Source organism: Triticum urartu, chromosome 3A, assembly GCF_056163025.1.
Source record: "Triticum urartu cultivar PI428250 chromosome 3A, HENAU_Tu73, whole genome shotgun sequence".
In the NCBI taxonomy this organism is placed as follows: Eukaryota; Viridiplantae; Streptophyta; class Magnoliopsida; order Poales; family Poaceae; genus Triticum; species Triticum urartu.
The window spans coordinates 537,188,355-537,260,443 of record NC_141875.1 but is presented as its reverse complement, the minus strand read 5'-3'; the positions used below and the strand labels follow the sequence as shown (position 1 = coordinate 537,260,443).

The 72,089-nt window shown below is 44.9% G+C and overlaps 1 protein-coding gene across 20 annotated transcripts; it reads left to right on the top strand.

Moving 5' to 3' along the window:
* Window positions 1-41,781: 41,781 nt before the first annotated feature.
* Window positions 41,782-70,579, top strand: LOC125544920 (uncharacterized). 20 transcript variants are annotated; one of them, XM_087547631.1, is made up of 14 exons: window positions 41,787-42,482; window positions 42,661-42,737; window positions 42,879-42,990; window positions 43,593-43,800; window positions 43,885-44,030; window positions 44,098-44,161; window positions 50,689-54,682; window positions 54,778-54,885; window positions 63,593-63,785; window positions 64,034-64,178; window positions 64,953-65,036; window positions 65,170-65,309; window positions 66,052-66,356; window positions 67,308-70,579. In XM_087547631.1, exon 14 carries the CDS (start codon window positions 68,950-68,952, stop codon window positions 69,988-69,990), a length of 1,041 nt encoding a protein of 346 aa, XP_087403757.1. In that variant the 5' UTR covers window positions 41,787-42,482; window positions 42,661-42,737; window positions 42,879-42,990; window positions 43,593-43,800; window positions 43,885-44,030; window positions 44,098-44,161; window positions 50,689-54,682; window positions 54,778-54,885; window positions 63,593-63,785; window positions 64,034-64,178; window positions 64,953-65,036; window positions 65,170-65,309; window positions 66,052-66,356; window positions 67,308-68,949; the 3' UTR covers window positions 69,991-70,579. The 20 variants fall into 20 exon arrangements, 15 of the variants coding, with proteins under 15 accessions (XP_087403771.1, XP_087403770.1, XP_087403769.1 ...); XM_087547644.1 differs by lacking the exons at window positions 43,885-44,030; window positions 50,689-54,682 and having other exon boundaries at window positions 41,783-42,482; window positions 43,593-43,651; window positions 43,723-43,800; XM_087547633.1 differs by lacking the exon at window positions 50,689-54,682 and having other exon boundaries at window positions 41,788-42,482.
* The last annotated feature ends 1,510 nt before the right edge of the window (window positions 70,580-72,089 follow it).

Sequence of the window (72,089 nt, the reverse complement as noted above, 5' to 3'; positions counted from 1 at the left end):
AATCCTGCTGGCTTCTGATGCTCTGCCTTTACTCTCTGACATACATCACAAACTTCTACATACTCCGCAATATCCTTCTTCATTCCGGTCCACCAGAAAGTATCCTTCAAATCCAAATACATCTTGGTATTTCCTGGGTGAATCGAATATGGTGAATCATGGGCCTCCTGCAGAATCAACTTCCTGATCTCCGAATCATTAGGCACATAAACACGGTCTTTAAACCATAAGGTATCGTGCTCATCTTCACGAAATCCCTTAGCTTTTCCTTTGCTCATTTTCTCTTTTATAGAGGCAATCTCCTTGTCAGTCTTCTGGGCTTCTCTGATCTTATCCATCAAAGTAGACTGAATCTCCAATGCTACTACATAGCCTCTCGGGACTATCTCCAAACATAGGTCACGAAGATTTTCGGCTAACTCCCTTGGTAAATCTCCCGTCATTAGGGTGTTGACATGGCTCTTACGGCTTAACGCGTCAGCTACTACATTAGCCTTTCCGGGGTGATAATGCAATTTCATATCATAATCCTTGATGAGCTCCAACCATCTCCTTTGTCTAAGGTTCAACTCCTTCTGGGTGAAAATATACTTCAAACTCTTGTGATCCGTGTACACCTCACAATGGTTTCCAATCAGAAAATGTCTCCAAGTCTTCAATGCATGCACTATGGCTGCTAATTCCAAATCATGCGTAGCATAATTCAACTCATGGGGCTTAAGCTGTCGTGAGGCATATGAAACAACTCTTCGTTCCTGCATAAGCACTGCTCCAAGTCCTCGACGTGAAGCGTCACAATACACCTCATAATCCTTGGTCTGATCCGGTAAAATCAACACTGGTGAGGTAACCAAACGTTTCTTCAACTCCTGGTAACTAGCCTCACATTCCTCGGTCCATTTGAACTTGGTATCCTTCTTCAACAACTCCGTCATAGGCTTTGCAATCTTTGAGAAATTCTCAATAAACCTCCGGTAGTATCCTGTGAGTCCAAGAAAACTCCGGATCTCTCCAACTGTTGTTGGGGCTTCCCAATTGGTCACGGTATCAACTTTAGTGGGATCTACTGCTATACCTTCTCCCGATATAACGTGTCCGAGAAATCCAACATCCTTCAACCAAAACTCACATTTGCTAAACTTGGCATATAATTGATGTTCTCTGAGCTTTCCAAGAACCAAACGCAAATGCTCCTTATGCTCCTCTTCATTTTTCGAGTAATACAGGATATCATCAATAAACACTACGACGAACTTATCCAAGAACTCCATAAACACTTTGTTCATCATGTTCATAAAATATGCAGGTGCGTTAGTCAGACCAAATGACATAACGGTATACTCGTACAGCCCATACCTGGTGGTAAAAACTGTCTTAGGTATATCCTGTTCTCGAATCTTCAACTGGTGGTATCCTGATCGCAGATCGATCTTGGAAAATACCTTAGCTCCTTGCAATCGATCAAACAGATCATTGTTCATTGGTAGTGGGTACTTATTCTTGATGGTTACTTCATTCAAACCTCGATAATCAACAACCATCCTTAACGATCCATCCTTCTTTTCCACTAGAAGTACTGACGATCCCCAAGGCGAAGAACTTGGGCGAATATATCCTTTATCCAGTAACTCCTTAATCTGCTTCTTAATCTCCACCAAATCCTTTGCGGGCATCCTATATGGTCTCTTAGATATTGGCCCTGTGCCTGGCAAAAGCTTAATCAAAAACTCAATATCTCTATCCGGTGGCATGCCTGGCAACTCTTCTGGAAATACTTTGGGGAAATCCTTCACTACTGGTACCTCCTCCTGCACAACTCCTGTTAAACAATTTACTTGAGTCCACTTCGGCACATGCCGGGATACATACTTGATCCTTCTCCCTTCTGGGGTGGTAAGCAAGATCGACTTACTGGCGCAATCGATGTTTCATCCATACATCGACAACCAATCCATACCCAGATTTACATCCAAACCTTGTGATTCCAATATTATCAAATCTGAGGGGAACACATGCCTACCTATACTTAATGGCACTTGAAAACATCCTTGGCTAGCCATATACTCCGCTCCTGGTGAGCTTACTAACATAGGTGTTCTAAGAACTTTGGTGAGCAGGTTATACTTATCCACAAATCCCCTTGATATGTATGAATGCGATGCACCGGTATCAAAAAGAACGAGTGCAGTAAATGACTTAACCAAAAACTTACCGATTACTGCATCCGACTGCTCTTCAACCTCCTCCACGTTAATGTGGTTCACCTGTCCCCTGTTGAAAGGGTTCGGCTTCTTCCCAGAGCTTCCATTGCCATTACCATTCTGTGATTCAGGACATTCATTGGCATAATGTCCGGTCTTCTGGCACTTAAAACAAGTGACTTGGCTCAGGTCTCTCTTGGCTGGGGTCGATGGGTTGGTGCGGTTCTGGCCGTTGCTTCCTCCATTCCCATTACCATTCTTGGTGCCATTGTGATTGTGTGAGCTACCTCCTCCATGGGTATGCTGAAAATGTCCTCCCGGTCTAGGGGTAAAACGTGGCTTCTGCTGAGCTCCTGAAGTGTGCTTCCCTTGTCCATACTTCCTCTTGCGATTCTCAATCTGCTACTGCTTCCCTTCAACCATGAGAGCATGATCTACCAACTCCTGGTAGTTGTTGAAGGTGGCCACCATCAACTGCATTCTCAACTCATCATTCAGTCCTTCCAGAAACTTCTCCTGCTTAGCTGCATCCATAGCAACATCATCTGGGGCATAACGTGCTAATTTACTAAAGTCCTCCACATACTGGCCAACTGTCCGTCCTCCTTGGCGCAAGTTGCGAAACTCTCGCTTCTTTATGGCCATAGCTCCTGCTGAAACATGGGCAGTTCGAAAAGCCTGCTGAAACTGGTCCCATGTGATAGTGTCGATAGGGAAAGTGGCCGTGAAATTCTCCCACCATGATGCTGCGGGTCCTTCAAGCTGATGTGCGGCAAACTTCACCTTTTCTGCATCCGTGCATCCTGATGTGGTCAACTCTCTAGCTGTCTTGTGGAGCCAATCATCTGCTACTATCGGCTCAGTGCTACTGGAAAACACCGGCGGATTCATCCTAAGAAAATGGGCTAAGTGATCAACAGGTGGTGGTGGTGGTGGTGGGTTGTTGTTGTTCCCCTGATTCTGATTCTGGACTAGCAACTGCATCAATGTGTTCTGCTGCTGGATCAACTGGGTGAGCTCCGGTGGGAAAGTAAATCCGGGGTCACGTCTCGGAGGCATCTGAGGGTCTAGAAAAGATGAGATTTAAGAATAGAGGGGGTCTAAAGAGAAAACACTACCTATATGCACATGAGGCGAAAGCAAACAATTCACTTCATTCAATCAATCAAACAAGGGCATACAATCGATCTAACTATCGCAAAAGTGTTCGGACTACTATATTTACATGGTGGACTACTACTACTGATGAGGTGGTCTACTAGAAATATTCTTCGGTTGCAGACTCCATTATATCTGCTCCAGCTTCATCAACATAGTCATCATCGCTATCGTCCGGGTCGGTGTCGTCGATGATGATGTAGTCTTCCGGGTGAATCTCCTTGGGTTCTTCGTCTTCTTCTACTGGTCGAGGGCCTCCCATAAATATTCCGATCTTCTTGATCAGATCGTCATTCTTCTCCACTAATACTTCGATTTCCTCTTCATAATCTTCACGTGTAGCCTTGAGTTCTTCCTCCAGTTACTTGATTCTCGTCCTCGCCTTCTTCAGATCTATCATGTCGGCGCACATCTGGTTCTCCTGACGTCGAATGTGCTGGTTTAACTCCTGGATAAAAGCTGCAACTGATCTATCCTTTCTGGTGTTGATCATCTCCCAGTGCTCATCTCGGCGCCCACAAATCTGGTAGATAGTATCCTTGAGATCATTGCGGTAAACTTCTCCAATGCGTCCCATGGTGATGTGAGCTGCCATACTCTTTCCTAGACTCCAAGTTGGTGCATCAAAAGAAAACTCTATGGGCTCAGTGACTGGCATGAACGTCCTTCCTGGAACTTGAACTTGAATCATCCAGCGCTCTTCTTCAAGTAAAGTGGCGTTGTAGGTTCCGGTGAAGCTTGGTACTCCTATGTTCAGGTATCTAGTGACTTCCTTCAAGTGACGTCCAAAGGGTGTATCTTCATCCGGTTGCATGAACTTGTTCGTTGCATCCGCCATCCTAAAAGAGTAGAAAAGATGAGAAGTCAGAAAGAGAAGAGAGTGAGTAGTGATCTAGGTCTTTAGCTTAGTGGTCGTGTCCTACAGTCAGTGTGTGCTCTGATACCATCTTGTAGCGACCAGACCTCAAACGGTCCAATCTCTGTGCTCAGGTGTCATCCCTGGATCAGTAATGCTGACACCACATAGTACTTGAAGGATTTATAACAGAGTAGCAATCACACACTTATTACATCGAGTGTCTCAAAAGAGAACTTATTACAATAAATATGGCTTAAGGCCATCTAATAACGATAACAGCGGAAGGCTTGGAAGATAAGTGAGTGCATCAACTCCAATGGCATCACTCAGTATAGAACCACGACCTAAAACACCTTAATCATCGTCTGAAAAGTCTGCAACATTAACGTTGCAGCCCGAAATGGGTCAGCACATGGAATATGCTGGCAAAATAACACATAGAGAGTAATGGAATGAAATGGGCTAATCTATATGCATATTTGGCTGGTGGAAAGCTCTATGGTTACAGTTTTGCGTAAAGCCAATTTTCCCTACTGCAAAGGGATAAATTTTATTTAACTATCATGGTAGTTGTTAAACATTGAGAATGGTTGACAGCATTCTCAATCCCAATTAAGCATCATCATTAACAAAACCCAACAAATTTAATTTTAGAGTAACATGTTGAGATTCACATGATAATCCAGGTACTAGATACTCAAGATTTCCATAACCGGGGACACGGCTAATCATGATTAGTTTATACACTTTGCAGAGGTTTGCGCACTTTTCCCCACAAGACTCGATCGCCTCCGTTTGGTTTCTCACACTACATGGTGTTTGAGAAGACGGATGACCGAGACATAGTCTTTCAGAAGCGCTAACACCTTACGATCGGGTAGACCGTTACACCTACTTTTCCCTACATCTGCTAGTCTACCACTGTAAGAGTTCGCACAACTTAATCAACTATGCTAGAGCCCATAATAGCTTGTGGCTGCACACGGAAGTTTCTAGCATGAATAATCTCATGATCCCTTTGAGCCTGGGTGGCTGTCCAAAAGAAAATAGGCAATCGCTGGAATACTCAGGTGCCTCAATCCACCCAGATGTGTACTTAAGTTGTCACCTTAAATAAACCATTAATTAACAATCTCACATCTGTCATGGATACACTCACCCAATCCACGTCTACTAGCATAGCATGGCATAATAGGCAAACGTAGAAGTAACTCCCAAAGGTTTGATAATAACAGGTAATAGGTACTACCTGAACTACTTCCCAAACACACAATTTAATTAGATCCTAATCATGCAATGTGTGAGGTTTGATCTAATGCAATAAAACTGGGTAGAGGGAAAAACATGATCAAAGTGTTACTTGCCTTGCTGATGATCCGGGAAACCTAGCGATTCGAAGTAGCAAGTGGCGCACTCCGGGTACTCTATCGCAAACAAACAAGCATACAATAAGTACTCAACTAATGCACAGGTAAAACTCAAATAAGAGATCTAACCAGAAATTTCAACTTAAGAACTCCAGTTGGCAAAAAGAATCAAATCGAACGAAGCAACGAAAGACAAACGGCAAAAGAAACAGGCTTCGTTTACTATTCTAGATCTAAGGCAAATTTTACAGTGGCAAAAAACTTGTTTGAGTTGGTTAAAGGGAAAGAGGGTTTCGATACGAAACTCCAGGCGCTTGAATCGCCTGATTCCGATAAACGAGCAAAAAGTTAGACTAAAACAAAAATCGGATCAGAAATCGCGATCAGAAAAACCGCGGATTTAATCCGAGAAAAAGAAAAATGATGAACGTTCGTTAAAACGAACGAATGGACGAACGCTCGCTAAATAAATAAACCGGAAAAACCGATCTATTTAAAAAAACCGAAAATAAAAAAACAAACAAAACCGATGGGAAACCGATCGGTTTTCTAAAAAAACGGCGGCGCGAGGTCTACCTCCGGCGACTCCGGCGAACGGCGACGGCGGCGGCGCGGGCGGTGCGGCAGCGCGGGTGGCGCGGCACGGGGCGGCGCGGCGCGGCGGCGGCGGCGGCCTAGGGTTAGGGTTGGGGCGGGGTGCGGCTTGGGCTTTGCCTGGGGCGCTATAAAAAGGCCCGGCCAGGCGGAGTCCTGGCCGGTTACAGCCCAAGGTCGGTTCGGACTTTTTCTTTAAATAGTTACGCTCGGAAAAAAACAAAAGGAATACTAAACGGACTCCAAAAATCCCGAAATAAATTTTCCCCGGCTTCTAAAATCAAGCCGCACAGGATGAACATTTATTTGGGGCATAAATGCAAATTTGAAAAACGCGCATTTTTCCTAAATTCAAATAAAATAGCAAATAAAACCAAATAAAATCTTATTTGATTTTTTTATTAAATCCCCAATATTTCTTTATTTTGGGAAAGTCATTTTATTCCCTCTCTCATAATTTTTATAATAGAAATAATTGAAGATAAAATAAATAAAATCAAATGATCCTTTTTTCAAAATTTGAGACAACTCAAATATGAAAATAACGAAATCCCCAACTCTCTCCGAGGGTCCTTGAGTTGCGTGAAATTTCTAGGATCAACCAAAATGCAATAAATATGATATGCAATGATGATCTAGTATATAACATTCCAAATTGAAAATTTGGGATGTTACACTGATGCATAGGAAGAGCAGTTGAATATACAAACATTGTCAACAAATGCAACGAGAAATACAAAAAAAGGACGACATGATATAATTCACATATATGACGCTTGGCTAAACTGCATGGCATTGCATAATTCACATATATAATGCCTTGCAACAAGATAGCATTGCATAATTCACATATATGATGTCTTGCAACAAGATGGCATTGCATAATTCACATATATGGTAATTAGACACTAAAGAGGTGACATTCACACAAAGCATGTCTAATTCAGCAAATGGCATAGAATGCAAGATACCATATGCACGATATGAGCAACATAACCCTGCCAAGTTAGAGCATGCACCTCAGGGGGAAATAGGACTGGTCATCTGTCTCTGAATCCTCCTCTGAGGAGCTATCCGTAACCAGCAAGACATGCACTTCGTCAGACAACATTGTCTGCTCTAGAGACCTTGTTTCCACTCCAAATTTTTCCATGACCGTGCCGAATGGCTGATGCACAGGAAGAGTAATTGAATGTTCTAAAATTGTTGAGAAATTTAACACGTAATAAAAAATGATGGCATAATATAATTCACATATAATATGACTGGCTAACCAGGTTGTCATTGCAAAATTCACATATATGATGCATGGCTAAACAAGATGGCATTGCATGATTCACATATACGGTAAAGAAACTAAACAGATGACATTCACATAAAGCATGTCTAAACTAAGTAGATGACATATTTGATGTATAAAGTAAGCAATGCAAGGCAGCATATGCATGATATTACCAACATTAGCATGCCAAGTTAGAGCGAAGACCTCAGGGGGTAAATAGGAGTGGTCTTCTCCTTCTGAATCCCCCTCAGAACAGTTATCTTCCTCTTGATTACAATCTGAAATGGGTGGAGGGGGGCTGCCTTTGCACCCACCATGGAGCGATGTCTGCATGAAATTTTATTGCCATGCAAGGCTCGTCTCTTTTGCTCTACATGTTCAGTTCCATTGTGTACAATAACTGACATGCATAGGAATAAAACATATATAGTGAGATTATGTAAGGAGTGCATGCACAAATCCAGAGTGCTGGTAGCAAACTGTGGATAGACCCAAAACCAATGATAGCAGACAGATAATAGCTTTAGTTAAAAAGATATAGATAATGGCTCCTTTAATGTTTGTTTGCACCCAACATGAAACTCATAGTAGACACCCGAGATTAACCAGATAGTAGACAGATAGTAGTGATTGCTGCCCCAATATGTACCCCACAACCATTTAAAAACTCAAGTTTCAGCATTAGTTTGGACCTAACCCAGAGTCTAATAGGTGAACATGACGATAAAGTAGCATGTCATCATATTAAGTGATGCATAGCGTAAGCAGACACGGAAGAGTGCGACCTCTCTTGCAGACCCGTGTAGTCCTCAAGGTCATCTGCTCTATTGATGATGGTAATGCAGTTGTCGTGGCTGCCGGCGGCGGGGAAGAAGATCTGAGGCGGCGAAAGGTGGTATGGAGAGCGGATTCCTGCTGTGGTGAACCCTTCCAATGTTGGAGCAGCTAAGCTGGGGTGGAACACAGTGTAGCAGGAGCAGGACAAACCACACAAGGTTTTCTTTGGCACATATCTGTAACAGAAGTAATTGTGTAAGGGCTTGTTTGAATTTGAGGATTCTAACAATGGAGGGATAGGAAATATACAGGAATAGGATAGGAATGCACATGCAAAACAGAGAATTTAAAAACACATGATTTCTGCCAATCTGGGTGTTTGGTTCACAATAATTGGAAGATCATAAGATGCAAAGAAGCATGATGAGATTAAGTCAAACCATAAGAAAATGTACGGTTATGATGCTGTTTGATACTATCTCTTAGTCTTGTGCTTCATGAATAGGAATTTGAAAAGGAGGACAAGTGGAAATTAAAATTCCTATGGTTTTTCTTTCAAGGAGACACTAAAGGAACAGATCCTACAGTTTTCCTTTGCTCCATTCCTTTGAACCAAATGCATGAATAGTAGTACCATAGGAAACTTTCCAATTCCTATGTTTTTCCTTCACTTTTCCTTTCAAGCACTGGCGATTCTAGTAGGCAGGCTTGAGCAAGGAAAATCCTACACTCAAAAAATGTTTTGTGCTACTTCTACTACTTTGGACCCAGGCCACTGCCATACTAGATCAACTCACAGGCCCATCGACAAATGCACAGCTCAAACGCACAGAGATAAATAATGATGGCATTCAAGAGAGTCCATCACAAATAGCTAAGTTGTCTGGTACCTTAATGCTTGTCATAGAGTAGGATAAAATAATCGTATTTCACGTTACTACGTGTGCTCAGTGGACAATAAATATAACATGTAGAGTAAAAAAGAGATGCAACAAGTGTACAACCTCTTTGGCGAAGCCATGTCGATCTCGGCGTGATTGGGTTGGTCAGTGAGGATGCTCCGGCTGACTTGGTTGTCGGAGGAGGGTAAGAAGATCTTAGGCGTCTGTAGATGGAGCCCGGGGTACTGCTCCGCTGTGATGGAGGGTTTCGTCGAGCAGCTTCGGTGAGTTGTACGACGCCGATGTTGAAGCTGGACAAGAGAGACAATGTTAACCTGAGTGGAATTCTAATAGCATCTCCAATAGGTGACGTAAAATACATAACAGCATAGTTCTAGATGTAAAATACATTAGCCGCTCATCTCTGAACTTAACTGTCGAAACTGAATTTAACTGTCGAAACTGAACTTAACTGTCGAAACTGAATTTTGCTATCGAAACTGAACGCACTAGTGCAGAAAAGTAGTAGCAGCAGCGTGTGCGAGAGGCGGGGTAGCTGGTCGTGTAGCAGTTCATCTTCAACCTCCACCCCCCTGAGCCGCCAGCCATCACCGGCCAAGCCGCCGCCCCCACAGCCCGCGGCCGGTGGTGCGCTGCCCCGCCCGCCCCAAAACCACTCTGCACCGTCTGTCTGCCACCGCCCCGGCCATCCCTTTAGGCCCCCCCGTGCCGAGCTTTTTCTTCGGCGATTCCGACGCCACCGCTGGCGACCAACGCCCCCACCCTGAACCCTAAGATAGATAGTGGGGTACCTCTCTGGCGAGCCCCCCTCCCTGCTGCGGCTGGTTCTTCCTTAACTCCGGTGATCCCCCCCTAGAAATCGACTGACCCAAAAGTCGATTCAGTCGCCTGAAGTGTAGCCAAATCAGAGTAGCATCTCAAGCAAGAGCAAGAGCGAGAGCAGTAGCGTGAGCAAGAGCAAAAGCAAGAGCAGACCAGGCAGGGGACTGAGAGAAAGAGTAGAGTAGCAGCGCGGGCGAGAGCTAAAGCAGCAGTAGCTCCTACTGATGTGGACGTCGCCGCGGAGGGAGCGACACCGTGGAGGAAGTGGCCGACGGTGCCGCCGTGGATGGAGCAGCACCATGTCGGCTCGGGACCAAGCGCCGGCAGCACCGTGAGATCGAATGAATAAGGAAATGCGGCGATTAGTGTACAAACTCTTTGGTGGCGCCGATTAGGCATCAGCTTCATCCAAGGAAACAGTGATGATGATGCTCTTCCGGTGGTGCAGGTGAAGACGGTGGTGTGGGAATGGAGGTGGCATGAAAGACAAGGGGAACGTCAGGGCAGCTCCTTGGAGGTGGAGGATGGGGTGGCTGAACCGGCGGGACGATGAGATCGACGATGGATCCTCATCCGGTACAATGGATGAGGGACGTCGAGCTGTTGCTGTGGACGACGTCGTCGGGGAAGAGGCTCCGGCTGGGCAGCGGTGAGGTGGCGGACGGAGGAGGGTGGGGTTTTGCGGCTGGAGTGGAGAGGTTATGGCGGCCGGGATTTCAAATGGGGAAAAGGAGGCGGTGGGAGGGGAACCATGGCTTAGGGACGCGCTTGTCCGAAATATGGGGTAAGTTACGTAAGTACCCCCACCGATTTGAGCTAGGCAGTTCTTTCGGTTCAGGTGTATCACGGGCATTTCGCGTGTCATGATTTCATAGGAGGTGGGAGTTTTCACGCTCGTTGTAATTTTGGGATAGCAAGGTGCGGGTTGAGATGGAGGGAGTTTTCGGAGCACAACGAGACAAAGATATATCTTAAATATTTCGGGGTAACAAGGCGCGGGTTGAAGAGGCGGGAGTTTCGCAGCACAATAGACAGAGATGCTAGCTTGAAATTTCGGCATAACAAGGCGGGGCTTGAAATTTCGGGAGAACAAGCTTAACGTGTACCCAAAAAAACAATTCGCACCTTATCACTAGGAGAGCCATGTCCTGTTTTACTATATTACTAGAAATGCATTCAAATACAACAACAAAAACTAAAAGAATCAGGACAACAAACATAACATGTAGAGTACCAAAACAATTTGCACTTCCCTCAATAATAAAAAAACAATGTGTGTTGTCTAGCATATGGACTAATTAAATTTGAGTACATTTTCCCTGTTTGAATGGGATTGTACTCGGGTTAGTTATACAACCATCTAAATATTATCTTCACAACACATGACATGAATATAGGAGAAGTAAATTCCTATATAAATACGAACTACATGTACATACGATCTTATCCATTTTATCTTGAATTCAAATCATAGTACATGTATGCTCTAGCTAGATGTTCGGAATGTAAACCATGTATGATACTACGTACAATGTGTTTAACACGCACAACACACACACAAACACCATTTAGACTGGTAAGGTACACGTGCATTGCACGCATGAGATTTGGCAACCAAATTATGAATAAATACCACATTATAGCATGTAAGCTTTGAGTCATATATGCATGATGTAGATGTTAATTTAATTCTTATAGTTCATTTCATTCAAAATCATCTAGTTTTTATAAGAAAGCTAATCTATTTTAAAATTCATGGAATTGTGCGTTGTAAAGCATAAAGTAAAAACAAATAATGGCAAATCATGTAGAAAAACATTTGGGCAATTCTGATATGGAAGATTCTAGAACAAAGAAGAAGTGATCGTGTTTTCAGGTTTGTGCATTATGCTTAAGTTCAACCATGGAGTCTTCTAGATTTTACATGTGGCAAAATCTGGTGGAATCTAGATGATATCCAACGGCCAGTAGTGCTCAAATTTGCCATCTCTGCACCATCGAATTGGCTTCATCCAACGACCATCTTTCAAAGTTAAAGTTATCCGCACACTATATATAAAATATAAAATATAGGGGTACAGATATAGATATGTGATGCGAAAGCCAACCATCATCTCCAGTTAGAATAGTGTGTCCATGCACGGATGCAATGTGGCCAAACGATGTCTACCATCGGTATCTCAAATTCAAATCAGTCTGACCTTGTTCAATGTGTATACAGTACAACATGCTCATTTCCAAACCACACCACACATATCTCAGTTATATTCATGCATGCATGGGTTTCAAACATCATGATCTCTTATTCAAATATTTGAATTCAACTTTACATTGATTATGACCTCACCTAGTCTTTTACACCCACACAGCCGTCTTCTCTTTATAATTGTACTACTAATTTTCTCTCGTGCATGCATGCACACACACTACTAGTCGGCATTATCCATCGCACACATGCAATATTTTTCTTCAGGTCGGTCTCCCATGCATGCACACACACACACCTCCCCCTCTCCATCATAACGGGCATTCTTTATCTCTCACGTCCATGCGCAACGATCGATGTTCCTCTAAATGATTTAAGTTGATGAATTTTTCCTCCTCGTAAATGATTAGCAGTGCTTGGCCCCCTAGCTCATTTATTTCTCATGACTCCGCCACTGCGCACAACAGCGCATGTTCTCGCCCCCTATCTTTAAATATCGATCTCGCACATGTGCACTCCTTCATAGTCTCCCTCCACTTGGACCCTCGCACCATCTTCTAGCCCCCCACCGGATTTTGCCACATGTACAATCTAGCAGACTCCATGGTTGAACTTAAGCATAATGCACAAACCTCAAAACACAAGTGCTTCTCCTTTGTTCTAGAATTTTCTGTATCATAACGGCCCAAACTTTTTTCCTAGTTGAATTGCCATTATTTGTTTTTTACTTTATGCTTTTGTAGAGACCCGACCCGAATGGGTCAAGTCTCTGTGCTTAAGTGTCATCCCTGGATCGGTATGCTGACACACACAGTACTCGAGGATTTATAACAGAGGTAAATCACATGTAAAAGTAACGTAAATACTATTACCTCAAATCCAAACTAGCGGAAGTAACAAGGTTGTGGATTCCCATCAACACCAACGGCAAAGTTGAGTGTAGAAATCGTAACCCTAATGTATCACTTACTCATCGTAAGATAATCCTGCAACATGAGACGTTGCAGCCACAGAGGGTCAGTACATTGAATGTACTGGCAAATTCACACCATAGAGAATGATGAATAAAGGCTATCACTACATGCATATTTGGCTGGTGGAAAAGCTCTATGGTTATAAGGTTTTTGCGAAAAGCCAATTTTTCCCTACTGCAAAGGAATACATTTTAATTAACTATCATGGTGGTTGTTGAACATTGAGAATGGTTGACAGCATTCTCAATCCCAATTAAGCATCATCATTAAAACCCAACAATATTCATTTAAGGTAACGTGATGAGATCACAGGATAATCCAAGAACTAGATACTCAAGATGTCCATAACCGGGGACACGGCTAATCATGATTAGTTTGTTACACTCTGCAGAGGTTTGCGCACTTTTCCCCACAAGACTCGATCGCCTCCGTTGGATTTCTCGCACTACATGGTGTTTGAGAAACGGATGACCGAGACACAGTCTTTCAGAAGCAAGCAATAGTAACCACACATAAGCAATCACTCCAAAGATCAGAAAGAACGAAGAAGACGATTTGGAAACATCAAAACCAAGCAAATAACTCTTGCAACATAAAACAATTTCTAACAGTACCAAAATTATGTGAATTTGGCCTTATTAGAATGTTTAGGTCAAGAGCTTCGATTTGCAAAAAGAATCAACTAAAACGGAGCTACGAAACTCAAGTTATGATCAAACGAAGTTTGAATTCAAATCTGATCTAATTCAAATTTTAAACTTTTCAAAAACATGTTTGAGTTGGATTAAAGGATAGAGGGGATCATAACGAAGACGTGGGTGTTGGTTTCGTTGGATTTGGACTAACGAGTAAAAAGTTATGAGGGTTTGAAGTACAGGGACTAATCTGTGAAGAAATTTATCACGAATAGGTCCCTGGCCGAAAATAACAGAAAAAGAAAAAGCTAAAAAGTGAACGTTCGCTAACTAGTTCTTAAACAGAGAACGTTCTCTAAATAGATCTAATAAAAAAACTAAACCGTTTTTTTAAACGAAAACCGAACCCTAAAATAAACCGGCTAAACCGGGGGAAAACCGGATCGGGTTTTGGGCGGGTTTTACCGGTTCACCTAATAAAACCGGCGGCGGCGACGAACGGACTCCAGCGAGGCGGCGCGGCTTCGGCGAGGTGCGGCGACGGTGGCTGCGCGGGGCGACGCGGGGCGGCACTAGGCGATGGTGCGGCGGTGAGCAGCGAGGCGGGGCGGCGGACTAGGCGGCAGGGTGGCTTGCTTGCGGCGGTGGCGGCGACTGGAGCAGGCGGCGGCGGCGGCAATATGCGGGCGAGACGAGGCGGCGCGAGCGGCGAGAAGGAGAGGAACGGGGCCCGGGGCCTTGTTATTTAAGGGGAAGGGGAGGAGGTGGCGTGGAGGAGGGGCAACGGCGGCGGTGTCCTGGCGGCGTACGGCGCCGGCGATGGCGTGCGGGACTCGGTCTCCCGCTGGAGATCGGGGACGACCCGGGGTGGGCCGGCGTGGCGCTGGGCCGGCTGGGCTTCGGCCCAGTCGGTCCGAAGAGTTTTTTTTTAATAAACATTTTTCACATAATTAAAAAAACGAAATAACTAAAAATATTATATAGGCATATAATATATCAAAATTTTCAGAAAAAGATTTCCAACATCATGGACATTTTTCTAGCATTAAATAAAATACACACAAAATCTGATAATTCAAAGAGTGCTACTGGTCTATTAAATTTCAATAAAAAATCATTTTAAAAAAACCAAAATTAATTCAAATTGATTTCTCTCCAATTTTCTGTTGTAGGGAATCATGTTACCCTAATTTCCATATATTTTATGTTGGAGAAAAATAATTTGAATAAAACTCAAATAACTCCAAATTGAAAATAAATTCAAAAGAACTTTGAATTTAATTCTTTGAAACTCCCAACTCGTATTTCATATAATTTTAAGAAGTCATTTTATCTTCTCTCACGAAAATCATTGAGTTGCATAAAGTTTCTGAGTTGGAAAAATATTTCCAAATGAAATTCAAATATTTTCAAAAACCCTTTTCATTTATATAAATGGAAGAAGTCATGTCATCTTCTCTCCAGGGTTTTGTGATGAAAAGTATTTGAATTCACGGAGAGCATAAAATGCAAAAATGAAAGTTTGGGAAATTCCTTTTATTCCCTCTCATTTAACTTTCAAAAAGTTTCGAATTTCACTCACTTTCAGTCAATCAATCAAACAATCCATCAAGTCTATCTATTTATTATAACATTCCAAAATTTAGAATTTTGGGATGTTACAAACCTACCACCCTTAAAATGAATCTCGTCCTCGAGATTCGGAGAGGCTAGAAAGAAATAGGTTGGGATTGGGGTCTCCTCAAAATCCATCAATCGTCTGAGGGGGGTCTCGGGTGCTACCACTCTTAGAAACATGGTTACAGTTCCATCAAAACTCATATACTCCATCCTTATTCTTGACAGTGTCGGTCTTCTCAGATCCTCGAGAAAATTACTTCTCTGAGCTCTTCCGGTAGTGGCATAACCTTTTCCTCAATTCTTCTGTCTTTCATCTAGGTAAGGTTATTCCGAGACTGGGTCTTCTTAGCGGACGGGTCTGGCGCCAATACTAATCAACTATCGACATCTCATGGTGGTCAACAATTTATGGTTTCTCCTGCAGGAAATGGGTCTGGGTTGATCCTCACCGTATAACCTACGGTTGGCAAAAAGCTGTCATGTACAAGGGAAAAATTCTTATACCATTCTAAGGTTTAACAAGGTTTAATATCGTCGTCTCTCTACTATAGGCAAGTCACTCAGATTTACCATCCCATATAGCAAGGCGAATAATAAGAGTAAGTCGGTATGGTGATCAATCCATCCCGCACCCAAATCATTACCCTGTATATGCTTTAGTTAATCTCGCATTCTAACACTCGGTCATCCTCACAAGCATTGCAGAATTTCTCTTGTCAATGAACTAAGTTCGGAAAATTCCATGGATTCTGCAAGCCAAACAAACATCTATCGTTCCTTCACAACTCTCAGGTTTTGCGTTACTCCTATAAGATTGTCTGTCGACAAAGGTATATCCTCTTCCAGGGTTCTTCCTTCAGCAAGAATGTGCTTGCTTCTTGGCAGGTCCTGGGGCCTGTGGGTTATGGCCCATCTCATCACTTGTAGTCCTTGAACTTATCATCGGGCAACTGATCATTATTTTAACTTCCAACTTCATAGTATTCTTAAATCCATCCAATTGTATTGTCTTCCTTCCTTTTATTGGCACCAAACTAGGACATGATTACTCAGAATCATCCTGGGATTTCCATTGATCCATATTTCTGACATCATACCTCCTTTATATCCTATAGTAATTTATCTCTTCATCCTCGTGGGATATCCCTCATACCGAGATAAAAACTTATACTTATGAAGTCCATATTCCACTTCATGGAACATCATTATCCTTTCCGCGGTCAAGCGTCCTTACAGGGGAATATTGGCCATCTCTGCATGGCACTTCTTCAACTGGGAAACGTGAAACACATCTTGAACTCCTGACAGTCCTTCGGGTAACTCAAACTTGTAGGCCACTTCTCTCATACACTCCAAAACTCGGTATGGTCCTACAAATCTCGGGGCTAACTGTCCCTTAACTCCAAATTGTTTAACTCCTCGCAGAGGGGTCACACGAAGACATGCTCTGTCTCCAATTTCATAGACTACCTCCTTGCGTTTTTAAGTCTGCATAACTCTTCTACCTGGACTGAGCTACTTTCAGTCTATCTCGAATCAACTTAACATTCTCTTCCGACTCCTTGATCACATTTGGTCCAAACAACTAACGGTCTCCAACTTCATTCCACATACTCTTGGGGTATCACACATATCGAGACAAAACTCGTATTCATTTTGTCCGAAATCCACTCAGTGGAGTATCCTTATCTTTTCCAGGGGTCAACGGTTCTTACAGGGTACTACCACCCTTAAAATGCACAAATCTTCCATAGACCATATTTCTCATATCCTCAGAATGGCCAAAATTCTTCTTCATAGAGTAACAACTCATAAAACCCAAATCTTTACCAACGATGCTAACTTTATTGATTCTCCAATGATTACAATCTTTTGCTTTTCCATTACATGTCTCAACTCAACACCTCAATATAAAATAAAATGTTCTCACTTCTACTACTCCATTTCTTTTGTTGCAAACTCAACTATCTAGCACAAGTCTCCTTCTCCTTGGGGCATTCTCTGGCAAAGTGCCCTGCTCCATTACAACTAAAACATATTACTTCTGACAAGTATCGAGGTTTCCTTTTTGGGCAATTGTTGAGGTAGTGTCCTGACTCCTTGCACCTGTAACAGGTGATATGACTCAGATTCTTCCTGGAATCCAATCGGTTTCTCTTCCTGGACTTTTCCATTCCAATCAGGGCTTCTATTTCCTGTGGGTTATATTCTACTTCCTCTGTCGGGAATTCTACTAGATCCCCATTCAAACAATTTTGGGAGATGTGTCCTTCTTCTCCATATGAATAACAAGACTTAGTGCAGGGTTTACTCGGGTCTTCTTTAGGCGTGTCCTCCATCTCTTCCTTCATCACAACTTCTTCTAAAATTTCCATGAGGGCTCCTTTCATTACTTCTTTCTTCTGCTGGATGGTTCGTTGTACCACGGGGTAAATGTGACACTGAGCAGGATAGTGGGTAGTCCCTTCACACAAGAAACAAGTAATCTACCTAATTGGGCATTCTTTAAATGGGTGACTTCCCTCACAATTAGGGCATTCATCCTTGTGTTCTTTATGGGTGTGTCTGATTTCTCCACAAATCTTGCATGCACAATGTTTCTTCATATCCTTTCCATAAGGCTTCAACTTCTGGGACACAAGCCGAGGCTTTGACATAGTCAACTTAAATTCTCTCCAAGTGGTTACTCCTTGCCATCCATTCATGGTTTGGTATATCCTCCACCAAGTAGCAGCACCTCTTTCAAAGCACTAAAGAGCATGCTGGGTCATATCATTTCCAACTATAGGGTTATTCTACATGTGATCTTCCATGTTCTAAATCCATCGGTCTATCTCCAACTGACTCATCGGTCCATAAAATACAAGCTCATCTCCAATCATCCTCTATTGGGGCCATGTGGGTTTGGGGTAAAATAAGAGAGAGGGAGAGGGATACACACAATACAAACAAAAGTTTTGAAAAGACAGATTTTATTTGTGGTCGTCGGGAAAAACATCAAACAAATGACAGCTCACAAACGTCTCATCTAACGTAAGTATATAACAGGGGTTTGGTCTTCTAAAGGTCAATAAATCTTCAACGTCTCCAAATTCTTCAAGCCTTGTTCATGCCTCCAATGGCTTCTTCCGATCATGCTTGTCCTTCTCAAGTTCTTTTGCCAGATCAACTCTTATGACGCGAAGTCTCTCGTGACGTCCTTTAATATTCTGGAGTTCCGTTCCAAACTTCTGGTTTCAACATCCTTCGCATGAACCATGGTCCTACTGTCCTTCAGTTCCTGACAAATCTCCGGTATCTCGAGGTTGTAGCTCCTCCAGCTTGGCTACTTTCAGCTTTTGGTTCCTGAGTTCTTCATGAAATGCTTCCTTGTCTAATACGGCTTCATGGAGCTCCACCTTAAACTTCTTGATGTACTACTCCAGATCTTGGTGATACACCAGCTAAGTTTAAAACTGCATCCTTTGCTGATAGATGCTCCATCAGCCTTCTACCATCCAATCCTTCCGAAGGAATGCATGCTTAGCTCAGCTCGGTGACCACAGTATCAATGGTGATGACATCACGGATAACCGTGTTTCTGCCCTTGTCATTGCCATGAGCTATCTTGCCAGTTGATATCTCCTGCCTTAGGGTTTTCTTGACAAAACTTTGAGTTCTCAACTCTCCATGTTTTGGTCTTTCTCCAATACACCTTGATCTCGGGTATTGACAACTTCCATAGTCTGCCAAGTTCCATAAGGGTAGCCTTCCTAGGTCATATAAATCTGGGAATTCTTCAGAGCCTTCAAATTCTACTTGTCTTCGGCCTTCAACCGTTGTAGTTTCCATTATTCAGATGCACGGAAAATACTCTTCATTCTGAAGTGGTCTTAGTTGTCCGATATCTTGTACTTCTTGGAGTGGTCTCATCAGTGGAATCTTCGAGTGGTCAAAAGGGGAAAGGGGTATGGTCTCACTAAAGAGAATTTTTGAATAAGCTCAGAAGAGAAGAGAGGTAAAAGATCTTTTTGAAAGGGAAAGTTTTAGAGAAAAATCTTTGCTATGGGCTTGCCAGTTTCTAGGGTCACGTCCTATAGTCAACATGTGCTCTGATACCATCTTGTAGCGACCCGACCCGAATGGGTCAAGTCTCTGTGCTTAAGTGTCATCCCTGGATCGGTATGCTGACACACACAGTACTCGAGGATTTATAACAGAGGTAAATCACATGTAAAAGTAACGTAAATACTATTACCTCAAATCCAAACTAGCGGAAGTAACAAGGTTGTGGATTCCCATCAACACCAACGGCAAAGTTGAGTGTAGAAATCGTAACCCTAATGTATCACTTACTCATCGTAAGATAATCCTGCAACATGAGACGTTGCAGCCACAGAGGGTCAGTACATTGAATGTACTGGCAAATTCACACCATAGAGAATGATGAATAAAGGCTATCACTACATGCATATTTGGCTGGTGGAAAAGCTCTATGGTTATAAGGTTTTTGCGAAAAGCCAATTTTTCCCTACTGCAAAGGAATACATTTTAATTAACTATCATGGTGGTTGTTGAACATTGAGAATGGTTGACAGCATTCTCAATCCCAATTAAGCATCATCATTAAAACCCAACAATATTCATTTAAGGTAACGTGATGAGATCACAGGATAATCCAAGAACTAGATACTCAAGATGTCCATAACCGGGGACACGGCTAATCATGATTAGTTTGTTACACTCTGCAGAGGTTTGCGCACTTTTCCCCACAAGACTCGATCGCCTCCGTTGGATTTCTCGCACTACATGGTGTTTGAGAAACGGATGACCGAGACACAGTCTTTCAGAAGCGCTAGCACCTTAAGATGGATAGACCGGTACACCTACTTTCCCCTACATCTGCTAGTCTACCTTGTAAGAGTTTGCACGACTTAATCAACCATGCCAGAGCCCATAATGGCTTGTGGCTGCACACGGAAGTTTCTAGTTTGAAAAATCTCATGATCCCTTTGAGCCTGGGTGGCGGTCCAAAAGAAAACAGGCAAGTCCTGGATTACCCAGGTGCCTAGACAGGCAATCCTAGAATAACCAGGTGCCTCAATCCACCCAGATGTGTGTTTAAGTTGCCACCTTAAGTAAGCCATTAATTAACAATCTCACATCTGTCATGGATACTCTCAAAACCCAATCCACGTCTACGAGCATAGCATGGCCATGTAAGCATAACGTAAAAGTAACTCCCAAGGTTTGAATGCAGGGCAATAGGTTCCTACCTCATCAACTACTTCCCAATACCCACATGTTAATTAGATCCTAATCATGCAATGTTGGAGGTTTGATCTAATGCAATAAAAACTGGGTATGAAAGAGGTATGATCAAAGTGTGAACTTGCCTGCAATGTTGATGAAGATTATTCGCACTCAAAACTCTTGATAGATCTACTCGTCACACTCCGGTCAATCTATCGTAAGCAAGCAATAGTAACCACACATAAGCAATCACTCCAAAGATCAGAAAGAACGAAGAAGACGATTCGAAAACATCAAAACCAAGCAAATAACTCTTGCAACATAAAACAATTTCTAACAGTACCAAAATTATGTGAATTTGGCCTTATTAGAATGTTTAGGTCAAGAGCTTCGATTTGCAAAAAGAATCAACTGAAACGGAGCTACGAAACTCAAGTTATGATCAAACGAAGTTTGAATTCAAATCTGATCTAATTCAAATTTTAAACTTTTCAAAAACATGTTTGAGTTGGATTAAAGGATAGAGGGGATCATAACGAAGACGTGGGCGTTGGTTTCGTTGGATTTGGACTAACGAGTAAAAAGTTATGAGGGTTTGAAGTATAGGGACTAATCTGTGAAGAAATTTATCACGAATAGGTCCCTGGCCGAAAATAACAGAAAAAGAAAAAGCTAAAAAGTGAACGTTCGCTAACTAGTTCTTAAACAGAGAACGTTCTCTAAATAGATCTAATAAAAAACTAAATCGTTTTTTTAACGAAAACCGAACCCTAAAATAAACCGGTTAAACCGGGGAAAACCGGATCGGGTTTTGTGCGGGTTTTACCGGTTCGCCTAATAAAACCGGCGGCGGTGACGAACGGACTCCGGCGAGGCGGCGCGGCTTCGGCGAGGTGCGGCGACGGCGGCTGCGCGGGGCGACGGGGGGCGGCGCTAGGCGATGGTGCGGCGGCGAGCAGCGAGGCGGGGCGGCGGACTAGGCGGCAGGGTGGCTCGCTTGCGGCGGCGGCGACGACTGGAGCAGGCGGCGGCGGCGGCGAGATGCGGGCGAGGCGAGGCGGCACGAGCGGCGAGAAGGAGAGGAACGGGGCCCGGGGCCTCGTTATTTAAGGGGAAGGGGAGGAGGTGGCGTGGAGGAGGGGCAACAGCGGCGGTGTCCTGGTGGCGTACGGCGCCGGCGATGGCGTGCGGGACTCGGTCTCCCGCTGGAGATCGGGGACGACCCGGGGTGGGCCGGCGTGGCGCTGGGCCGGCTGGGCTTCGGCCCAGTCGGTCCGAAGAGTTTTTTTTTAATAAACATTTTTCACATAATTAAAAAAACGAAATAACTAAAAATATTATATAGGCATATAATATATCAAAATTTTCAGAAAAAGATTTCCAACATCATGGACATTTTTCTAGCATTAAATAAAATACACACAAAATCAGATAATTCAAAGAGTGCTACTGGTCTATTAAAATTCAATAAAAATCATTTTAGAAAAACCAAAATTAATTCAAATTGATTTCTCTCCAATTTTCTGTTGTAGGGAATCATGTTACCCTAATTTCCATATATTTTATTTTTGGAGAAAAATAATTTGAATAAAACTCAAATAACTCCAAATTGAAAATAAATTCAAAAGAACTTTGAATTTAATTCTTTGAAACTCCCAACTCGTATTTCATATAATTTGAAGAAGTCATTTTATCTTCTCTCACGAAAATCATTGAGTTGCATAAAGTTTCTGAGTTGGAAAAATATTTCCAAATGAAATTCAAATATTTTCAAAAACCCTTTTCATTTATATAAATGGAAGAAGTCATGTCATCTTCTCTCCAGGGTTTTGTGATGAAAAGTATTTGAATTCACGGAGAGCATAAAATGCAAAAATGAAAGTTTGGGAAAGTCCTTTTATTCCCTCTCATTTAACTTTCAAAAAGTTTCAAATTTCACTCACTTTCAGTCAATCAATCAAACAATCCATCAAGTCTATCTATTTATTATAACATTCCAAAATTTAGAATTTTGGGATGTTACAGCTTTACAACACACAATTCCATGAATCATAAAATAGATTAAGGGCTTCTGTGATTCAAAGGATTCTCAAAGGAATTTTGGAGGATTCTAATCCTTAGGAATTTTTCCTATCTTGGTTGTTTGATTCGACGGATTGTAAACCATAGGAATTTTTCCATAGGATTGATTTGCCCTATATTTCATAGGAAACATCCCATCCACTCAAACTTGTTTGAAAGAATCCTGCGTTTTTCTATGCACAATCAAACACTCGTACAATCCTATAGGATTCAATACGACATTCCACTCTAATCCCATGTTTTTCCTTTTCCCGCGTTTTGGAAATCCTACGAATCAAAGAGGCCCTAGATTTTTTATAAAAACTAATTGATTTTGAATGAGTTGAACTATAAGAATTAAACAAACGTCTACATCAGGCGTATATGACTCAAAGCTTACATGCTATAGTGTGGTATTTATTCATAATTTGGTTGCCAAATCTGATGCGTGCAATGCATGTGTACCTTACTAGTACTTCGAGTATCTGCAAAATACGTAAATTATAATTCCAATGGCACGCTACACAGTGTCTCTCTTATAGTTCATGAAGCCACATGGCGCATGTGGAGGCGTTGTCGCGACCTCCTTGTGGGATTGATCACAGTGACGTGCTGTTGGTTCCATAAGAATGTACTTGTCCTCTCTAAGGCACACTGGCGGTACATGCACGAAGCGAAGATGTGCACGCATGCCACACATGCACTCATTCCCTCGCACGCACACGCGGGTACACGGGGGGACGCATTTTTGTACTAAGATCCACCCCATGTGATACTTTGACGCGTATAAAGTCCTTCACTTCATCGATGGTCAATTAATACAGTGCATGCAAATTGAGTGGACGTGAGGGAGGAAGAAATACATTACTACTCCACTGCGTGCATGCGAGTAGTTAAATCATGGGTTGCTACTTCCATTGGTCTCCTTCGTATTTTGTGCCAATTTTTTTAGCATAGTTTTAAGTAACATAATATTTATGCATGTCATAAAAAGTGGCACAAAAAAGAGGGCAATAAACCAAGACGCGGGCGGCATGATCAATTTTTGCCAGGGCTACTGTTGGTGGCCTTTGTATTTAAATATGGACGGAGTGCAGTAGTACTATCTTTATCTTAGCCTCGTAGGGCTCTCCCAGCGCCTAGGCTTGCCTCCCCGCCTCGCCCACCGCATCCCGCCATGGAGGCTCCCGCCATGGATAATCCCTTAGATCCCAGGATCCGCCGGGCTGCCCTCTCGCTGCGGACCGCAGCACTGCCGCCTTTGAGCAAAACCCACATGTGTTTTAGAGGGAATCCATTGCTCTGGAATCACAGATCAGTGGCACCGGAGGACATGCCATGGTTGCATTTCAGGTGGTGGGCAGCAAGGGCAAATCAGATCAAGGAAGCGTCGCATTGATTGGAGAGAAGTTCCAAGGAGCTACGCCTGGCGCAGCATAAGGCGGAGGCGCAAGTCGATCTCAGGGGAGAGATGCTGAGGGATGTCAGCATCTGGCAGCGTCGCATTGATTTCGAGCTAGGGCTAATGGCAGAGATCATATTCACAGAGTCGACTGCAGAGGAAAGAATGTGCATGCCTGCGTAATGTCATGAGCAGCCGGTGCAGCAGTTCAAATGGGCGGTAGAAGAAGCCAAATCCCGGGACCGGTTGCGGCGGCGCCGCTGGGCATGCATCGTAGGCAAGGTGATCTGCCCTCCTTCCCCGCCAGCGATGCAGTGACCTAGTTGGTTGCTGCTGCAGTGAACTTGCAACGCCATGTCGGTTTCCAACCTTGACAATCACTCCATCTATATGTATTGTATTCCTATGAAAATACTTGGTCGTTTGGAAAAAGATGGTAATTGATTTATCACTAGTTTTAGAATGCTTGGTCGTGACAATCAACCGAAGCCACAACCAGAAGTCTCCATCGCGTAATACTTTATGGTCAGACGCACCAACAGACGGTCGGTCGGACCCACGTCTCACCGAAGGGACACGCATCGGCTTGGTCTGACATGTACGACCAGTTACATCACTGACTTGTGCAACTGCATCTGAGCAGTGTAGTACTCCCTCTATCTCAGTTTACAAGTCTTGCACGTGTACCTAGGTCATTAATTTGACCAACTTAATAACAGGCATACATTACAAAAAATCATTACAAACTTTAAATATTCAGATTATTTGTTGTGTTAAACAATTTAATTTATATAAGTTACATTGATGACCTAGATACACGTGCAAGCCTTGTAAACTGGAGATGGAGGGAGTACTTGAAATTTATGTTCCACTAAACTCATCGAGAGCCGTTTCAGGCCTCAAAACCACAACCATCAATTAATCTTTAGCTTGTTCCCATCACATTCCAAAAGTGCATAAAATGCTCCCACCTTGTTTCTTGTTTCTTAACATATCAACCAATAAGAGATGTGGGGCGTGCATGTTTTCAATGACTCAAGACTACCAAACACGACATGCAGTGGTTAGTCCATTGCATGCAATGCTATTAATTAGCAAATAAACATTAAGTTCTCTTGTTCTCCCCTCCTTCTTGGTCATGGTGCACAACCTAACATGACTTATTCACCTAGACGGAGGGAGTAGTATAATTAAGTGCAAACCTGCTCACACTTAGTACTTGTCAAACCTGAACATGTTCCCACTATGCATGTTTTAGTACTAGTGCTAGTACTAGGTTATAAAAAGGGGAACTAGTACCTCGCATAAAATCACTCTACCTCTTCCTCCTCATAAGTCTTTCTTGTTCGTCTATCCTTGCCATGGCCGGTTGATACGTCCATTTTGCATCATGCTTTTATATCGATATTTATTGCATTATGGGTTGTTATTACACATTATGTCACAATACTTATGCCTATTCTATCTTATTTTACAAGGTTTACATAAAGAGGGGGAATGCCGGCAGCTGGGATTCTGGGCTGGAAAAGGAGCAAATATTAGAGACCTATTCTACACAGCTCCAAAAGTCCTGAAACTTCACGGAAGATGTTTTCAGAATATATATAAAAAATACTGAGCGCAAGAAGTTCACCAGGGGGGCCACACCCTGCCCACGAGGGTGGGGGCGCGCCCCTACCTCATGGGCCCCTTGGTGGCCCTCCGATGGCCATCTTATGCTATATGGAGTCTTTTAATGAGAAAAAAAATCATAAGCCATCTCCTCGGATGAAACTCCGCCGCCACGAGGCGGAACCTTGGCGGATCCAATCTAGGGCTCCGGTAGAGCTGTTCTATCGGGGAAACTTCCCTCCGGGAGGGGGAAATCATCGCCATCGTCATCAACAACGCTCCTCTCATCGGGAGAGGGCAATCTCCATCAACATCTTCACCAGCACCATCTCCTCTCAAAACCCTAGTTCATCTCTTGTATCCAATTCTTGTCTCCAAGTCCGGGATTGGTACTAGTAGGTTGCTAGTAGTGTTAATTACTCCTTGTAGTTGATGCTAGTTGGTTTATTTGGTGGAAGATCATATGTTTAGATCCTATATGCATATTAATACCCCTCTGATTATGAACATGATTATGCTTTGTGAGTAGTTACATTTGTTCCTGAGGACATGGGAGAAGTCTTGCTATTAGTAGTCATGTGAATTTGGTATTCGTTCGATATTTTGATGAGATGTATGTTGTCTCTCTTCTAGTGGTGTTATGTGAACGTCGACTACATAACACTTCACCATTATTTGGGCCTAGAGGAAGGCATTGGGAAGTAATAAGTAGATGATGGGTTGCTAGAGTGACAGAAGCTTAAACCCTAGTTTATGTGTTGCTTCGTAAGGGGCTGATTCGGATCCATATGTTTCTTGCTATGGTTAGGTTTACCTTAATACTTTTGTTGTAGTTGCGGATGCTTGCAATAGAGGTTAATCATAAGTGGGATGCTTGTCCAAGTAAGGACAGTACCCAAGAACCGGTCCACCCACATACCAAATTATCAAAGTACCGAACGCGAATCATATGAACGTGATGAAAACTAGCTTGACGATATTCCCATGTGTCCTCAGGAGCGCTTTTCTCTATATAAGTGTTTGTCCAGGCTTGTCCTTTTCTACAAAAAGGATTGGGCCACCTTGCTGCACTCTATTTACTTTTGTTACTTGTTGCTCGTTACAAATTATCCTATCACAAAACTATCTGTTACCACTTATTTCAGTACTTGCAAAGAATACCTTGCTGGATACCGCTTATCATTTCCTTGTGCTCCTCGTTGGGTTCGACACTCTTACTTATCCAAAGGACTACGATAGATCCCCTATACTTGTGGGTCATCAAGACTCTTTTCTGGCGCCGTTGCCGGGGAGTGAAGCGCCTTTGGTAGGTGGAATTTGGTAAGGAAAATTTATATAGTGTCCTGAAATTTACTGTCACTTGTTACTATGGAAAGTAATCCTCTGAGGGGCTTGTTCGAGGTATCTTCACCCCGACCAGTAGAGCAAAGAGTTGCTCCTCAACCTACTGAACCTACTGAAAATGAAAATGTCTGCTTTGAAATTCCTTCGGGTATGATAGAAAAACTGCTAGCTAGTCCTTTTGCAGGAGACGGAACAACGCATCTTGATGAGCACCTAATATATGTGGATGAAGTTTGTGGATTATTTAAGCTTGCAGGTGTACCTGGAGATGTTATTAAGAAGAAGGTCTTCCCTTTATCTTTGAAGGAAGATGCATTGACATGGTATAGGCTATGTGATGATACGGGGTCATGGAACTACAAACGGTTGAAATTGGAATTTCATCAGAAGTTTTATCCTATGCATCTTGTTCATCGTGATCGCAATTATATATATAATTTTTGGCCTCGCGAAGGAGAAAGCATCGCTCAAGCTTGGGGAGGCTTAAATCAATGTTATATTCATGCCCCAATCATGAGCTCTCAAGAGAGATGATTATTCAAAATTTATATGCTCGGCTTTCTGATAACAATCGCACCATGCTCGATACTTCTTGTGTTGGCTCTTTTATGACGAAGACTATTGAATTCAAATGGGATTTATTGGAAAGAATTAAATGCAACTCCGAAGATTGGGACCTCGACCAAGGTAAGGAGTCAGGTATGACACCTAAGTTTGATTGTGTTAAATCTTTTATGGATACCGATGTTTTCCATAAATTTAGCACTAAATATGAACTTGACTCTGAGATAGTAGCTTCTTTCTGTGAATCTTTTGCTACTTATGTTGATCTCCCCAAGGAGAAGTGGTTTAAATATCATCCTCCCATGGAAGTAAAAGTAGCTGCACCTATTAAAGTTGAAGAAAATACTATCACTTATAATGATCCTATTGTTCCTACTTCTTATGTTGAGAAACCACCTTTCCCTATTAGGATAAAGGATCATGCTAAAGCTTCAACTGTGGTTCGTAAAAGAAATATTAGAACATATACACCTCCTGAGAAAGTTAAAGTTGAACCTAATATTGCTATTGTTAAAGATCTTTTGGCTGATAATATTGATGGGCATGTTATTTATTTCTGTGTTGAAACTGCTAGAATTGCTAAACCTTGTGCTAAAGATAAACCTAGACTTGTGGTAGGCATGCCTGTTATTTCTGTTAAAATAGGAGATCATTGTTATCACGGCTTATGTGATATGGGTGCCAGTGCTAGTGCAATACCTATTGACCTATATAGAGAAATTATGCATGATATTGCACCTGTTGAGTTAGAAGATATTGATTTCACAATTAAACTTGCCAATAGAGATACTATTTCACCAATGGGAATTGTTAGAGAGGTTGAAGTCTTGTGTGGGAAAACTAAATATCCTGCTGATTTTCTTGTTCTTGGTTCCCCACAAGATAGCTTTTGTCCCATTATATTTGGTAGACCCTTCTTAAACACTGTTAATGCTAAGATAGATTGCAAAAAGGATGTTGTTACTATCGGTTTAGATGATATGGCTCATGAATTTAATTTATCTAAATTTAGTAGACAACACCGTGAAGAAGAATTACCTAGTAAGGATGAAATTATTGGTCTTGCTTCTATTGTCGTACCTCCCAGTGATCCTTTAGAACAATATTTGCTAGACCATGAAAATGATATGTTTATGAATAAAAGAAGGGAAATAGATGAAGTATTCTTTAAACAGGAACCTATTCTGAAACACAATTTGCCTGTAGAAATCCTAGGGGATCCTCCTCCACCCAAGGGTGATCCCGTGTTTGAGCTTAAACCATTGCCTGATACTCTTAAATATGCTTATCTTGATGAGAAAAAGATATATCCTATAATTATTAGTGCTAACCTTTCAGAGCATGAGGAAGAGAGATTATTGAAAACTCTGAAGAAGCACCGTGCTGCTATTGGGTATACTCCTGATGATCTTAAGGGCATTAGTCTCACTCTATATCAACATAAAATAAATTTGGAAGAAGATGCTAAACCAGCTCGTGATCATCAACGACGGTTGAATCCTAAAATGAAAGAAGTGGTAAGAAAGGAAATACTAAAGCTCCTTGAGGCGGGTATAATCTATCCCGTTGCTGATAGTCGGTGGGTAAGTCTTGTCCATTGTGTCCCTAAGAAGGGAGGTATTACTGTCGTTCCTAATGATAAAGATGAATTGATTCCTCAAAGAATTATTATAGGTTATAGGATGGTAATTGATTTCTGAAAATTAAATAAGGCCACTAAAAAGGATCATTACCCCTTACCTTTTATCGATCAAATGCTAGAAAGATTATCCAAACATACACATTTTTGCTTTCTAGATGGTTATTCTGGTTTCTCTCAAATACTTGTGTCAGCCAAGGATCAATCAAAGACTACTTTTACTTGCCCTTTTGGTACTTTTGCTTATAGACGTATGCCTTTTGGTTTATGTAATGCACCTGCTACCTTTCAAAGATGCATGATGACTATATTCTCTGACTTCTATGAAAAGATTTGTGAGGTTTTCATGGACAATTTCTCCGTCTATGGATCTTCTTTTGATGATTGCTTGAGCAACCTTGATCGAGTTTTGCAGAGATGTGAAGAAACTAATCTTGTCTTGAATTGGGAAAAGTGCCACTTTATGGTTAATGAAGGTATTGTCTTGGGGCATAAAGTTTCTGAAAGAGGTATTGAAGTTGATAAAGCCAAGGTTGATGCTATTGAAAAGATGCCATGCCCCAAGGACATCAAAGGTATAAGAAGTTTCCTTGGTCACGCCGGATTTTATAGGAGGTTCATTAAGGACTTCTCAAAAATTTCTCGGCCTCTGACTAATTTATTACAAAAAGATATACCATTTGTCTTTGATGATGATTGTGTAGAAGCATTTGAAATACTTAAGAAAGCATTGATCTCTGCACCTATTGTTCAGCCACCTGATTGGAATTTACCCTTTGAAATTATGTGTGATGCTAGTGATTATGTTGTAGGTGATGTTCTAGGGCAAAGAGTTGATAAGAAATTAAATGTTATTCAATATGCTAGTAAAACCCTAGACAATGCTCAAAGAAAGTATGCTACTACTGAAAAAGAATTCTTAGCAGTTGTATTTGCTTGTGATAAGTTCATACCTTATATTGTTGATTCTAAAGTAACTATTCACATTGATCATGCTGCTATTAAATATCTTATGGGAAAGAAAGATGCTAAACCTAGACTTATTAGATGGGTTCTCTTGCTACAAGAATTTGACTTACATATTGTAGATAGAAAGAGAGCTGAGAACCCCGTTGCAGACAACATGTCTAGGTTAGAAAATGTGCTTGATGACCCACTACCTATTGATGATAGCTTTCCTGATGAGCAATTAAATGTCATAAATGCTTCTCATACTGCTCTATGGTATGCTGATTATGCTAATTACATTGTTGCCAAATCCATACCACCTAGTTTCACATACCAGCAAAAGAAAAAGTTCTTCTATGATTTGAGGCATTACTTTTGGGTGACCCACATCTTTATAAAGAAGGAGTAGATGGTGTTATTAGACGTTGTGTACCTGAGCATGAACAGGAACAGATCCTACGCAAGTGTCACTCCGAAGCTTATGGAGGACACCATGTTGGAGACAGAACTGCACATAAGGTATTGCAATCTGGTTTTTATTGGCCTACTCTCTTCAAGGATGCCCGTAAGTTTGTCTTATCTTGTGATGAATGTCAAATAATTGGTAATATTAGTAGACGTCAAGAAATGCCTATGAACTATTCACTCGTTATTGAACCATTTGATGTTTGGGGCTTTGACTATATGGGACCTTTTCCTGCCTCTAATGGTTATACACATATTTTAGTTGATGTTGATTACGTTACTAAGTGGGTAGAAGCTATTCCAACTAGTAGTGTTGATCATAACACTTCTATTAAAATGCTTAAAGAAGTTATTTTTCCAAGATTTGGAGTCCCTAGATATTTAATGGCTGATGGTGGTTCACATTTTGTTCATGGTGTTTTCCGTAAAATGCTTGCTAAGTATGATGTTAATCATAGAATTGCATCCCCTTATCACCCTCGGTCTAGTGGTCAAGTAGAATGGAGTAATAGAGAGATCAAATTAATTATGCAAAAGACTTCAATATGTCTATAAAGAATTGGTCCAAGAAACTTGATGATGCATTATGGGCCTATAGAACTGCATATAAAAATCCTATGGGTATGTCTTTGTATAAAATAGTTTATGGAAAAGCATGTCACTTACCTTTCGAACTAGAACACAAGGCATCTTTGGCTATTAAAGAGCTCAATTATGATTCTAAACTTGCCGGTGAGAAGAGATTATTTGATATTAGCTCACTCGATGAATGGAGAATCCAAGCCTACGAAAATGCCAAGTTGCTTAAAGAAAAAGTTAAAAGATGGCATGATAAAAGGATACAAAAGCGTGAGTTTAATGTAGGTGATTATGTATTGCTATACAACTCTCGTTTAAGATTTTTTTGCAGGAAAACCTCTCTCTAAATGGGAAGGTCCTTACGTTATCGAGGAGGTCTATCGTTCCGGTGCCATAAAAATCGACAACTTCGAAGGCACAAATCCGAAGGTGGTGAACGGTCAAAGAATCAAACATTATATCTAAGGTAATCCCATAAATGTTGAAACCAATGTTATTGAAACCGTAACCCCGGAGGAATACATAAGGGACACTTTCCGGAACGTTTCAGACTCCGAAAAGGAATAGGTATGTGGTACGGTAAGTAAACCGACTCCAAAACAGTTTTTAAGGCAATATTTCTCCGTTTTGGAATATTTAGAAAAATAGAAAAATAAGAAGCGGTCCGAGAAGGACATAAGGCCTCCACGAGGGTGGAGGGCGTGCCCTACCCTACTGGGCGCGCCCCCTACCTCGTGGGCACCTCGTGCGCTCTCCGGACTTTGTTTTCTTGCACAATACGTATTTTGGTCGGTAAAAATTCATTATATAATCTCCCGGGGGTTTTGACTCCCGTATCACACAATTATCCTCTGTTTGTGTTTCGAGCTATTGCTGCTGCAGATTAGAGCAAGATGTCTTCGCAAGAGTCAGTCGGGGAGAGCCGGGTGTCTCATCTGGCACCGAGATCAATGACAAACAACAATGTTGACCTCTTTGGGCCAGCAATGGAGGAGGAGATGGAGGCTGATTTGAAGAGGATAGATGCCATGGAAGAGGATCAAGAAGTCACTTCCCGCTTCCGAGCTGGATTGACAATGGGAGAACTGCAGAGCTCGGCTATTCCAAACTCGGTTATCCCTTCCAATGTTAGATTTCTTTCTTATGAGAATATGAAAAAGAGTGTCACTGGTTCTCCCACAGCTATGCAGCACCCTTGGGTCCAGGGAGCTTTGGCTATTATAGGAAAACTCCGAAAGGAAATAATGGACCTCAAGCAGCAAGTCAATAAGCTCGAGGAGGAGAATCGTATCCTGAGGGGCATCATCATCAAGAATATCACATCACCATCCCCGAAAAGAGAGACATAATCACATGGGTATGGGCACTCCCCTTGGCAACTGCCAAGCTTGGGGGAGTGCCCCGATATCGTATCACCATCACTTTTATCTTTACCGTTTTTCTTAATTCGATCCTTTTGGTAATATTTTGATCTAGTAGAATAAATTTTATGGCATGAACTAGTTTTGAGTTTTGCTTTATGATCCCTCTATGTAATCGAGTCCGTGAGCTATATATAATAAAGATTAGTGTTGAGTCAAGGGCTTGATTATTTTGCCATGATCCTAAGTGAATAAAATAAAAGAGAAATAAATAAAAAAGGAAACAAAGAGATCATATGGATCTTATGGAGAGTAATGAGCTCACATAGAAAAAGTATGATGAATAAAAGTTGTTGAGAGTTGACAAACATAGTTTTGGCCATCGTTGCAATTAATATGAAGTAATAAAGAAAGAGAGGTCTTCACATATAAATATACTATCTTGGACATCTTTTATGATTGTGAGCACTCATTAAAATATGACATGCTAAAGAGTTGACGTTGGACAAGGAAGACAACGTAATGGGTTATGTTTTCTTACATCTGAGATAAATTATATTGTCATGGATCATCCAACATGGTTGAGCTTGCCTTTCCCCCTCATGCTAGCAAAATTCATCACACCAAGTAGAGATACTACTTGTGCTTCCAAATACCCTTAAACCAGTTTTGCCATGAGAGTCCACCATACCTACCTATGGATTGAGTAAGATCCTCCAAGTAAGTTGTCATCGGTGCAAGCAATAAAAATTGCTCTCTAAATATGTATGACTTATTTGTGTGGGAGAAAATAAACTTTATACGATCATGTGATATGGAAGAAATAAAAGCGACAGACTACATAATAAAGGTCCATATCACAAGTGGCAATATAAAGTGACGTTCTTTCGCATTAAGATTTTGTGCATCCAACCATAAAAGCGCATGACAACCTCTGCTTCCCTCTGCGAAGGGCCTATCTTTTACTTTTATCTCCTACCTTGCATAAGAGTCATGGTGATCTTCACCCGTCCTTTTTACATTTTATCCTTTGGCAAGCACAGTATGTTGGAAAGATCCTGGTATATATGGCTAATTGGATGTGAGTTTTCATGAACTATTATTGTTGACATTACCCTTGAGGTAAAACGTTCGGAGGCAAAACTATAAGCCCATATCTTTCTCTGTGTCCGATTAAAACTCCATACCCATAAGTATTGCATGAGTGTCAGCAATTGTGAAAGACTATATGATAGTTGAGTATGTGGACTTGCTGAAAAGCTCTTATATATTGACTCTTTCCTATGTTATGATAAATTGCAATTGCTCCAATGACTGAGATTATAGTTTGTTAGTTTTCAATGAAGTTTATGATTCATACTTGAAATTGTGATTGAATTGTTACTCTAGCATAAGAGATCATATGACAAGAATTATATAAGTTGTTGTTCTAAGAATGATCATGATGCCCTCATGTCCGTATTTTACTTTTATCGACACATCTATCTCTAAACATGTGGACATACTTTTCAATTTCGGCTTTCGCTTGAGGACAAGCGAGGTCTAAGCTTGGGGGAGTTGATACGTCCATTTTGCATTATGCTTTTATATCGATATTTATTGCATTATGGGCTGTTATTACACATTATGTCACAATACTTATACCTATTCTCTCTTATTTTACAAGGTTTACATAAAGAGGGAGAATGCCGGCAGCTGGGATTCTGGGCTGGAAAAGGAGCAAATATTAGAGACCTATTCTGCACAGCTCCAAAAGTCCTGAAACTTCACGGAAGACGTTTTCAGAATATATAAAAAATACTGAGCGCAAGAAGTTCACCAAGGGGGCCACACCCTGCCCACGAGGGTGGGGGGCGCGCCCTACCCCCTGGGCACGCCCCCCTACCTTGTGGGCCTCCTGGTGGCCCTTCGATGGCCATCTTCTGCCATATGGAGTCTTTCGATGAGAAAAAAAATCATAAGCCATCTCCTTGGACGAAACTCCGACGCCACGAGGCGGAACCTTGGCGGATCCAATCTAGGGCTCCGGCAGAGCTGTTCTGCCGGGGAAACTTCCCTCTGGGAGGGGGGAAATCATCGCCATCGTCATCACCAATGCTCCTCTCATTGGGAGAGGGCAATCTCCATCAACATCTTCACCAGCACCATCTCCTCTCAAAACCCTAGTTCATCTCTTGTATCCAATTCTTGTCTCCAAGTCCGGGATTGGTACTAGTAGGTTGCTAGTAGTGTTAATTACTCCTTGTAGTTGATGCTAGTTGGTTTATTTGGTGGAATATCATATGTTCAGATCCTATATGCATATTAATACCCCTCTGATTATGAACATGATTATGCTTTGTGAGTAGTTACGTTTGTTCCTGAGGACATGGGAGAAGTCTTGCTATTAGTTGTCATGTGAATTTGGTATTCCTTCGATATTTTGATGAGATGTATGTTGTCTCTCTTCTAGTGGTGTTATGTGAACGTCGACTACATAACACTTCACCATTATTTGGGCCTAGAGGAAGGCATTGGGAATTAATAAGTAGATGATGGGTTACTAGAGTGACAGAAGCTTAAACCCTAGTTGATGTGTTGCTTCGTAAGGGGCTGATTTGGATCCATATGTTTCATGCTATGGTTAGGTTTACCTTAATACTTTGTTGTAGTTGCGGATGCTTGTAATAGAGGTTAATCATAAGTACTATCACCAAACTATCTGTTACCACTTATTTCAGTACTTGCAGAGAATACCTTGCTAGAAACCGCTTATCATTTCCTTCCGCTCCTCGTTGGGTTCGACACTCTTACTTATCGAAAGGACTACGATAGATCCCCTATACTTGTGGTTCATCACCGGTGTGCATAGCTCTAGGTTGAGAACTATCTGAACTACTCGTAACAAGGGAGCGGCCACCAAGGCTGCGGAAAAAAAGAGGGCTCGCCGCCTCGCAGAGACCTCGAAAGATCTCTCACGGGCAGGCGATGGCTCCCAGGAGCGCCCTAGCCGCGGAGGCGAACATGCCGGCATGCTCAATCAGCTCAATAAGCAGAAGGAGTTCATCCATGGCTTGGTTGATCTGCTGAAGGAGAGCCTCGATGACGTGCCCGCTGAGCTCAATGAGCAGGGGGAGTTGACCGCCGGCTTGGTGATGCTGCTGAAGAAGAGCATTGCCTCGGAGAAGAAGGCGCCCGACGAAATCTTGCAACTTCGGGAGGACAAGGCGAAGCTCTGCCACGAGCTCGACCTGCTGAAGGAGGAGAACGCCGGTTGGAAGAAGCTAGATGAGAATAGTAGTTCCTCGATAAAGATGTTGCAGGCCCTCGTCATGGAACAGAAGGAGGAGTTGGCGAAGCTCCGCATCGAGCACCCGGCTGCTGTCAAGGTACGTAATGCGGCCGTGGAACAGATGATGAAGGCTCACATCGAGAAATCCCGCGTCATGGACGGAATGAAGAAGATGGCAGAGGAGACGCGCAAGGAGATGGAGGTCGTGGAGGCGATGAAGAATTAGTTACGACTCCGCGGCCAGCAACCCTTCATGTAGTAGAGAGCAACGCCCCAGACTTGTGTGTGCGTCTTCCTTCTTTTTGGGGGTTGATAATCTTCCTTCTTCTTTTGCCCTTGTGTTTCTTATTTTGCTTCGGGTGTTCCGCCGCACGTGTCATGTTCTCTGCGAGGCATGAATAGAACAATGCTAACAATAAGATGACTAGCAAATTAGATCATTTTTATCGCCATATGGAATTGGGCTGCCGTGTTTCGTGCTCCTCTGTCGTACTACTCCAGTGGAAAACTTGAGTATACCGCACGGTTCTTTGCTCCTCCTCAGGTCGTCGGCACATTTATACGAGCAGTCAAATCAAAGGCCCCGCCTTCCAGCAGTAATGAGCCGTCAAATCACAAAGGCCCTCGCCTCTCTTGAAACCTACCAAGCTAGACTGCCCCGCCTTCTAGCCTTTTAAAAATGTATACTTTCATACAGTAGTAGTATCGATGGATTGCGCCATGGAGCAAAACTAACAAGATGGAATTAAAGAAAAAAGGTGATACATAGAGAGCGCTCGTCGCCAAATTATGCATATAGTACTATTAAAAAAGCTAGTACATGCTTAAATGGGGTGCTAAATTATATTAAAGAAATTAGCATACCTATTTAATTCTTGGGTTCTTGTTATTTATGCCACTAGTTGTGTATCACTACTCAGTTTTGTCATTAGAAATTACAACTACTCAAAAATGTCCTCGATCCATGAGATGCCTGCTCAAAAATGCAATTATATATCTCAAAAATGACATCGTTAAGTTAGATGTTTACTCAAAAATGCCATTATAAATTGTGATTTTCACGTAAAACCCGTTGACCATGTTACATGACAAAAATAAGCCGATTCTCACAATGATAAGTGTGGCCCCGCTTGTCAGGAGTAACCAAGCGAACAATTTTATAGGAAAATAAGAACGTTGTTGGGATCAAGTAGGCCCCACACTTTATTTTACTGTAGTGAGATAGAGGGAGAGCTGCCATGTTGGTCCATTAGTATTTATGTCATTATAACATGGCAAAAGAGATTTGAGTCACAATAATGGTGTCCGGCACGACACACCCCTCAAATAAAACTAAGCACCCTGAAATTCTTTGACAAAACTAAGCACCCTGAAATTCTTTGACAACTAAACTGCTGGCTATATGATGTTGGCCATATATATTGTACGTATATAATGTGAAGAAACGAGTGGTAGTCGTAGTACAATACCAACTAAAAGATGAACTGTAAGAAATACTAGTATGTACGTACTGAAGAGTTAAAGTAATGAGAAGAAACATAACATAGTTCTGCTGGGGGCTCAGCACAACACACCCCTCAAATAAAACTAGGCACACCAGAAATTAAACTAAGCAACTAATCCGGTAGACACTGCATTAGAACCACCATGAGCAACGACACTGCCACCTTACTCGGAGTCCTCATCCACGTCCTCGACTTCGTCCTTGTCCCTCTTCCTCTTGGCCGATACTTCTTTGCTTGAACCGCACACTTGGCTCTTGCTCTTCATCCAACCCTTGTAGATATTGAAACAAAGGTAGCCTAACATTGCAGCGTAGTGGATGTGGTCTATATCTAGTACATTCCACTGCCATGCACGATGAAACGTGTGCGGAGGTTTCTTCAGTTTACCGTACGAAGGATGAACCATGGCTCCTGCCAGGGTCAGCATTGAAGGATGATCACGGGAGGGCACCAACCCTTCCTTCTGGAGGTCGAAGGGGTTGCCTACAACGAGGCCTATCTGTCCTAGGATTTCCTTGTCATTCCTAAAGTCTACAATAACGAATTTGACTCGATCGCCCTTGAGGAACTTCTTAAATTCCTCACACTCAATGTCGGCATGGCATATGTGGTAGACCAAGCATAAGTCATGCACGCAAACCTGGATCACGGCGGGCTTCTTCTTCTCTGCCTCCTTTAGATTCTTCTCGCTTCCCAGGACTGTGGTGTACTCAACATCTAGCCCAGCGACCCACTCATCATTTGAGTTTTCGAACATGCGTTTGAAGCGAGCAAGGCATTCTTTCACCGTTGTAGAAGAACGGGTGTAGATGACGTCGAACTCATCGCCGGTGATGGTTCTAACCTTGTACTCACCGCCGATCATGGAGATTTGGGACGCCATGTATTTGGGAGGAGGGTTAGGATTAGTGAAACTGCCGTAATGTGAAAGGACGGGATGACTAGGAGCGGTTTATCGATTGTAAAAATGCCAAGTGGGGGCGCGTGAACGGCAGGGTAGTGGCTTGCCTGGTGGATAAATGGATTCATGCACAGTACTATGGGGGCCCAATTAGATGTCATGTCTACTCGACGCCCAATTAAAGGGCTTTCGATGTCATGTCAAGCGTCGGGAAAATTACAGGTGATACGAAGCTTCCGAGAGCCCTTGGATCTGAGATCGAATGATTGCATGGCGTGATTCTAGACCTATGGGTGAATAACCTATCCTGGAGGGTTATTATACAAATTTTCAGCAACTTAGCATGCGACTGTTCGATCTCAGATCCAAGGGCTGTCAGCAGCCCGTATCATGGTCGCGCCTACCACGACCGTCGCCTCACTCGCGCGGTCGCGCCCTTGGAGAACACGGTGTGTTAGGCTACCTGATGTTGGCATGTCATACATAGTCATCAGTTAGTCACTCATACAACAAGGTTAGCTATAAGGTTGGCTATAAGAGTATTTTTTTACTTCTCTCTATCTCTTTCTTCATAGTATTTATTGCATTTGCCAAGGAGTGACCTCTTCCAATGAAATGGTAGTCTCAAGTCATTAAAAGCATGCACACCCCACATCTCTTATTGGTTGATATGTCAACAAACAAGAAACGATGTATGCATCGCGCCTAAGTGTTTTGGGATTATTTGGTTTTCGTAAGATGACTTGTACACCTAGACGGAGGGAGTAATTAACTTGCCACATCAGACTTTATGCCTATGTGGCAGGCTTAGCACCTATACGAGCAAGTACAATAGTGGGCTATAAGCCCACTTACATGGCATTTTTGCATATGTGGAGGAAAGAGGCAAGGAAAAAGTGGAGGAGTGGGCTCTCATGCAAGAGCCAGCCTCTACATGGTGGAGCATTGGGAGAGGCACCTGTATACCATGAAGGTGGTCAGGAATCGGGAGACTCATGCCAGTCATAGCGCCGCAGTTAAAATGATAAAATGGCAAGTCAAATCACAGAGCCCCACCTGTCCAGCAGTAACTCGCTGTCAAATCACACAGCCCTACGTTTGCAGCAGCCTAGTCCCTCATCTTCTCGCGTCTTTGTCGAACCGACTAGGCAGAACTGCCCCGCCCTCGACTTTTAAATAGTACAGTATACTAATTTTGTATCCATGGATTGCGCCATGGAGCAAAGCCTCAAGAAAACGGCGGTACCCATGTACGGAGTATACAGCACGCCCATCACGTTCGCGTCCACCCCAGACGGTCGGTTGGTCTGGCACGCCGCTCTCCAAATGGAACGCGCGTCGGCCATAGGCACACTCCCCAAGCCCGCAAGTCGGTTGAGTTAATAGAAGAGAGAGACGAGCGATAGTACTAGAGAAGTGTTGTACAGACGTTGGTGCCTGGACGATCCCTGCATGACACGAAAGATCAGTTCGTCCATGCATGTGACCAGACTCCAGCAGACACGCCTGGATTGGCTATCGTCTACATATCGTGCAGGCTATGTTGTACAGGGTTGTAGTTCCGATGAGAAATCTAAAAAAAGTTTCTTGTCATCTCGCAATATTAGGTGTCATGTGCTTTAGATCACTGCGAGGGCTAAACAGCGACAACTGAGTTCCTCCAAGGCGCTGGTCATTGGGGACACATGCACGAAGTCTACTCGGCTGCCATCTGGGTCAAGCCGGCTATGTTCATTAGGACATCTATCGATGGACCCCTTCTCTACGAGTTTATCTTTAATTTAAGCTTTGATCCTCGTCTAGTTTGTCCGTCGGGATTCATGTTGTCTCCTTTGGGCAGTGAGGTTATGGTTTTTTGTCATGTGGCATTTTTTCGTGTTATATGTTATAATCCGGTCCTTCAGATCAAAATGACGACAACTGTGCCTCCGGGGCACATGCATGAAGACTTCTCGACAGTCATTGACGAGATCAAGCTAGCTCCGGTAAACAAAAGAAAACTAGTACTCCACTATATATGTAGGAGCCTCCGCGCTTGCTTGCTAGTGTTGCTCTCTTCACACTGTCTCGTCCTCTCCAGATCTAAACACGACAGCGGTGGGCACTCTCTCTCTCTCTCTGCTCACCGCTGGTCACAGATCCAGCCGGATCCTCTCCGTCGGGGAAGGTGAGAAGGTGCAATGTTCACGCGGTCGTCCTCGACGACGGCCCTTACCCACTATCGGCACGTCCCGATCAGCGTGCCTTGCCGTTCTCTCCCAAGCACCGCTGGCTAGGGAGGGCCTCCGACCCCTTCTTCCTCACTGTCGTAGTGTGGGCAGATCCGGCCTCCCGCCACCCACCTAGCGACATCCCGGCGGACCTCAGGTATAACTTCGAAATCGGCCTTGCTCTACTTCCCAAGCTTCTGACGTCGCTGCATTTGAATTTTTTACTATTTCCCAGCCCCCCTCGTAGATAGGATCGATCGGCTATTCGAAAGCCACCTAAATTTTGACTATTAAGAGGGAAAAGTAGTTCATGCACTCGAATCTAGTGCTACTTGGTTCAAACAAGGAAGAAAGGGGGTGGGGTGGGGGAGGATCTGTTACCTGAATCTAGGACTTGGTCGAAAGAGGAAATAATGGGGGTGAAAAGTAGCAGAGACTGGTTATCCAACCGGTCTCTTGGTCTAATAGGGAAATAAAAATGCAGTACAAACTCAATATAAACCCGATCTATTGGTTGAAAAATGAAAGAAAGTGGGGACTGGGGGACAAGTCAATAGAGTATGTCCAGCACTAGATTTGCTAGCCTCACACGGTATAAGGTGGCTATACCGAACAAAAATGGGACCAAACCAGATATCTTGTTCTGATGTTTGTTGCCCCGAGCCACTCTTATGTAATGCCACTGGTAAAATGTAGCAGTCGCACTATTAAAAGTAAGGACACGTTAAAACAATGTTGTTTTCAATGTAATGCCTCCAGTAATATGAATCAATGGCACTTTTTCATGTCCTGCTAAATTTCCCATTAAGATAAGTTGCTTCCTTTCGTTAGAAATGCAACTGTCCTGGTCCACTTACTCTCACGTGCCCAAATACCGACTCTGTAGCGGTTGTTAATGTAATGTTGCTGGTAAAATGAAGCAATGGCACCATTAAAGTAATGTCGTATTTAATGATTGTCATAGTTAATCCTAATGCCCACACTAATATCTAGCAATGCTGCTGCTTTAGAAATTGCTACTGTCCTTGTAGGATTGCCATTCAGATAAGGAACATGCTTCTTTTTATTTGATGTATGTTTCATCACTTGTTTGTCACCCCCTTTTCCACCTTTTTTGTGCAAACAAAGACATACATTTCACGCTTGATCTTAGTTGAACTGCACAAATCTCTCCCTAATAATAAAGCACAGATTGAGTCTCCGGGTTCACCGTCGCGGCGCTTTTGTAAAAGAGTCCCTCTAGTTTTTGACAGTTCAACCCGCAGTCCTCATGTTGGTAACCCAAACCGTTGCGTGTGAGATAAAAGAAAAAAACAAGCAACCACTCCATCCTGCCTCCCCGACACCTCCAACGCGTCGCCGCCTCCTGCAACGCCCCACCCTGCCTCACCACGCGCCGCTCGCCGCCGCCGCCCACCCCGCTGGCGCGCCTACCCCTACCCCGAGTGCCCCCACACCCGCAGCCTTCCACTGCCGGCGACCCGTGGCCTGCCACCGCCGACGACGAGGAACTGCCGGATCTCGACGAATCAGGTGAGGAATGGCGCGTAGGCAGCGAATCTGGAAGGAAGGCGGCCGGGGCTTGGAGCATGACGGCTACCGGCGCGCCATGGCATTGGGGGGAGGGGGTGTCCCATGCTCCGACCGTTTGTGTCCGCGCGAGGAGCTCACCCCCAAATAACTCCTCGGGCGTCCTGCGGGCCCAGGCTGGAGGCGGCAGGCCGCAGCGCGGGGAGCCCGCCGCGAGGGCAGACAGGAACGACGCGCCTGGCGCCGGCGGGGGATGCGGGAGGGCAGCAGCTCACGGGCGAGGAGGCCCCCGCGACACGCGGGGGGGGGGGGGGGGGGGGGGGGCTCGAGGCCGGCGCGGGCGGCGGGAGGGGGACTCGACGTACCAGGGCTATGACGTGCAGTGTCTGGCGAGGTGGGTGGACCACGCGCTGCCCTTCTCCCTGCTCCTCCTCGACGTCTTCATCCGCCAGCACCTGCAAGGTACGCGAATCCGCGTGCAGCACCTACCTCTTTCTTCTCTATGAAGCATGAGGTTTCCCTCATCAGGCTATACGCCTGAATTTGTGACGCGAGTTTGGTTCGATCCAAATACTGCAGAGAGTTGCTTGTCAGAAGATGATGGCGAGTTCCTCATTCCAATTGAGTTTATATTGTGTAGGTTTCTTCGTAATGATTTGGATTACCGCAGTCATGTTCAAGTCAAATGATATCTTGCGCAAGCAGACCGCTCTCAAGGTTTGTGCTTCTTAACTAGTGTGTCAACGTGCTTGTTCTGCTTCAAGAGGTTAATTTGTTAATTGTTCTGGCAAGCAGACTTCTCTCAAGGGCTTGCGCTTCTTATCTTGTGTATCAACATTATTGTCATTGTTCTAGCAGGCTACAAGGTTGGGGGAGCGACCCTGCCGTTGTCATGATGACTGCTCCTTCTGGCCGGATCGAGGCACGAAGACCTGTGGGATCCCCTCCTTCGGCAGGACCTCCTCATCTGGTGAGATTCCCTCCCCATGCCTGATGCCTCAAACCGTTCAGCAAGCACTAGCAAGAAATTCTGTTTACTGAGTAATTAAAGTATTGAATGCAAGATTGCACTCTTGCATGGACAGAGAGTGGAGCGCCAGCTTCAGTTTCTCATCTGATCCCACTTCTGGACTCCATGAATGAAGATAGCAATCCATTGGTCAATTACATTGCCTCTTTTGTTTTTGCTTTGTTTGTCCTGTTTAATCCCGTGCATTAAATATAATGGGTTTTTAGTGGGCATCAGACTTGGTTCAGATGGCTTTTGTTGTGAAAGAAAAGTTGGTTTTTTAAAGACTGTACTCTGAATCTTACATCTCATACTTGACTTTTTTCATAATTTATTTAGTCCTGATGAGTGTCCAACGGTATGGGAAATTAAGGATTTGCATGAGACTGACGATTGTGATTTTGGCCCTGTACTGAATAATTTTGGGAGCGACTGGGTGATGATTACAAGCCAGTTAACTGAATGAGTCCTTCACCCGCTGGCTAGCTAGCTATTCTTATCTTACCATTATATGTCTTCCTCAGTATTGTTTTGTGAATTATTTCTTTTTTCGAACTATGCAGGAGGACTGCCTGTGATGAGTTAAGGCACAAGAAGATCTACAACCATTTTAGCTCCAGCAGTTAGTACACAACCAATCAACAGTGCATTTTCACGACCCAGGCTTCTGAATTCTGACTGACAGGCTCGCAGGCACAGTCACATATAATCTCACGCATTCAAAATGCTAGCTACATGAAATACGCCCAGATTTACGAGTAGAAATCCAAGGTAACACTTATCGCTTAAAAGTATTTACTTCATTTTTTATCTTCATGTAAAAAGAGAATGCAAGCTGAAATATAAAGTCTGCAGATTCCTCCTCTATGTTCAATTTTCCTAATAGGAAGAACCATACCAACAACCCTTGAACTAGATTGGTCGAAGCAGCATACATACATATTCATGTTTTACATTTTAAATTTGAAGACCAAGGCAACTCCCGGTCGATTTAATTGGAGGTGAATGTCTGTTTTTTGTTTGTATTTAATCTTAGAAAACAAAATCTCATCAAGTGAAAATCCACAGGCATTGCAGTCCAATTGTTCTAAGGATTGGAACCAGACGTGTGACTCAATACTGCTTGGAACATGTGAGCAAAGTTTACGTACATGCACCTTCTTGGATGATACAACTTCTCTATGTTTGTACCTCCTCGTCATTCTTTGCAAACTTTATGAGTAACAAGTAAGAAGTAATGTTCTCTGTCGGTGTCAAAACCGGCGGATCTCGGGTAGGGGATCCCGAACTGTGCGTCTAGGCGGATGGTAACAGGAGGTAGGGGACACAATGTTTTACCCAGGTTTGGGCCCTCTTGATGGAGCTAAAACCCTACGTCCTGCTTGATTAATATTGATAATATGGGTAGTACAAGAGTAGATCTACCGCGAGATCAGAGAGGCTAAATCCTAGAAGCTAGCCTATGGTATGATTGTATGTTTGCCCTATGGACTAAAACCCTCCGGTTTATATAGACACCGGAGAGGATTAGGGTTACACAGAGTCGGTTATAATGGTAGGAGATTTACATATCTGTATCGCCAAGCTTGCCTTCCATGATAAGGAAAGTCCCTTCCGGACACGGGACGAAGTCTTCAATCTTGTATCTTCATAGTCTAGGAGTCCGGCCGAAGGTATAGTCCGGCTATCCGGACACCCCTTAATCCAGGACTCCCTCAGTAGCCCCTGAACCAGGCTTGAATGACGACGAGTCTGGCGTGCAGATTGTCTTCGGCATTGCAAGGCGGGTTCCTCCTCCAAGTACTTCATAGAAGATTTTGAACACAAAGGTAGTGTCTGGCTCTGCAAAATTAGTTTCCACATATTGCCATAGAGAGAATAATATTTACACAAATCTAATCTGCTGACGTATTCCGTAGCGTGACATTACACCATGGTCAAGTCTTTATTCGAATCGTTTTATTGTTCCACCTCAGCGCGTTTAGCGAGGTGGTTTCCTTGGCACGTCTTGTCAAAGCAGAGATCGTGTTCCCTTATTCTGGGATTTTCATCAATACGGGCGTGGGTAACCCAACCGCACCATTGATTACGGCGTTTGGGAGACAAGCGAGTTTTACCAGGCTGGTGGGGACGCATAGTCGCGTCCGCCCATATAAGGGGATAAGGATCCACCTTTTCATCCACGCCTTCTTCCTCCTTTGCCTATCCATTTCCGCGCACTCGAGCTCCAGCGCCCAAGTCTGCACACCCCACCTCAACCTTCTCCAGCCATATCCGGAGCGGGAGGCAAGTGGATGGTCTCCTCCGTCACGGAGGGACACATCAAAAAACTGAGGAAGGCCGGATACTTGTCTAACGACATTGCGCATCGGCTTCCCAAAGAGGGGCAGCTCATCCCCACCCCTAGGCCCCATGAGAGGGTGGTGTTCCTCCTCCATTTCCTCCGTGGACTGGGCTTCCCTCCCCATCCATTTGTCCGGGGGCTCATGTTCTACTATGGCCTGGATTTCCACGATCTGGCCTCGAACTTTGTCCTCAACATCTCGGCGTTTATCGTCGTGTGTGAGGCTTTCTTCTGCATCCGCCCCCATTTCGGCCTATGGCTCAAGACTTTCAATGTCAAGCCAAAGGTGGTGCGCGGCACCCAGGCAGAGTGCGGAGGCGCCATGGTGGGCAAGATGCCCAATGTCCTATGGCTCGAGGGCTCCTTCATGGAGTCCCTAAAGGGGTGGCAATCGGGGTGGTTTTACATCACCGAGCCGCGCGACCCTAAATGGGTCGCAGCCCCCGAGTTCCGATCCGGACCCCCTACGCGGCTCGCCTCCTGGAAAGAGACGGGCCTGTCATGGGGTAAAAAAGGAGAGCTGACCGGACTCCAAACATGCGTCCAAACCCTGGTGGACAAGAAGCTCAAACTTGTCAACGTAGTCCAGGTTATGCTCATCCGTCGGATCCTCCCGTGTCAACAACGGGCTTTCAACCTGTGGGAGTTCGACCCGGCGCGGCACCGAACTCTTAGCAGGCTCTTTGACACGACGTACGAAGATGCCTGGAAGGTGCTTTTCAAGGGCGCCGAGGCCCCCACATCCGCTATCGAGGATCGCGGTTTCAGCACACAGCGTCACGCTCGTGCGGTAAGCTGTTTTTATCTTTTACAGGGTATTAGTTTTTCATAGTTTGACTCCATGCAGGATCTAAGCTCCCTTACCTTTGAAAGGATTGGCAGGAGACATCCGGACAGATCAACTGTCCGGCTCCTTTGCCCGAAGGCCCAGCGGACACTCGCTTGGCGAAGCTGCTGGTTCCGGCACCCTATGTGGTGCCAGAGAAGAAGGCCACGGGGACTCGAAAGAGTGCCCGGCGCCAGGAGGTGTCGGATTCATCATCCGACGACTCTAAGGCGCACTTCTCCCATGAAGACGAGGAGGAGGAAGAAGAGACCTCTCCCCCTCCAGCGGGGGGAGGGAAGAAAAGGAAGGCCGCCCCAACTGGGGAGGCCGAAGGGTCCAAGAAGGGGAAGACCCCTCCTCCGGATTACTCCACCAACGCCGACGACGGCGAAGAGGAGTGGTCGCACAGGGCCAAGCCCCTGGCGAGATCGTAAGTATCCGGATACCAGAGTGATTCATAGTATTCCCCCATTGCACAGCTTTTCCTTACGTCGAACATGTTTATGCAGTCCACCCAAAGACCGGCTCGACGTGTCGTCGAGCGGTTCCCTGGATTCGTCAGATGTGAATTCGCTTCGGAAGGCTACCTCCCTCCATCCTATGGACGACGCCGCGATGGCGTCCCAACAGGTTCCAAGCCAGGAGGAGGTGGTCCTGGAGACGCCGCAAGGCGACCTTTCGGACTCCAGGCGTAAAGGGGATAGAACCCCCAAGGGCTCCGAGTCCGGCCTTGAGCCGGACACTGCGCCGGAACCTTCAACGGTTCCGGACTCCGGTAGGCAGCCTCCTTCCAAGAGGAGCAAGCCTACCGAGTCGGCGACCTCCGTCCAACCGGAGGCACCGGACAATTTGCTGGAGGTGCTTAACGGCACCTCCATCAACGAGGAGCACCGCACTATTATGAGTGCGGTGATCCAGAAGGTTCAGTCCGCCAAGAGCGGACTGACTGAAGCATGTGCCAGCCTTCTAACAGGCTTTGAGGTAAGTAAAGAATATGTAAAAATATTATCGCATAGACAGTAGCCCCTGATGCTCTGTTCGGCGTTCGGAAAGAAAAGCCGAATAGAGGATCTAATAACATTCGCAGGAGTCTAACATAATCAAGTCAATATGCATATGCAGGCTTCGCTGCTGGCCTCCGTCGCACTGACTGCGGAGGTGGATATGCTGAAGCAAAACCTCGCGCGGTCCAAGAACGAGCTCGGCCATGCCAAGAGGCAACTCGAGGAGAAGGAAGGTAAGTAATACCTTGCGCAAGTATATAGAGAAGATGTGGTTGCAAAAAATGACAGGATCAACGTGCTATTATAGGGGCCACGACCGAGGTGGCAACCTTTAAGCAAGCGCTGTCCGAGGCCGAAAACAGAGCGGCCGCGGAGCGCACAGAGAGAGGGAGGCAGGAGGCGCGGGTGGAGGAGGTGCAGAAAGAGCTCCAGGCTCTCGTGAAAAAACACGAGAGTTTGGAGGTTGACTCAAAGACGCAAGCGTCCGAGCTTGCGGCAGCCCTCGAAAGCGCGAAGTCTGCCAAGGCCGAAGCCCAGAAAGCCCTTCAAGAAATTGAAGCGATGAAGAAGATAGCAGCGTGTAAGGCATTCGTTATGCAAAGCAAGCACGTGAAAGTGAACTACTTGTTACTTACCCGAGTCCGGAGCTCTCCAGGAGCATTCGCAGATTTGCCCCGTAGTGCGTCTGATGTCGCTGCCTACTACCGATCCAAGGAGGGGAGCTCGATGGAGAAGGTGTTCTGGTCTTAGTATGCTGATGCCGGACACCTGGTGCCTTTGAGCGACTAGCTGAAGCAAATGGTCGAGCTCCACAAGGTGTCCGAACAGGCCATAAAGGGTCTCGTAGTTTGGCTTTGGTCTGGAGAGGCTCTGCCTGGGAGCTACTTCGAGCTGGTAAGGTGGCTGGTGGATGCCTGTCCACGGCTTGAAGTAATCAAGCGCTCCGTCTGCATCGAAGGTGCCCGTAGGGCGCTTGCCCGTGCTAAAGTGCACTGGGGCAAGATGGATGCGGAGAAGCTGGTGAAGGACGGGCCGCCGCCGGGCAAGGAGCATCGCGTCCCGGAAGCGTATTATGAGGGCGTCCTGAAGGGTGCCCGCCTTATAGCGGATGAATGCTCCAAAGATGTAATTTTTGAGTAAACTCGCATTTGTGATCCTGTACGCTGAAAACTTCTTCATATGCGCTAAGCAACGTTTTTGAATTTAAAATATTACCTTCTGTGCGGCCGTTTATCAAATTTGAGAGATGGCGAGTCGTCGGCTTCTGCCCCCATGCCACGAGTGCTGGGGTGTTCGGGATAAACATGAGCGCTCTTTTTCCCATTCTTGGGTCCATCGAGGGAGGCGCTCAACACAACGAACAAGTCAATCGGACTATAATGCTTGAACACTCTCACTTAGCCATAGAATTCTATAATTTTAAATTTCGGCGAAGCCCCTAGTGTTCGGAAGACCGAGTTCGGGGCGCTATCCACGCCTAGGCCGGACAAAGCCGACTCCTCGCTCTAAGCGGCATAAGTCTTTAGGGACTCGAAAACCTCTCAAACAGCGACCAGCTCTCGCCTCATCATGACGGTCAGTTTTAGCTTTCTCTACTGAGGTACTTAGCCCAGCTCAACTAGGGCACAATCGCAGTAGTTCTCCTAGTGCTACCTTAGCCGATATAACGGAACGTAAGGTACCAAAACATAGGAGTCAGGCAAACCCAACTATTGACCCAAGACATGATTCGGAGCCAATGCATATAATGCTATAAGTTCGGGGTGCCGCACTTGTGAAAGTGTTCGGATTTCTCACACCGTATTATGGGGTACTTAAGCCCCTGGCGTATTGGCCGTACCAAAGTGTACGGGTGCAACATGTCATTAATGAACATATATTCGTAAAAAAGAGTAATGCAATAATAGACGGAAGCTATGCATTGTTTATTTAAAAAGGTTGCGATCAAAGCAAAACGATACAAATAGTGCAATAAGCAAAAGATGGGACTATTTAACATGTCCTTTCCAGGGGCGAGCTGCGGAATGTTATGTGAAACAGGTATACTGCTCGTTATAGAGACCACCTTAGAGTTCCATAGTGCGGCGTAGCTTTCTGCTTCCCTGGTTGTATCGTTTGTGCGATAATTGTACTGCCGGACAAGCCTTCCGAAGAATGGAGTCCTGAAAATAAGAGAAAATTAAGAAGTCGGCAGCCCCTAGTGTGGTTTAAGCCGTGTTTCGGGCGTGCCGTGATGGTGCCCCTCCCCCTGTGCCCATGGTATTTCCAGAGCGTAGTTATGTACACGCAACACTGGTTTCGCAAGTTCGCGAGGGCTGGGGTTGGGGCCGCATTGCTACGCTTGCTCGGAACATGCCAGGCGGTCTTGTTGTAGGTTACTCCGGGCGCGCTTGACGGTGTCCAGACGTTTAATGGCCGGACTGAAGAATTGTCTTGAGAGGCTGCTTTGTACTTCCGCTGCGATAGCCGCCGTATGCTCCTCCGTTCGGAGAGAGTGTTCGGTGTTTCCATTGACCGTGATGACTCCTCGAGGGCCTGGCATCTTGAGCTTGAGGTATGCGTAGTGCGGCACCGTATTGAACATGGCAAATGCGGTTCGCCCGAGCAGTGCGTGATAGCCATTGCGGAACGGGACTATGTCGAAGATTAACTCCTCGCTTCGGAAATTATCCGGAGATCCGAAGACCACTTCAAGTGTAACTGAGCCTGTACAGTTGGCCTCTACACCTAGTATGACATCTTTAAAGGTCGTTTTAGTGGGTTTGGTCCTCGAGGGATCGATGCCCATTTTCCGCACTGTATCCTGGTAAAGCAGTTTTAGGCTGCTGCCGCCGTCCATAAGGACTAGTAAGGTGAAATCTGTCAATAATTGGGTCTAAAACCAATGCGGCGAATCCGCCATGAGAGATGCTAGTGGGGTGGTCTCTTCGATCAAAAGTGATCGGAAAGGAAGATCATGGGTTGAACTTTGGGGCGACTGGCTCCATCGCGTATGCGTCCCTTAGCGCACGCTTCCGCTCCCTCTTGGGGACGTAGGTTGCGTATATCATGTTCACCATCCGCATTTGTGGGGGAAAACCTTTCTGTCCACTGTTGTTCGGCGGGTGGGGCTCCTCCTCGTCATCGCTATGCAGCCTCTTGTCTCTACTTTCGGCATTTAACTTGCCTGCCTGCTTAAACACCCAACGATCCCTGTTGGCGTGTTTGGCTGGTTTTTCGGGGGTGCCATGTATCTGGCATGAGCGGTCGAGTATTCGGTCCAAACTGGACGGGCCTGGAGTATTTCTTTTGAATGGCTTTTTCCGCTGACCGGGTTTAGAGCCTCTGAATCCGGCATTAACTGTCGTATCCTCAGCATTGTCGTCGTTAATGCGGTGCTTTTGCTTGTTGCGACGCTGAAAGTGCAACTATCCTTGGGTGGTTTTGGTAATTCCTAACAACATATAGCTCATTGAGCTAACATTATTTCAAAATTAATATTTCAGGAAAAGCTCAATGAATGGCATGGCATGGATGAGGAAAGTGAATCCCTCAAAATTCTAAGGACAAAAAGTTTGGCTCAAGCTTGAAGCTCAAGACTCTACATTTTATATTTTAGTGAGTCAAGATCACATTGAGTCTATAGGAAAAGCCAATACTATCAAGGAGGGATGAGGTGTTGCTTAATGGCTTGCTTGCTCAAAATTCTTAGTGATATGCTCTAAAATCCTCAACTACCTTCCCACATCCACATATGACCTAAAATAAAAGTCAAACTCGGCCCCACCGATTCTTTCTATCCGGCGCCACCGAGTTTCAAATGTCATAGCCACTGCCACAAACCCTAGGCAAATCGGTCTCACCTATAGGGATCTCGGTCTCACCGAGATGGGATTGTAATCTCTCTGTTTTCCTTCGTAACGTTTCGGTCTTACCGAGATGAGCGATCGGTCCCACCGAGATTGCAATGTAAACTCTCTGTTTCCCTTTTGCAACACCTTGGTCTCACCGAGATGAGCAAATCAGTCCCACCGAGTTTACCTGACCAACTCTCTGGTTAGCTTATTACCAAAATCGGTCCCACCAAGTTTGTTTAATCGGTCACACCGAGATTACGTTATGCCCTAACCCTAACCATATCGGTCCTACCGAGTTGCATCTCAGTCCCACCGAAAATCCTAACGGTCACTAGGTTTGCTAAATCGGTCCGACCAAGTTTAACCATTCGGTCCCACCGAGTTTGGCAAATTGTGTGTAACGGTTAGATATTGTGTGGAGGCTATATATACCCCTCCACCCACTCTTCATTCGTGGAGAGAGCCATCAGAACATACCTACACTTCCAATACACATTTTCTGAGAGAGAACCACCTACACTTGTGTTGAGGTCAAGATATTCCATTCCAACCATATGAATCTTGATCTCTAGCCTTCCCCAAGTTGCTTTCCACTCAAATCTTCTTTCCACCAAATCCAAATCCTGTGAGAGTGTTGGGTGTTGGGGAGACTATCATTTGAAGCACAAGAGCAAGGAGTTCATCATCAACACACCATTTGTTACTTCTTGGAGAGTGGTGTCTCCTAGATTGGCTAGGTGTCACTTGGGAGCCTCCGACAAGATTGTGGAGTTGAACCAAGGAGTTTGTAAGGGCAAGGAGATCGCCTACTTCGTGAAGATCTACCGCTAGTGAGGCAAGTCCTTCGTGGGCGACGGTCATGATGGAATAGACAAGGTTGCTTCTTCGTGGACCCTTCGTGGGTGGAGCCCTCTGTGGACTCGCACAACCGTTACCCTCCATGGGTTGAAGTCTCCATCAACGTAGATGTACAATAGCACCACCTATCGAAACCACGACAAAAACATCCGTGTCTCCAATTGCGTTTGAATCCTCCAAACCCTTCCCTTTACATTCTTGCAAGTTGCATGCTTTACTTTCCGCTGCTCATATACTCTTTTGCATGCTTTCTTGAATTGTGTGGAGATTGCTTAACTTGTGCTAAGATAGCTAAAATCTGCCAAGAACTAAAATTGGGAAAAGGCTAGATTTTTATTTGGTCAAGTAGTCTAATCACTCCCCTCTAGACATACTTTTGATCCTACAAGTGGTATCAGAGCTTTGGTCTCCATTTGCTTTGATTTCCATAGCTTTTGGCGGTCACGGTCTTGGTTTCACAACCTAGGAGAGTATGGCGTCTAGCGAGGGAAATTATCACCATAGAGGTCCTTACTTTGATGGCACTAATTTTGCTAGTTGGAAGCATAAGATGAAAATGCATATTCTTGGACATAACCCCGCCGTTTGGGCTATTGTGTGTATTGGCTTGCAAGGTGAATTCTTTGACGGGAAAGCCGAACCGTGAAGCCACCGCGAAAGAGTTGAAAATGCTACAATACAACGCTCAAGCTTGTGATATTCTTTTCAATGGATTGTGCCCCGAAGAATTCAACAAAATCAGCCGTCTTGAGAATGCAAAGGAAATTTGGGATACTTTGATTGATATGCATGAAGGTATCGGCTCCGTCAAGGAATCCAAATTGGATGTGCTTCAAAGTCAACTTGACAAGTTCAAAATGAAGGATGGTGAAGGTGTTGCTGAAATGTATTCTAGGCTTGCTCTTATCACAAATGAGATTGTCGGCTTAGGGAGTGAAGAGATGACAGATAGATTCATCATCAAGAAGATCCTAAGAGCCTTGGATGGAAAATATGATACCATGTGCACATTGATCCAAATGATGCCAAATTACAAAGATCTCAAGCCAACGGAAGTCACCGGAAGAATTGTTGCTCATGAGATGTCACTCAATGATAAAGAGGAACTTCACAACAAATCAAGTGGTGCTTACAAAGCCTCATGTGAAGCCCCCACATCATCAAGTGAGAAACAAACCTTCAATGAATAATTGAGTTTAATGGTGAAGAACTTCAACAAGTTCTACAAGAGTAGAAGCAAAGAGAGAAGCTCCAAGTCAAGGTCCTACAATGACAAAAGATCTTCTAGTCGAGAGCGAAACTGCTACAATTGTGGAAGGCCCGGACACTATTCCAATGAGTGTACGGCCCCCTACAAGAGAAGAGAAGATTCTTCCAAGAGAAGAAGTAGAAGAGAAGAATCACCATCTAGAGAAAGAAGGAGTAGAGATGATCGTTATGAACGAAGACCCTTATGGAGAAGTAAGGATTCAGAAAGAAAGGACAAGTCATCAAGGAGCTACACAAAACTAAGACATCAAGCTCATGTTGGTGAATGGGTATCCGGCTCCGACTCCGACAACCACTCCGAGAGAAGCTATCACTCCGACTCCGAATATACTCAAGATGAAGGTGTTGCTGGTCTAGCACTTGTGACAACCAACTCCTACGACATATTTGACTCACCAAACGAAGGAGTTGGAACATGCTTCATGGCTAAAGGCCCAAAGGTATCACACCCCGAGTATGTTGATTTCAATAGTGATGAAGATGACTTGTTAGGTGATGATGATTTACTTGTTGACAACTCTAGTGATGAATACTGTGATGAAACGTCAATTAGTCATGCTAATCAAGATAAAACGAATGATAATGATAAGGAGAAGATTGAGTCTCTAACTAAAGAACTAAACACTCTTAAGTTAGTTCATGAAACTATCTTAGAAGATCATCGAGAACTTTCAAGGACTCATGAGAAATTACATTTTGAAAAGCTCAACCTTGAGCAAGAGCATGAGTTCTTAAAAGCAATCAATGATGATCTTCGTAAGAGAAGTTCTTCTTACATTGCCAAGCATTTACTCTTATCCACTTACATGCCTCAAGTCAAGTCTGGTAACAAGAACAAGAAAGATTCTTCCTCTGGTAGTAACAATAATCATGCTAAATCCAATATTGTTGCTTCTAGTAGTTCTCTTGATTCCACTAATGACTCTCTTAGCCAAGTTACACTTGAGCAAGAAAATAGCTTATTGAAGGGAATTATAGAGAAAGGTGTTTACAAGAGCCTTGCCAGAAGTAGCAATTCGAGGAAATTGTACACAATCAAGGAAGGCACCGGAAGAATCAAGGTGTTGGTTTTGAACGAAAGTTCAATGCCAATGGAGTTGAGTGGGAAGAAGGTCAATACCCCAAGACGAAGTTTGTTCCTCAACAATAGAAGTATGATCCTACTTCTTTCAAAGGGACACAAGCTCAAGATGATCTTCCATCACAAGACCACAAGCAAAAAGGCAAGGACAAGCTTCAAGAGAAAATTGATGCATTTGAAGAAGCTCCTAAGGCCTTGGTCAAGTGGGTTCCCAAGACTACTTCAAGTTCCACTTCATCAAGTAAAACTACCACACCGAGGATTCCCATCAAGATGGTGTGGATCCCGAAGAAGAAGAACTGGAGAGTTCTTGACGGTGACTCCGCCAACATACTTCACTCTTATCATCTTGGCAAGAACAAGTGCAATCAACTTTCACATCTTGCACTAGTTCAAGGAGTCACAAACCCTCTTGTTGGTAAGACAAGAGACAAGGTAACCTAGAAGCTTTCATAGACATCATCTTGTGTGTGCATCACTTTATGTCTATGGATATCCTTATTTGTTCCTTGTGGGACTAATCCGTGTAGGTATTGAAAGTGCAACTCACTCCAATGGATAACTTCAAATGATCTACATCAACATTGAGCATCCACATCTTCAACATCTACATGAAGTCATCATCGACAAAACCCAAGGTTAGTTCATCCCTCTTAGGGGGGATCTCACATCTAGGGGGAGCTTTACTCTAAGAATTAATCTAAAGCAACTCTAATGGTGTGAACACAACAATGCTTTATGTAAAAGTGGTAACCCCACTTGTGCTTAAACGATGAGTATGACCTATAATCAAATGTTCGCATTTGACTCCTAAGTCAATATACTCATATATAGATGACCTAGTCATCGCAAATTGTTTGATAGATGCTAGAATTGGTTGTGCATGCTTTGCCACATATTTCAATTGCCATTTTATTGTGTGAGCATGTTGATTGCACATTTTACTCATTCGAGGACATCCACTTGTTGTTTTGATTGATTGGTTTTCTTTTCTTTTGCCAAGTGGATGGACAAGAATGCCTAAGAACCCTCTCTAGCTATCTATGCTTTTCTCGTCTCAAACTCTATTCATGCTACATCACAAAATTTGATCAAGTCAGATTCGAACCACTCCGTGTGAGAAGCACTCGGAGTCCCCGATTCGTCATCGAATTAAACTTCCAAAACTTCTTTGTGCGTTTCGGTCTGACTGATTCATCCATTTCGGTCATACCGAGATCACTAAGTCGATCTAGGTTTTCAATCTCGGTGCAACCGATTTGAACCTTTCGGTCACACCGAGTTTCAGTAACTGATTGCAGTTATGAATCTCGGTGCCACCGAGTTGTTCCACTCGGTCACACCGACAGGGTCGGGCTATATATACCCACGGGTCAAATTTTGGAAAACTTTCCAAACCTCCTCGACCCGCGCTTAGCCCGCTCTGCCTCCAGGGTCTCCGGATCGTCTTCCTCGTCGCCAGCCGCCTCCTGCCGCTAGTCTCCGCCGCCGTCAACGGAAATCATTCCCGCTGTTGCCGCTGTAGCAAGTTCATCGCCGAACTAGGGTATGAACTTGATCATTGTGCTATCCTCAATCCGATTCCTAGCACATTGTGTTTGCCATGAATCTTGCCACGATTGAAACGATCTTATCCAGCCAAAACACTCTGTAGATTAGAGTTGAATTAAAAATTTAGGGTTAGGTTTCCGCCGAAACCATCTCGGACCCACCGAGTTGTGGAACTCGGTACCACCGATTCGACTCAGGCCATTGCACATGTAATTTTCGGTCTGACCGAGAATTGCAAATCGGTGTGACCGAGTTCAGGACTTTGTGAAACCCTAGCAGTCTCGGTGCCACCGAACTGTGACTCGGTCTGACCGAGTTCACTAGTTTAGATTCCAACAGCTGCTTCGGTATCACCGAGTTTACAAATCGGTTGATCCGAAATGCTTTCTGTGGAAAACTAAAACTAAGTTTTTGACTCATTCTTTTGTAAAAACCTCTGCATTTTGTGATGCTCATCCACTCTATCTCATCTATATCTATTCACAGGGTCTGCTGTCAGTGTTTGCAATATGTCTGATCAGAGTGACAACCAGAACAGGTCAGAGGAGCAGGTTCACTTGAGTGAGGGCACTAGTCCATCTAGCAGTTCAGATGATGGTAGCAGGAGCACCCCAAGCAACTTACCCAAAGCTGCCACTAGGGCCAGAAAGAAGAAGACCTCTGAATCTGAGGATGAAGACTATGTGGCAGTTGAGGATGAGGCCACTTCCAAGAAGAAAGTGGTTAAGAAGGAATATAGCACTGCTGCTGCCACCAAGCTAGGCATGAAGCAAAAGGTTCTTGCAAAGAGAATTCCAATGTCCAAGGCCAGAGCATCTACTCAAGTCCCTTTGGGATCTGAACCCAAAGAGGCTGCTGCAGAAGGGAAGAAGACGAAGGAGAGGATCAAAAAGACCACTGCTAGAGTGCTTGGGAGATCCTCAATCATGAGAGATTCTGAAGAGGAAAAGGAAGAAGAGGTTGCTACACCAGCACCCAAGGCACAAAAGCTGATGGGTGATGCTATAAAATCAGGGGCTGCAACATCAAATCCCAAAGAAGCACCCAAAGCAGACTCCAAGCCCAAGAGTGCACCTAAGAAGAATACCAGGAGTATACCAGCTGCTGAGAAGAACAAGGCTCCAGTGCCTGAAGTTGCTGCCGATGAAGATGATGAAGGACAAGTCCCGAGGAAGCTCAAACCCAAAATCCCAGATCACAATGATGCTCATCCTGTGACTGAGAACATGAAGATCAGGAGAGACTCAGGGTTGAGGCTATGGAGAGAGTCAGATCCATATGCCACCAGGAGAAGCACTGCTGTTGATTACAGGTTCCACACAAAGGAACAACAGGATTTCTATGAGACAATTTTGTTGGACAAGAAGCCTATAGTGTGTGATATGAGGTGGGTCGACTGGATCTACATGAAGGAGAATGAAGAACGCTATCCTGGAGTGTATGACAGCTTCAGTGCGTGTGGAGTTGCAGACTTTGTTGGGCAAAAGCTCACAAACTGGAATGATGAGCTCATTATGCAATTCTACTCCACAGCACATTTCTATCCAGATGGCAGAATAGTTTGGATGTCTGAAGGAATGAGATACCAATCAACTATTGAGGAATGGGCCAATCTGATCAATGCCCCAAAGGAAAGTGAAGATGACTTGGATGTTTATGCCAAGAAAAAGATGGATCACAATTCTATGTCACAGATGTACAAAAAGATCCCAGACAAAGCTCTTGAGACTTTCAAGTTTGGGTCAGTCCATTTTCTTCTGTCAGGACTGCCAACGATCAACTAGATCCTAAGGCATACTCTTTTGCCCAAGTCAGGTGACCACAACATGATCAGAGGGCATGCAATTAATTTGCTACACATATTTGATGTGCCATAGAAATTCAAGGTCATGAGCCTCATGGTTGAGACTATCAAGAGGACAGCAGCAGACCAAAAGAGAAGTTGTGGATATGCCCCACAAATTCAGGAGTTGATTAACTCAAAGATGGGCATAGGAAAATATTTTTTGGATAAGGAACACTTTGTTCTCTATCCTGACTTTGAGGACAACCAAGTGGTTATGGATGAAGATGAACCATCCTCAGTACAAGCACAAGCCAAGAGAGAGAAGGCAAAAGCTGAAAAGGCTGCAAGGATGCCAACTACTGAAGAAGCATCTCAGTATCTCTTGAAGAGTAAGCAAGATCAGCTTGGCTACCTGATTGCATCCACTCTGAGGATTGAGAAGGGACTGGCCACCCTGACTCAAAATCAGGAGAGCTTGGAAAGAATCATGGAGCAAAAATTCTATGACTTGGATGTGAAAGTAACTGAGATTCAGTCTGTTGTGGAGCAACTTCAAGATGATATGCAGGAGAGGAAGGGCAATGCAACCACTGATGCATTTGCCAGAGTGTCTAGAGCTCAGAGGTCTGCTGCAGTGCCTGTTCCAGACACCAGAGCCCGTCATCTGCACTAGCTACAGATTCAGCGCAACCAGCTCCAGCACCAACTCCTTCAGCTCCATCCACATCAACTGAAGTCTTCGTCCAAGGAGCCATCTCTACGCCACCACCTGAAGACCAAGCTTGAGAGACGTTTTAGTGCTATGCATTTTCTATGAACTTTTTGGTATCTTGCTGCCAAAGAGGGAGAAACATGTATAGATCATAGGCTTCGAGAGAGAGCGTTGCTTTTTATTCTCTCTTGCTTTGGTGGTTGAACTTTGTTTGTCTTTTGATTGCTTGAGATACTATGCTATTATCTGTGAGACATTGATGATCATGTGGTTGATCATAATCTACACTTATGCTTGTTAGATGATATTATCTTACTTATCCTTATATGATCATTCACTTTGCTTGGTGATGAGTGCATGTATTCAATCTTTATTATTTTGAGCGCTCCACCAAGATGTATGTGACATGGAATAGTAACCCATAATCCTAACTCATTGTGCATTTGCAGTCCAAAGCAAATCTTAAGATATGCACAAATTTAGGGGAAGCTCTTGCTTTTCACATACTTCTCAAAGCGACAATATCTTTCACTCTTATTATCATTTGTCGAATCTTTGATCTATATGTTGTCATCAATTACCAAAAAGGGAGAGATTGAAAGTGCAACTATCCCTGGGTGGTTTTGGTAATTCCTAACAACATATAGCTCATTGAGCTAACATTATTCCAAGATTAATATTTCAGGAAAAGCTCAATGAATGGCATGGCATGGATGAGGAAAGTGGATCCCTCCAAATTTTAAGGACAAAAAGTTTGGCTCAAGCTTGAAGCTCAAGACTCTACATTTTATATTTTAGTGATCCAAGATCACATTGAGTCTATAGGAAAAACCAATACTATCAAGGAGGGATGAGGTGTTGCTTAATGGCTTGCTTGCTCAAAATTCTTAGTGATATGCTCCAAAATCCTCAACTACCTTTCCACATCCACATATGACCTAAACCAAAAGTCAAACTCGGCCCCACCGATTCTTTCTATCCGGTGCCACCGAGTTTCAAATGTCATAGCCACTGCCACGAACCCTAGGCAAATCGGTCTCACCGATAGGGATCTCGATCTCACCGAGATGGGATTGTAATCTCTCTGTTTCCCTTCGTAATGTTTCGGTCTTACCGAAATGAGCGATCGGTTCCACCGAGATTGCAATGTAAACTCTTTGTTTCCCTTTTGTAACACCTCGGTCTCACCGAGATGAGCGAATCGGTCCCACCGAGTTTACCTGACCAACTCTCTGGTTAGCTTATTACCAAAATCGGTCCCACCAAGTTTGTTTAATCGGTCACATCGAGATTATGTTATGCCCTAACCCTAACCATATCGGTCCTACCGAGCTGCATCTCAGTCCCACCGAAAATCCTAACGGTCACTAGGTTTGCTAAATCGGTCCGACCGAGTTTGGCAAATTGTGTGTAACGGTTAGATATTGTGTGGAGGCTATATATACCCCTCCACCCACTCTTCATTTGTGGAGAGAGCCATCAGAACATACCTACACTTCCAATACACATTTTCTGAGAGAGAACCACCTACACTTGTGTTGAGGTCAAGATATTCCATTCCAACCATATGAATCTTGATCTCTAGCCTTCCCCAAGTTGCTTTCCACTCAAATCTTCTTTCCACCAAATCCAAATCCTGTGAGAGAGAGTTGAGTGTTGGGGAGACTATCATTTGAAGCACAAGAGCAAGGAGTTCATCATCAACACACCATTTGTTACTTCTTGGAGAGTGGTGTCTCCTAGATTGGCTAGGTGTCACTTGGGAGCCTCCGACAAGATTGTGGAGTTGAACCAAGGAGTTTGTAAGGGCAAAGAGATCGCCTATTTCGTGAAGATCTACCGCTAGTGAGGCAAGTCCTTCGTGGGCGACGGTCGTGATGGAATAGACAAGGTTGCTTCTTCGTGGAACCTTCGTGGGTGGAGCCCTCCGTGGACTCGCGCAACCGTTACCCTCCGTGGGTTGAAGTCTCCATCAACGTGGATGTACGATAGCACCACCTATCGGAACCATGACAAAAACATCCGCGTCTTCAATTGCGTTTGAATCCTCCAAACCCTTCCCTTTACATTCTTGCAAGTTGCATGCTTTACTTTCCGCTGCTCATATACTCTTTTGCATGCTTGCTTGAATTGTGTGGAGATTTCTTGACTTGTGCTAAGATAGCTAAATTCTGCCAAGAACTAAAATTGGGAAAAGGCTAGATTTTTATTTGGTCAAATAGTCGAATCACCCCCCCTCTAGACATACTTTCGATCCTACAGATGTGACCTGCCACTGCTGTCCTTGGTATCCGAATTACCAGGGCTCTTGGTCATGTTATTGCTGCGAGCTGGCCAACTGTCTTCTCCCGCGCAAAAGCGGGTCATAAGTGTCGTGAGGGCTGCCATAGATTTCGGCTTTTCCTGTCCTCGGTGCTGTGCAAGCCACTCGTCGCGGATGTTATGCTTGAAGGCTGCTAGGGCCTCTGCGTCCGGACAGTCGATGATTTGATTTTTCTTGGTTAGGAACCGTGTCCAGAATTGTCTGGCCGATTCCTCTGGCTGTTGAATTATGTGGCTAAGGTCATCGGCGTCTGGTGGTCGCACATAAGTGCCCTGGACATTGTCGAGGAATGCGGTTTCCAGGTCCTCCGAACAACCAATTGATTCTGCTGGCAAGCTGTTAAGCCAATGCCGAGCTGGTCCTTTAAGCTTGAGTGGGAGGTATTTGATGGCGTGTAGGTCATCACCGCGGGACATGTGGATATGAAGGAGATAGTCCTCGATCCATACCGCATGATCTGTTGTGCAATCGTATTATTCGATGTTCATGGGTTTGAAACCCTCGGGGATTTGATGATCCATTACTTCATCTGTGAAGCATAGTGGGTGTGCGGCGCCTCTGTATTGGGCTATATCACGACGCAGCTCAAACGAGCTTTGTCTACTGTGTTCGGCCTGGACGGATTTACTGTATCCGGAGTGACGATTACCGTCTTGTGTCGTGGGGCGCTCACGCGATCCGTAGATCGATCTTGTTTGCGTTGCCTTGTCCTCCAATATATCTCGCAGGTCTGGTGCATTTTCCCATGCCTTGGTATTTTTTGAGTGGCGCCGGCATGTGGCTTGAGTGGAGGGCAAAGAGGCCTCTCTGTCGCGGCCACGGGGTGGCCGGTCGGCCGCATCATGCACTGGTGATGTAGATTTAGGTGCTTCGTCCTCTAATCGGGGTAGCAACCTGCGCTTTGGGTAGCTCTTGGAGGGGCGTTCGAGTTCATACTCTTCGGCCGCAAGAACTTCAGTCCATCTGTCGGCTAGCAAATCTTGATCAGCTCTAAGTTGTTGCTGTTTTTTCTTGAGGCTGCTCGCCGTGGCCATAAGCCTGTGTTTGAAACGCTCTTGTTCAACGGGATCCTCCGGCATGACAAATTCGTCGTCGTCGAGGCTTGCCTCGTCTTCGGAGGGAGGCATATAATTATCGTCCTTGACCTCTCTGTCTGCCGCTCTCTCATGAGGGCTGGCTTCTCCATCCTCTTGTGCTAAATCTTGCTGGAGGTGGTTGTCTTCGGCACTGTCCGGGGTGTTATTATCTCCCGTGCCGGAATCACCGTTTTTGCTTTGGCGGGATTTAGAGCGGCGTTGCTGACGCCGGCGCTTAGGCTGCTTCTTGGAGGGGTCATCCTCCGCTGTTCCATCGCCATTGCCTTTTTTTGGGTGTCCACCATGTATATATCATACGACGAGGTGGCTTTCCAGTGCCCTATAGGCGCTGGTTCTTGATCGTCTCCTGCATCGGCGTCCATACCGTCGATGTCTTCGGAGTCGAAGTCGAGCATGTTGGTTAAATCATCGACAGAGGCTACGAAGTGGATGGTGGGTGGGCTTTGAATTTCTTCATCATCTGCATCCCAACCTTGCTGACCATAGTCCGGCCAGGGCTCTCCTGATAAAGAGAGAGACTTTGGTGAATTCAGAATATCGCCGAAGGGCGAGTGCTGAAAGATGTCCGCGGCGGTGAACTCCATGATCGGCGCCCAATCGGGTTCGATCGGTAGGGGCGCGGAGGGCTCGGAGTTTGGAGAGGAGTCCGGCTCCTTGGAGTCACGGGCTTCGCAGAGAATAGGGCTGGTGTTCGGCTCGATCGCCGTAGAGATTGCAGCCCCTGAGGCGGTGTCCAACCACCCATCCTCGATTGGCGCAGTTGGCTCCGAATTAAGGGTCGGAGCTGATGCGGGTGTGGCCTCCAGGGCACTGTTTGGTGGCAGAGCTAGATCATGCCCATCGTGACAGTGCGGCGCGCTCGGCTGCGGCTCGAACCCGTCGAAGATCAAGTCTCCGCGGAGGTCGGCCGTGTAGTTCAAACTTCCAAATCTGACCTGATGGCCAGGGGCGTAGCTTTCATTCTGCTCCAGATGGCCAAGCGAATTGGCCCGTAGTGCAAAGCCGCCAAATACGAAGATCTGTCCGGGGAGAAAAGTCTCACCCTGGATCGCATCGTCGTTGATGATCGGAGGAGCCATCGGGCCTAAAAGTGACGACACAGAGGAACTCTCAATGAAAGCACCAATGTCGGTGTCAAAACCGGCGGATCTCGGGTAGGGGGTCCCGAACTGTGCGTCTAGGCGGATGGTAACAGGAGGCAGGGGACACAATATTTTACCCAGGTCCGGGCCCTCTTGATGGAGGTAAAACCCTACGTCCTGCTTGATTAATATTGATGATATGGGTAGTACAAGAGTAGATCTACCACGAGATCAGAGAGGCTAAACCCTAGAAGCTAGCCTATGGTATGATTGTATGTTCGCCCTACGGACTAAAACCCTCCGGTTTATATAGACACCGGAGAGGGTTAGGGTTACACAGAGTCGGTTACAATGGTAGGAGATCTACATATCCGTATCGCCAAGCTTGCCTTCCACGCCAAGGAAAGTCCCTTCCGGACACGGGACAAAATCTTCAATCTTGTATCTTCATAGTCCAGGAGTCCGGCCGAAGGTATAATCCGGCTATCCGGACACCCCTAATCCAAGACTCCCTCATTCTCACTTCTCTTTTTTATGACCATCATTATCTCAGTCTCAACAACATCCAGGAGATGTACCTACGTACCTACTGTTAGTTCAAAAGCTTTATTTCACAAGTTGGCAACATGATATTCAGGATGTTAAGCAGGTGTTATAGTTCTAATTTGCCTTCTTCTCATAAAACTTGGGTCTCAAAAACAGTAGAGACTGTAGCCCGATGTTGCTCACTGCACACTTATACTTATTCTGATTTCTGATGGCCTCCTAAATTTGAATTATCGTCTTGATGCCAGGTGGAGGACCTTTGCAATCTTATCAAGCTTGACGCTAAACTGGCACTCTTACTTCATCCCATATTACTCCTTCGAACAATTTGTGCGCAAAGTTGAGGAAATTGGGGCCAATAATCGTGTTAGAATAAACTTCTTCCTTCCTTTTTCCGTACTGTGGGGCAGCAGGATCTGAGTCCCACTACATCGCCCTTTGGTATGTTTCGTGGGGATCTTTTTTATTCAAGCATAAATGCTGATTCGTTCATGTGTTTATTAGAAGTAAGAGGCGCAGCATGCGAGGCGTCCTCGAAGTTGAAGGAGTAGTAGAGCAGAGGATCTATTTAGCGATTTGGATATACAGAGTTTATGATACAAAGACCTATTTTGTTTTTGTACTGACTCTTGAATTTTCTGCTTTCTATTTCTGAACCCTTTTGATATGTTCTTTACTCCTGATTTCAGCCTTTTAAGGTATGTTCTTCTTCCGGGATTGCAGAGAGCATGGACCACCGTATGGAAGGAGAAGTCATCCTTGACTGTCGTTGTCTTTGGCATGTTGCTACCATTTTTTTTAATCCTTACACTGCAGAGACCTCAGTATATCCATGTAGGTCATGCCTTCTAATTAGCTTTTTGACTCTTATGTACGTGTGTGCTCTTGCATTACTTACTGGATCTTGTTGTATACGATGATCCAATGTCAGCTATACAAAGGCTCTGAATTAAATTTTTTGTCAAGTTCAGTTTAGATTTAATTTTATTCCACCTCTTTTTGAATGGACAATGTGTGTGCTGTTTAAACGAACACTATGTGAAATTCATAGGCATTGTGAGGGCATGGAGAAAGGATTCAATTTTTTATTCTTTTTTTCAGCGTTCAGAGCTGTTACCTGCTACACCTACACACATGGGAAACTTAAATGTAGCAGTCCAAAATTAAGAAGCAAACTTTATTGCCGGTCATCAAAAAATTCAGTGACAACTGCTGACACACGAGCAGCTTCATTTTTTAGTAGAGTTAGTAGATGATGCAGATGACAGTTCTACCTGCAGGAGGTCCTAGAGGATCCTTAAATATTGTACTACATAATCTCTTTCCAGATTCTTGAAACTTGCACTCTTCTGTTGAATTTCGCATTTTGGTTGATCTGTACTGCTTCTTTTATTGTTGTCAGCCTAGAATTATATCGCATTTTAATCTTTAATGGGAAGATTCATAATTATGCTTTCATACCAATTTGACTGCATGATTTAATTAGTGGCTGCAATATTATTTCATGGTCCACAACAGAACTAAAGGTGTCAAAATGAAACATTCTTCTTCCCATGTATCAAAGTATTGAGCAACCTAATATGTTAGTATCTAAATTGTTATGTTTAGGATGATATGTTCCAAAGAGCCACATGTGCCCAAAACAATGGTGCCAAGCGCGTAGACAATGAAGCATTACCCTTTCTTGCTAAGGTACATATGTTGATTTCTGTTGTGTACCACGTGTTTGCTGTAATGCCTAGAGGAGATTATGAAGTGATTTTCTCTGCCAATTAAACAAATAAGCATTCCACCCTTAGATTTTGAAGAACGTTTGTTTATGCAGGGATTTGCTAGGAAAAAACATCTCTGAAAAAATAGGGCCAAATTTGAATTCTAATAGAGTTGAAGAGACGCATAGAGCAAGAGACAGGGATAATACTTCCTTATGGGCTTCCTGAGAATCTACAATGAAGAATAAGAAGGGTGCGGTAACTAAGTATGCATGTCATAACTAATTCTATTGAAAATAGTTATTCAGGAAAATTAACCTATATTGAAATGTTGCATGGTTCATATATTGGGTCTATGAAGATTTGTTTATGCAATAAAAATGCATAAATAAAATCTCGTGTGGCTATGTAATTCACTTGTTATATGTCAAGTTCGATCTCCTAAGAACAGGGTGAAACTGTTTGTTCCGAAGAATAGATGTCACTGTTCAGGCTCTCTTTTGTTGTACTTTCTTTTCGCTTTCCTTCTTAGCCCCTTTTTGATAACTTAGTTCGAACCCCCCTCTTTAGGCCCCTCTGATGGTTAGACTGTTAATATCCTTTTAGATTTCCACTAGGCGGCCTTTGTATATACAGGTATTCCATTTTATTGATTAATGCTACAAGCCATGCTTTGGATTGGCTCATGACCTGTGTGTTGATGTCCATCTTTATATTTGAGAACTAAGGGCTCTGTCTTTTAACCATGAACCAATTTAAGTAGCAAGTCTGTTTTTGTTGGTTAGTTGTATCATTGTTATTCAACATTGAGCACTAATTGACAACCAACCATGATCATTCTTTGAGAAAGCTATGGGACATACCTGAAAATATGAATTGTTCGAACAATGTTGTTATGTTATGGTTGTTTCATTACTTGCAAAGTTGTTTGAGTGGTATTTTTTCCAACTTTTTAAGCATATATTTATTTATTTTGCACCTGGTGCAACACACAGGCACTTTTGCTAGTGATATCCAAATTATAGTTGAGCATTCCAGGAGCTTCACAACCAACCTTGATGTTGCTCAATTTTATTGCAACTAATGAAGAAGAAGCTCTGTGGGTTTCGTTATCTGATGGAAATGGAACCGGGGGCTGAAGCCCTTTTCTTAAAAAATGAAGAAGCTGCTAGCTCATGGGACATTGCTTCATTTTAGGTGAACTGCACCAAAAGGTTCCATGAATTGAATCATCCATGTTGGTGACTAGTGTCGTCCCTTCTACGATGGCGTTGACTGCAGACATGGTTCCCATCACGAGGTATGTTCCTTTTTGGTCTGACTGTTTGCCAAAGATCCTGCATGTTGAGTCTGCTCTTGTGCTACTGTTTTTAGCACTGCCATGATAAAGCGGTAATGTTATTATTTTACACCTTAATCTAGTGGCACTATTAATTTGAGGCAATGTTTTGGCACCGCTAGTGCCACTGATTTTTTTATATATCGAAAGAGGGGGTTTCCTCCGATTTCATTAAAGAAACCCTACCATAGAGAACCATTATCCGACAACATCTCAGTGTAAATGGGCAGTTATGCAACTACTACTAGACTGGATTGAGTACTAGCAGGAGACAAGTTTGCCACATAAGCTAGGCAGGTAGGGGGCCGCAGCACCAGCTCAACCAAGTTTGGATTAGAACCCAAATGCTACCACAGAAACATCAGGGGGGAGATAGAGCCAGTTTCAGCATCCCAGTCTAAGCACCCCCGTCCTCCATCCTTGCGACGCATGGTACACCTCATTTGCCACCTACTCGACCCTAGTGCCACTGATAAAATGAAGTAATAATGCAGTTAAAATAGAGCGACTGTCCTCTCTATCATTTCATTTCCAATGTAGATAAAGAAAGTGCTTCTCTTTGTTAGTATATGTTTCATCAACTAGTCCCATTGTTAATGTTTAAGCGTTTTTGCAAACTGGGGTGCTTAATTTTAGTTGATCTGCACAAAAATAGAGATTGGAATGTCTCAAGGCCCCTCCTTGTACTACCGTTGTACACTGATGTTCATCACTGGCAGAAAGTGTATCGGGGGGCCTTGGGTTGATTTCCAGTATGAGGTGTACCATATGAGGCATCACAGGGCCCATCTCGCCCTCACAGCATCGCATACTATGATACTATCGCAATATTTTCTTCTATTTATTAGTGTACGTTTCATCAACTAGTGCAACTATAATGTAATCACGCTTTTTCATTATCTGTGCAAACAGGGTTATTCAGCTACATTTTGGTGGAACTGCACAAATGTATGGATGGAACCGGCATATATGCAGAGTGCGAGGTGCCAAGTAAAAATTACCGACATCAACCCTGCTCCATCTAAGCATTGGCATCCACCACCACCAGTGGGATGTGTGGTGCTCATCGTGGATGGATCTTTCTCGGCAGTAAATCCTCTAACCAAATACTAGTAGCTTAGACTTCAAAAAATACTAGTAGCTTATATTGGCAGTTTTCTAGGGAGTACACTTTTCTGAAAGAAGCACCAATCTATTTTTCTTTATTTGTACACAGTGTCACAACTTTGACCCAAAGGTCCAGAGCTATTTTAGAGTGATTGTCATAGTACTCGGAGACAGATTGTAAGCATGATTTTTATTAGCTGTCACACTGGTTGTAAGCACGAGAAGATGGACGATTAGGTTAGTGCGAAGCTTACCTTAAACCCTACCGACGCCGTTGAAACAAGGAGAGCGTCGAGAGAACCATGGAGAACGGTGGGGAAGGGACCTCGCACATGTCGTCGTTCTGGGAACGGGGTCCCCAGACTTGCCTGCATGCGGCCCATGGCGTGGCTCTACGAGCGGGCCTGTACGGCCCATCTTCACCAGCAAGGACTAAAGACCCTCGCGAGGGGCCAAGCCTCGCGAGGCGGACGACACAAGACCTCCTCAGGAGCGGCATCACCAGGCTGGCTCGCGAGTGGCGGAGAGATCAAGGCCAGGCAAACCTCGCGAGGTTTCGATGACGTGAGCCATGATGATCGAGATCAGGCGGGCGTCAGGCGGGCGCTAGGCGGGCACCAGCGCACATAGTGTCCTTGTTTCCTCTTTGGTGCTAAGGAAGCAGGCGCAGGCGCGGAGTACCGAGGCGTCAAGCAAAGGTTTCTATATCGGTGCAATGAGACCAAGACCAGCAGGACGACAAGATGGAGGTCACCGTGGAGCCCAAGACGGCGTCACCACCAGAGCCTTTGGCAGGCGAAGACTGCTTTTGTTAGGATAAGCTATACTAGCTGTCCCCTTTCAAATTAGCCGTTGTTGGCTCTCTTCCCGCTCAATATTTGAGGAGAGGACCAGGGCCTCTACAAATAGGACCAGCCAGCACCGTAGCTAGGGGGATTGATCAGTCGGATCGAGAGAGAGCAGAACAACCACAAGTTCACCGATCACAAGAACACCTCTCCTCAGGAGGCTATTATTCCCCTTGTACAGTTCATCCTCAGCCCAAGAGGCAATCCACCACCACACACTAGAGTAGGGTATTACACCACAACGGTGGCCCGAACCAGTATAAATCTTGTGTCCCTTGTGTTACGAGTTCGTCGAGTTAGCCCGTAAGATCTTAGCAAAGCTAGGACGTGGATCGGTAGGGGGAGATCTTCGCGCGCACCCGAGTGTTCGAACCTTGAGGGTTTTGCCGAAACCCGTGATCCGACATTTGACGCGCCAGGTAGGGGGTGCGCCGGAGTTTTTCCTCGTCAATCTGCGTGCCGTCGCCACCTCGCTTCGCCCTCATGGAAGGCGCCTCGCTCCCTGCTCCGACGACCGGCGCTGACGGTGGGGCCAGGGGGCTCCTAGCCTTGCCCCCGCCCTGCGACGGGTGCAATGGCCTCCCAAGTTCAAGTCGGAGATGCCGCCGCGCTATGACGGCGCGGCGGACCCAACGGCTTTCCTGCTGGCATATGAGGAGGTCGTCCTTAAGGCCAGGGCCGACGACAAGGTCATGGCCAACTGGCTTCCCATGGCCCTCACTTGCGCACCGTGCGCCTGGCTGCTCAACCTCCCCGGATCCACGGCGGTGTCCTGGGAGGAGTTGCGCGGCCTCTTCATTGCGCTTCACGCGGCACTGGTGCCCCACGCAGTTGCAGCCCTCCTCGGCGGCTCACAAGAACCACCCTCAGATCGCCATGCCAAGTCGTTCTTTCGCCAGGTCGGCGCTGCTTCCAAGCGCCCCGGGGCTTCGCCGGGCTGGGCCGCGCCCGAGGCCGACCTCACCTTTGACTCAGGGGATCATCCCGCCTCCACCGTCGGCTCGGGTGTGCTCCCAATGCTTTGCACGCCCACCATCTGCCACGTGTCCATCACCAAGATGCTCATCGACGGCGGCGCCGGCCTCAACATGCTCTCCGTCGAGGCCTTCAGCCTTCTTCACGTACCGCTCGAGCGGCTCCGTCCTAGCAAGCCTTTCTTAGGGGTTGGCGGAGGCTCTGCCCGCTCCCTGGGGCAGATCCGCGTCCCCGTGACCTTCGGCACGCGCAACAACTACCGCACCGAGCTCATCAACTTCGACATCGCCCACATCGGCCTCCTGTACAACGCCATCCTCAGGTACCCGGCTCTGGCCCAGTTCATGGCAGCAACCCATCCGGCTTACAACCTCATGAAGATGCCGAGGAGCGAGGGTGTCCTCACCATCAAGGGGGATGCCAAGGAAGCCTTGATGACGCTCAAGCTCACCCTCAAGACCGCCGCAATAGCGCAGCCCTCCGACTCGGATGCCTCCAAGGCCGAGGGAGCTGCACCAACCAAGAACAAGCAGTTTTTCACTCAGGACAAGGCAGAAACCAAGCGAGTGCCAGTCGAGGAGGACGGGTCCTCAGGGGCAACCTTTACCATAGGCGTCAACCTCGAGCCTGCTCAGGAGGAGGCGTTTGTAACACCCCGGGTGTAACTTTCCAATTTGTACTCCAACTCTTGCCGTTTCCGGCGTTAATTTATATTTATTTCCTCGGGTTCGGGTTTTGTCTCCGTGTGTTGTTTTTGTTTTCATGCATCTCATATCATGTCATCATGTGCATTGCATTTGCATACGTGTTCATCTCATGCATCCGAGCATTTTCCCCGTTGTCCGTTTTGCATTCCGGCGCTTCGTTCTCATCCGGAGGTCATTTCTAGCTTTCTTTCGTGTGTGGGGATTAAACATTTCCGGATTGGAACGAGACTTGTCATGCGGCCTTGGTTTACTACCGGTAGACCGCCTGTCAAGTTTCGTATCATTTGGACTTCGTTTGATACTCCAATGGTTAACCGAGGGACCGAAAAGGCCTCGTGTGTGTTGCAGCCCAACACCCCTCAAATTTGGCCCAAAACCCACCAAACTCTACTCCATGTCCTAGAGCGTTCGATCACGATCGCGTGGCCGAAAACCGCACCTCATTTGGACTCTCCTAGCTCTACTTATGCCTATATATACCCCCTCCATTTTCGGATCTCGTCTTCCCCCTCGAAACCCTAGTTCTAAAAAAAAATCAGATTCACCGCCGACGGACACGTCCGCCCCGACGCCGGACGCGTCCGCCGCCGCGCCCAGCCAACCGCGACGCGACAAGTGGCCGCGCCCGCCGCCGCCGCCAGCCGGCCCGGGAGGCCCGCGTACGGCCCCCGCGAGCCCGCGCCCCCGCGCCTCCTCCTCCTCACGAGCGCCGCCGCCTTCCCAACCTCCGGCGACCGGCGCCACCGCGGACCGCCATCACCGCCACCTCGCCACGCCGGCCGCCGCGCCGCAGCGCCGGCGCACCGCCCGGCCACCGCCTTCCTCCACCTCGCCGCTCCGCCACGCCGGCCGCCGCCTCGCTCCGGCCGGCTCCGCCGCCCCCTCAACCAGCCGGCGCCGCCGTCCCCGAGCTCCGGCAAGTCCCCCGGCGAAGATCTCCATTTCCGGCGACCTCAAGCTACAGTAACTCCGGCGGCCTCGGTTCCCGTGCGATCTGGATCTAGATCCAAAAATATCTCGGTTGACTTTCGTCCCTAACCCTAGTTTTTTATGCATACTTTGACCGCCCGTAACTTCGCATCCGTAGCTCCGATTTGGGCATATAATATATCAAAATCTTCGCCTCGACGAGTACATCATTTAATTCCATTGCATCATTTTCATTTGAGTTCATATTGATGCCCAAAATTCTGTTAGAAGGAGGCTTCGTGAGTTAATTGTCAGATCTGCTAGTTCATCTTAGACTTTTGTCATTTTTGCCATGATTATTGTGTGCATGCTATGCCTATGAGTCCTTCATATGTTTTGTTAAGCTTTTTGTCTTCTTTCCATAGGTGCAACCCATGCATTTTTAGGATGTGTGTGGTGACTTGTGCAAGCTTGCAAAGTGAGGCACCCGGTAAATCTGTTTTCAGGGACTTAGTTGTTTTCACTAAGTCTGGGATATTTTAGTTCATGATGCCATATGTTCAGCTTGTTTCCTAGTGATCCGTGCCTCTTGTGAGGATGATCAGTAAAGGAGTTTTGTTAATCATGTTATGCTCTATCCATCCATGTCTTTGTTTGCAATTATGGAGCACCCCAGATTGAGTCAATCAAGCTCTACTTTTGCTTCGTGGTGAATCTGGGCAGATCGTCAACTCGTTTGCGATTTTGCCGGCGTTGTTATAGTTGATCCGTGCATGCTATGCCATTGTTTTTGCCATTTCTAGCTTATATTTTGTACCTTCTTAATGGGTGTATGCTTGCCTTGCTGTGACTTGCACCATGGTGAGTGCATCGAGCTCGTTTACATGCCTTCGTGAGTTATATTTCAGCATGTCTCATTTTTCACCAAGTCTGAAAACTGATTATGTTTTAGCTATGTTCGTATGCCCGTTAATATATTTTGTGAACCCTTTTGGCCCCAGGTCACTTTGGGTCTTTTGTTAAGATTGTTGAGTAGCTCCGTGCCATGTTCTTACTTGTCATTTTCAGGTCATTTATCATGTTGTTTTGCTGCTCCGAAGAGAGCATCGTGATCTGAAATTTAAGACAAATGTTAATTTCACTAAGTC

Coding starts and splice junctions, on each gene's coding strand:
- LOC125544920 (XM_087547645.1), top strand. CDS start 68,950: ATGCCGCCGCGCTATGACGGCGCGGCGGACCCAACGGCTTTCCTGCTG.